Here is a 72089-nt window from a genome sequence, read left to right as displayed (position 1 = left end):
CACAATCATTTACATGCCATTTTTGCAGCTGTTTTCAGCTGATTGAAAACTTGCCTAAACAAGATACACTTTTGAAGAACATACATTTCTAGGAGTTTGTTTCTGTGCTTTGGATAGTATAAGGCACATATTTCTGGTTTGAGGAACATTTTCAAATCATGTGATTCGAGGACTTCAGAGACATGGCCGATTTGCCCATTTGAGACCCAAGCTAGGGCTAGGGTTAGCATTCCCACACTACCCCGACACTTTTCACTTTTTACTCCGCTGCTGGACTTTGGGGCCCATCTGAACTTCAAGGGAAGTGACAATTTGCCCCGTCTTCAACTTTTGTTTGGAGACTTTTTGCAGCTCATTTTATATAGTGCACCGTACATTGATGGTATTCCAAACCTGAGTCGATTCAAACGTTTCAAGAAAACCTATTCTGCTGATTCAGCGCTCTTTATTTTCTCATTTAAAATGCAATGGGAAGTAAAAGTGCATTCAAAATGTAATGGTTCTTGTATTTCTAACAAGACATAAATGGATATTGTAGAAAAAACAACTGTTTTGTTGTGATTATTTTTATATATATATATCTTTTAAAGACTACAAAATCAATAGGGAATTTACCAATATTCTTAGTGAGCATGGGTTCGTTGTTGGATGGGAAAGCATGATTCTGCATTCTCATGCTTCATTTACCTTCTATTTGACATGTGCATATTAATTTCTGCATGTTCTATCTGACTGGATTTATCTCAGTACTTGTCACAGTTACACACCAGCGCTCATAATCACTCCATCAAATTTACTTATGAAAGCTCAATAACAAAGCTAAGCAAATAAGATAATACCAGGAGTAACAACAAGAGTATACAATGCAAACACAGGCAATGACACATTTTAGAGCAGGATTGAACTGGCTGATTCATTTAGTCTATTTTAAATTCAGCCATACACTCTAATAGGGACTTTTTTTTCCAGATTTCTCCAGATACACTTAGCGATTACTTTTACTTCTTTTCACACAGAATTAACATTTAAATTTTAGAATAGTACCTGTTTGGCTCTTTTTCATCACCATTGACACAAACTGAGTAAAATATATCTTGTACTTTTGGATGTCGATAAGGAAAATAGGTACAGCAAATGTGAGATTAATTTAAAAAATACTTTATTATTGAATTATTACAACTGTAAAGAATATGGTTATTACTGAGTGACTTCATGTAATGAAAAACTAAACTTTTTCCCTCTGTTAATTCTTTTTATATTAACAAGCCAATCCTCCTCTATTATACAAAGTTCACCTTTTACTACAAGTGGTTCTTTTTTAAAGTACTAGCTTTTCTGAGATCTACAGTGCCTTGCGAAAGTATTCGGCCCCCTTGAACTTTTCAACCTTTTGCCACATTTCAGGCTTCAAACATAAAGATATAAATTTTTTATTTTATGTGAAGAATCACCAACAAGTGGGACACAATTGTGAAGTGGAACGAAATCTATTGGATTTTTGAAACTTTTTTAACTAATAAAAAAATGAAAAGTGGGGCGTGCAAAATTATTCGGCCCCTTTACTTTCAGTGCAGCAAACTCACTCCAGAAGTTCAGCGAGGATCTCTGAATGATCCAATGTTGTCCTAAATGACTGATGGTGATAAATAGAATCCACCTGTGTGTAATCAAGTCTCTGTATAAATGCACCTGCTCTGTGATAGTCTCAAGGTTCTGTTGAAAGCGCAGAGAGCATCATGAAGACCGAGGAACACACCAGGCAGGTCCGTAATACTGTTGTGGAGAAGTTTAAAGCCGGATTTGGATACAAAAAGATTTCCCAAGCTTCAAACATCCCAAGGAGCACTGTGCAAGCGATCATCTTGAAATGGAAGGAGTATCAGACCACTGCAAATCTTCCAAGACCTGGCCGTCCCTCTAAACTTTCAGCTCAGACAAGGAGAAGACTGATCAGAGATGCAGCCAAGAGGCCCATGATCACTCTGGATGAACTGCAGAGAACTACAGCTGAGGTGGGAGAGTCTGTCCATAGGACAACAATCAGTCTTACACTGCACAAATCTGGCCTTTATGGAAGAGTGGCAAGAAGAAAGCCATTTCTCAAAGATATCCATAAAAAGTCTCGTCTAAAGTTTGCCACAAGCCACCTGGGAGACACCCCAAACATGTGGAAGAAGGTGCTCTGGTCAGATGAAACCAAAATCGAACTTTTTGGCCACAATGCAAAACGATATGTTTGGCGTAAAAGCAACACAGCTCATCACCCTCAACACACCATCCCCACTGTCAAACATGGTGGTGGCAGCATCATGGTTTGGGCCTGCTTTTCTTCAGCAGGGACAGGGAAGATGGTTAAAATTGAGGGGAAGATGGATGCAGCCAAATACAGGACCATTCTGGATGAAAACCTGTTGGAGTCTGCAAAAGACCTGAAACTGGGACGGAGATTTATCTTCCAACAAGACAATGATCCCAAACATACAGCAAAATCTACAAAGGAATGGTTCACAAATAAACGTATCCAGGTGTTTGAATGGCCAAGTCAAAGTCCAGACCTGAATCCAATCGAGAATCTGTGGAAAGAGCTGAAAACTGCTGTTCACAAACGCTCTCCATCCAACCTCACTGAGCTCGAGCTGTTTTGCAAGGAAGAATGGGCAAGAATTTCAGTTTCTCGATGTGCAAAACTGATAGAGACATACCCCAAGCGACTTGCAGCTGTAATCGCAGCAAAAGGTGGCTCTACAAAGTATTAACGCAAGGGGGCCGAATAATTTTGCACGCCCCACTTTTCATTTTTTTATTAGTTAAAAAAGTTTCAAAAATCCAATAGATTTCGTTCCACTTCACAATTGTGTCCCACTTGTTGGTGATTCTTCACATAAAATAAAAAATTTATATCTTTATGTTTGAAGCCTGAAATGTGGCAAAAGGTTGAAAAGTTCAAGGGGGCCGAATACTTTCGCAAGGCACTGTACATACTTAAAATACTCTTTTAAATACTAAATCTATTAATTTGCAACATTAGGCTGGGTAAAAATGGTATTTAATAATATAAGGAAAGACAAATATAAGATCAATGCAGTGAGTAGTTTTCAGGATGATTTGATTTCTAATTGGAAACTATCCAATTATTGGTTTACTATCCAAGGGCCTCAGGCCCAACAAGGTGATCTCTGCTTCAGTCCTCATTTAATAAACTTGAGTGAACTAGTTAACATGCCCAATATGGAGACCTTGAAATAGACACAACCAGAGGGGATAATGGCGTGTTACTGGAGATGGAGCTGAGTAATAACTCCTCAGTAAAAGGAAAGTAGTGATAGTTGGAGATTCAGTTATTAAAGGTACAGAATGGTGCACAGGTCATAGGGAGTCTTGTATGGTGCATTTCTTGGTATGTTGTATAGTGTAATGCCTTGAGCAGTAATATGGGGTATTGGTTAGGGTTCTCAGTTCTAGATTGGAGAGACTCAAATTCAGGGTAGGATATTTCTGTAATGCAGAGGTTATGTTAAGTACAGGTTCCTATACTTCACACATATTGTAACAGCCAATGCCCTGGATTATTTAAAGAAACATTTGGATAAGGTCTGTAGATCAATTAGTTATACTTCCATACTAAAGGCTCAATACAAAATAGAACTCCTAAAACAATTAAGTCTAGGAAAATACTGCCTAAATGAAGTAATGGATAAATTAAGTAAAAAAACAAAAGACAAATAGCACCCACAGACAAATTGACAGAGCCTACATTCATACTGAAGTAAAACATATTGGAATCACCAAGCAAGTGACAAGAAAGAATATTGCCATGGAGGCAAAACATAATGCTATTTCTTACAGCATTACAATTTTAAAATAGCTATAAAGCAGAAGTAAATAGTTTACAAGATAAATAGGGATTCATTACAGATGATAAAGAAACAGTAAATGTGCTAAATGAATAATTCACACAAGTTTAAATATAACAGAAGACGTACATAACATGCCCCATTTTGAGAGGGAACTCCATCAGTATTGGGTAATTTTACAGTACTACAACTGACACTGATGTTTCACAGGGCCTAGTGCAGTTTAAAACTAATAAATTGTCAAGGCCTGAGTTTATTTCCCTAGTCACACTTAAGGAAATCAAGGATTTTATTTATAGAGTCTAAGCAAGGAACTCTTAATGTGCATGGGAGCTGTATCCATTGGATTATTGCAAATGCAATGCTTATTCATGAAAAGAGCACAAACCTAAACCAGGAAATTAAAAAGGAATGTTGACTAATCAATCTACTCTTTCTGGTTGTGTTATCAACACAAAAAAGAGTGTTAAACTTTCTCATTTGCTTTCAAAATCAAATATGAAGAGACGACCAACATGGAATTAAAAAGGAAAGTACTTTACTTGCTGTAATTTTTCAAGGAAGCAGCAAGAACACTGAAAACTATGAGATTATATAATGTCAAATCTGAAATACATTGGAATGCAAGGTAATATATGCACAACCGCTAAACCTGTGAGTCTCCTGCTTTATATCAATGATTTAATTTCTGATATTTTCAAAAAACTACTTAAATTCGAAGGTCATGCAAATAAAGTGACAAAAATTGAATAGAAAAGTCAAAATTAGGCATTCTCTTGGCAAATTAATTGTAACATTGGCAAGTGCAAATTAATCCACACAAAAACCTGCTACTGTACATATACTATGTCTTTGTTTGGGTGATTCTGATCTGCAGGAAATTCTGCATGAGAGGACCTGGGTGTTTATGTAGATTCTTCTATATTCTTATGAAGAGTGTGGGGAAACAATAAAAAAGTAAATGAAATGCTTGAATTTAAAGCAAATACTGGAATTTAAATCAAAACATAATATTGTGTTCAAGTTTTCCAATTCACTAGTAAGAACTCATTTAGAATATTTAGGTTGATTTTGGTCAACATGCAACAAAAATGATAATATATCCTTAGAAAGAGTTCAAAGAGCACAGAAAATTATTCTTGGTCTTGATTATCATATATATATATACAGAATAGAAAGGATAAAGGGTCTTCTTTCTAGAACAAAGGAGATTGAGAGGACACTTGATACAAGTACACTATGTGAAATTCTAACAGCACAGATAAGGACAGACCAGGGTATTTCACACTCAGTAGTAAAAGACAGAGGGTCACAACTAGATACAGCGCTAAAAGGAAATCCATTTAAGACAAAGAAGTGGAAGTTATGTTTTATACAAGGCGTTGTGAGAAACAGGAAATGGCTGTCCATCCAGGTAGGTGGACAAAAAGTTATATTCATGTCGAAATCAAATTCAATTACAATTACTGAGTAAGATGGACAGAACAGCCTTCTGTTTTTGAAATAAAATCTTATGTTCTTGACTTAGACCAAAGGCTACAAGTGAATATTAAGAAAGAGTGAATTTTAGATTGAGAACAGTGGTCTCTCTTCTTCTTACAAAGGTCAGTAGGTGTCTCAAAGTCCACTGAAACAGATTCCCTAAGAACTTTAAAAAAGATTCTCTTTGTTTCTTCTTTTCTTTCTATCAGTCCAAAGACTGTAATGAGGACTTTAACACTTAAAATGGAACAAAATGCAATACAGAAGATGCATTCACAGCTTCTCATTCCTCAGGGTTATATGAATTATTCCTCTTTGATGTTAGCATGAAAATAGTGAGTGGGAAGAGGTAAGAACAATATAAACAGATTTATCACCTTTCACTCTCAAATATATTTCTGATTCTTAATCGCTAACAAAATTTTATTTTTTTCCCCACTTTCTGCTCACTTTCCTAAAACAAATATAAGATTTTTAAACAATTATCTGCAGACAAAAGTAGTTAAAAACACATATTTACACCAAAATTCAATTTTGGATTAACAAAATTCCTCCTTATGCATTTATCAGAAATTAGCACACATGGCTCTCCATAGAGTCACTGAACCTTAAAATAGTTGTCAAGAAATTGGCAGGGAGATTCCTACTCAGAGCCATAGGAGATAAGTAAGTAAAATAGCAAGTCTGATCAAGACAGGCAAGTGACCTATTAGATGTCATCTAAACCATTTCAGAGCCCATCAGAGCTTTATAAATTATTCAAGAGTCTCATCAGCCAATGTGATTATTTATCATCCAAATATGAATAATAAATATTTAGTGCTGTTTAACTCAGGAATCTATTTATATTCGCTGTGTTATTTATTGTTGTTTAGGTAAGGCTGCAAGCTCCCCACCTTATTTTGCACAGGTTTAGACCTTTTTTCCTATTATTACTATTTGAAAGAACAGAAGAATCATTCCTCTTGAAATAATTGATTATTTGTCCAGTGGAGTGGGTGGTAAATAATGGATACACGCATTTAAAGCTCAATATTTTCTAAAGAAGAGTGAATGACTGCCACTTCTAATAAGCACCTCCTACCGTGTGAGGCTGGTCTCCTTTTCCTGACTCCAACACATGCAAGAGCTAACCAGGCAAACTGGACACATGAATATATGAAAGAGAATAGTCTTATCTTACTCTTACTATTTCTACAACAAGTAACTACCTGATATTTTATGTCAAACACAATAGCATTCTGTAATAATCAAAAGGATGAAGACTATAGGCAAGACAGACAGGTGACTTATTCATTTTGAACAAAACCATTTCAGAGCCTACAAGAGCTTTATAAATTATTCAAGGGTCCCATCATCCAGTGTGAATATTTATCACATAAACAAAGATCCTACAATACTTTAGCAGACTTAAAGAAATACATAGACTTGGCAATTATTGATTTATTTATGTAACCCATGAGTTCTAAATTACAACTTACAGAGGAAAGTTGTTTGCACAGGTAATAGTTGTGCACAGACTATAAAATCAAGACAATGTTACAAATGGAAAGAAAACTCTATCCTAATTAACACCAAATTATAAACAAAAAAGGCATAATGTTGTACTGAGATTTTGTATAGTATATTGTCAATTTGAATTAAACATGGATAAAATAATGAAGAGTTGAAGTGAACCACCTGAAGATGTTAACATTTTCCATTAACTAGTACGTTGGAAAGTTTATATAGAGGGAATTCAAGAAGCAATGTTAAATAATTTAAGCAAAATATTGTTATTGGTTTGATAACAAGGTCAACATCAAAGCAGTGGAAGAGAGCAGTTAAATACTGCTGTATGTATGTAATATGTTATGTATAGTGATGTATTAGTTATATACTAATTTCTAATTGAACAAATACAATATTAAAATGTATGAATAAAACAAAATGTTTAACTTTAAAATAAATCCTTCTATAATAACAAAGTAATGCTCACAGGTTTTATAGGGATTATCTGTTACACATTTTGAATAATGATCCTCCCATAGAGCTGAATCAGTTTCTGATTACTTTAGGACTCTACATTCAATTAACACAGTGCAAAATATCATGGTATTTTGTTTTAAATTAAGGGTTATGGTTGATCAATTTTGCAATCACATTTATCTATAAATTAACAGGCACAGTTTAATTTTGTTTACTTATATTCCAAATAAAATCACATTTGGACAAGAGAGATTGACCCAGAGGCATTCAAAAGAAATATGGCCTTCAGCAGAAACATTCCATGAGGCTTAATTTTTATTTCCTTAATCAAAAACAAATTTCTTCTTATCCACCATTCCCATAATTGCAAGGGAACGTGTCTCCCTGACCTAAACAGCTTGTTTATACCAAAAGTGCTTGGTATCAAATGTGACAATGTCACCATTAGGTCATCTAGAAGTCAATATGATTGCCACAGTCTGTCAAGTGATATTTAATAATGTGCTGTGAAGGCGCTTTTCCTAAGATCCTCCATTAGTTTTTTATTTAGCATTTGTTATGCAACTTATTGATGTTCTGTCCATGCTTTCATGAGGATGCAGAAAGGGAAGCAACAATTTCCCCTCAGGGTATGTGTCAGTTTGCTCTTCAGGGTGTTTAATGTGCCTTACTTACTCATTTAATTAAATAAACAAGATTCCTGTGTATTAAGGTCAGCAAATGAAAAGCAATGTAAATAACTACATGATCTACAGAGAAAAAGTATTAGTTTTGGTATGTTTGGACAAAATGTTTTAAATTTTTAATCTTAATAAATTTTCACTACAGTTTTAATTGTTTCTAAGTAGTGTATTTTACACTAGCATATGTGGTCTTATCCGATTGCTTCAGTATTCTTCAATGAATATTCTTTCCTATATAATTACACAGCAATTTTAATTGGCGTATAAGAAAAATCAAACATTCTACCACACTAATAGTGGAATAACCACTATTTTATTTTGTATGGATTCTGTAGGTAAGATATAATGTTTCTAATAATTTAAGCATTGTTGACAGAAAGTTGTGCTTTCTTTTTCATTTGTATATTATTGTTTATTGTGTTTCATCAGTTCAAGAATCAAAGCAACTGGTTATGTATTAAATAATTTAATAGATATTGTAGGCAGTTGTGGTTACTACACTTTCAAAGCATAAAACCTGAAGTGAATACACCACAAAAGGTTCTGCTTTTTTTTTCTTTACAGCAACATTTTAATATTTAACTACTTTTATAAATGTAAGGTTCATGATGAAACTATTATAAATGGTTTTAGTTTGGCTCAACTTAAAGGAATAGGGTAATCGTTTTGGATGTAAGACAGTCATTTATCTGTAGTTTAACATTCATATCCAACAGTTAGATAGATTTGTCAAAGCCTGCCCAAAGACAATTAAAATGGCTAGAGCATTAAGGTAATGCAAATTCATAACTGGCCTCCATTACTGTGCACCCAGACAAGCCATTAGACATGCAATGCAAATGTTGTCTGTTATGTTTATACTTCAGTGACATTGACTCGTGCTTTCAATTAACATAATAAATAGAGAAGGGAAGAAAGCAGTAATATATTCATTGATCAAAATTCATAGTTTCTTTCTGAAGATCCAGAGTATGCTGCACTATACTGCTGGCTGGCTGCAATTAGAATTTCAGTCCATTTTTTATTGGGAAGAAACTAATATCCATTTATTTTATGTCACTCTGACATCTGCAATATATATATATGACATACATACTTTTTTATGTCTGTCTTTTGATTGCTTGCTCATTTGAAGTGAAAGCCTTTCTGTTTCTGCTTGCCTAAAGAGATATGATTCCTGCTTCATCCTTCATGTAGGTTTCATACATGTAGGTACATGTGACTTAAGGTTCCTAATACAATCCTAAATCCTAGAATTACAAAATATCATGCCCCACATACTGTATATAGAGTACATATGGCAAACTGTACATACTTTATTAAGATCCTATTTAATACATTTTAATATGGTTTCCATTTCCAAGAGATGTATATATTATTTTAAGTTTACATTAAAAACATTTCAAGTTGTAACACTAATTGGGAGTGTGAAATATTGATTACTTTGATTTCTACTTACTTGGAAAGTTCCAGTTTCTTATTCTAATTAATCTGGATATTTTTATTTGCAGAACCTTCATGACATGCTTATAGTGTTGAACAAGCTAATTTTATAAGACCTTTCTTCCTGAGTAATAGTACTCTTTAAAGATAAGATATGTTAGAATAATTTTGTGTCTCATCTGAATGTGATGAAAGCATAATTATTTTTTTGTAATTAATGTTATAATACTAATATCCTGTGGTTATTGCAACCAAATCAAGTTGTATGTGCTTTGGATGTACAATTTCTGATTTTGATCACTCTCAATCAGAACATAACACATCTACAAATCTATGAATTTAAAAGTAAACACTGTTTCTAGGAACAAATGAAAATGTGCCCTTTACAACAAACATCCCACACATTACACTACATTTAAATTGTAAATATATTCTAAAATTTATATAACGGTGGTTTATCTTGAAGATATTTACTTTTACACAAGCAGTATTAAGTGCTATATGTCTGACTCCAATCTAGCCATCTCCACTGATTAAGAAATTTATTTCAACACCTATTTACTGTATATCATTAAATGATTTAAAAAGCAAATGTATATAGAAAAAAAAGGTCCAGTGGCCTTTCTTAATAATGCTTTTCATGACTCTCAGTTATAGACCCTCATTAATAAAGTAAGAAAGTATGGAGACAACAAGGGAAAGGATGTGGACTGAGGGCTAAATATAGGGACTCCTCAGACTCCCCCCCTTAATTAACAACCAGCTATGCACCAGTTTGGTCCAATTGGTGTCATCAGCTAGAGCACAAAAGATGTATGGTTTCTGTCATTGCTGCCTCTCATTGACTGAGGGTGATTTGTATTGTAAAAGCTGCTGCTGTGCTGGTGTCAGAATTGGACTGTGTTGATAGAGGATCTATCTGTTTCCACGATGCTTAATAATGATGCAGAGCTGTGCTTAGGGTTGTAAGATTCTGGAAATATTGTTACAGATAGGCTTTGTTGTAGGTGTGTCATTTTCCATTGTAGGAAATATGCTGTATGACTGGTGCTTTTTTCCTCAATTTTTTATCATTCAGGATCACAAAAAAAAACAATGTCCATAGATTTGTGATTGCAATCTCACTTATCTTTGAAGTGAGTATTGTAAGTCTGACACTGAGAAAGTGGACATTAACAGGTGTGTTATTTTGTGAAAACACTTGTTCTGACAGTATCAAAACTGCTATGATTTGTAAATACACCATTAAATTGACCACAATTTATTCTGTGTATGCTACACTACTGATGGGAAAACATCAATATTTCCAAGAAAGGAACAGAAGCTAATTTCACATCAATGCATTAGTGCCTCAACACAAATGAGCTGCCAACAGCAGGGAAATGAGTTTACTGTGATCTGAAATGGTTTTGTCATACACATTCAATTCTCTATTTTCCAAAGAAATCTTATGTTTTTCTTTCACATATGATGTTTAAGCACTCTATAGACACTTTTTAATGCATTAAATCAGAAATCTACTATAAAGGGCGATCACATGCAGTATATCATATGTATTCAACTTCATGAAAATCCTCAGGAGAAGATCATGTCATCATCTCTTTAGAGAAAATCCTTTCTAAGAGCAAGATTTGTACATTTCAGCAGTTACATTAAAAAAAGAATTAAGGCACTTACATTTGAGAACCTGTAGATACACAGTATCTAGAAATAGTACCTTGGAATGCTGCTTCCAGCATTTGGGAATGAATGTTGTTTAAAAAAAAGTGAATGAACAACATACATAAAAATTGTTTGGGTGCTCTTTATGTGGGACAAAGTACAGAAGGAAATAAGAGTTCTTCAATGACACAGTAAACTGCACATTCAGTCTTATGAGTTTTACCATGACAACAATAAAGCTATTTTAATTTGTACAGAGATAAGCAAGTAGTTTATTTTAGAGCAATTTTAAACAAGAGTCAAATGTCTTTTCAGTTATGGTGTCCTTTTTGAAATTTGAAGACAAATACCTACTGTAGGTGTACTATAGCCTATTGTTTAACAATGTAAAAACATAACATTGTGGTTGCATAGTTTGAAGACACTAGATTTTTAGCTTTGAAATTCAGTCGTATACCTCTGTCCTTCAATCAGTCTCTCTGACAGTATAATGTGGGAAGCATCAGCAACATGAGTGCACATCAGTATATGCACACAAACAAAAAAAAAATTAAAAAAAGAAAAAAAACTTTGATCTTTAAGTGCGGATGCACTGTGCATTGGAGCCAAGCCAAGGCAGAAGCATGGAGTGTAACAAATCCAGGATTATAGACCCCTTAGAGGCACAGTTGTTGGAGGCAGTGGGTTTGTCCTGACGTTTGATCAGCCAGCTTATTGATGCTCTCTGCTTTACTTCATCAAAGCTGGCCTGATTTCATGTTAGCTATGGCAAAGATTGGGTGAAACCTTTCCTAGGCAGAAGCATGCTGTGTTGGTAATACCCCCAAAATAACTTCTTTGCCCTAAAGGGCATTAACTCTTCTGTGTTAAATAATTTTACAAAAGTATATTTTGTATACATGAGCAAGATTAATTCAAATTTAATTTCTCATAACTGTTACATATCAGTTTATACTCTATATGTATGATGTTGCTAACGTTATGTATCAGTATCCTTATACAAAATGTGAATAATGCTTTAATATCTAAAATAGGAGAACAATCAGATCTATTTTCTGTTTATTTGCTTGTTAGAGTACTGTATATGTGGCAAATGTAACACATATTGACCTTACATTTTAGTTGTATGTTACTTTAATTCCAAGAACTATTGGGAAATTTGCCAAGGTAAATAACCAGATATCCGTTTCTAAACCTGGAAAAGTGTTATTGTTTTCCACATTTTAAATTAACTTAAAACATAAGTTAAATCAGATGGAACAATTACGATATTGAGAGTAGTTTCAAAATTTACCTCTGATTTTAAGATTTCTTCTATGAAAGACAAGCCTTCAATAAAATCATATAATATATTAAGATTTTACTAAGGGACATCTAATTAGAATTGTCTTTCACATTTTCTCTTTTTACTACCAGCAACAGTTCAATTTACTGAAGAACCTTAAAATATAACATTTTTTTTGGGGTGCAATTTATAAACTACCCAAAGCAGCATTTCTTCCTCTTCTTATCTTAGTTAGCATTGTTCTCTATGCTGATTCTGAGGTACTATTGTGTTAATGTATCATGTTCCAGTTAAGTTCTTAATCATGGGCAATTTATTTAAAATTTTCAAGGTTTGAAATTTTCATTCAGATCTTTTTAAAAAATGAAATTGGCATCAACACTTTTCTGACATATCATTGACATGTCATCAATCAGCTGTGTCTGCCAAAACATAGTCCAACTAGACTGGACAAAAGAAAATAAAACTATGCTTATGAGAGTGTTTGATACACTGTCATTTCCACCTCTGTTCATCATTAAAGGATGGTCTATTAAGAGTTTTTTAGTCCGTAAAAGGAAAGGAAGTTCTTAATTAGAGAGTAGAAAAGATTCTGCATAAAAATCTGATTGCCAATGCTGTTGGAAATATTCTTTAACTAGGGTAATTTGCAGTGTAGTGTGAGTATAGAAAAAAAAAGTCTGAGCAAGCAGAACATTTACATGCAAGAATTAGCACCAGTGATTAAGGTCCCAAAGGGAACCAGAAACAGCAGATACAAGGGTCCCTCAGGACCTGGGTTAAAAATCTCTGAAATAGACAACAGGTAGAGATATATATTCTGACTCATTGTCCCCATTAGAGTGTCCATGGACACACTAATCTTCTGTGTAGAAACAGTTTGGACTGAAAACTACAAGGCAAAAGGGAATTCATAATTCACTATTTGGCAAAATGTTGCATTAACAAATGTAATTCCCAGTATTTTATCCATATTAAAAACTGTACAGCACAGCTACCTTTAACTGTGGATAGATACAGTATATGCATATGTGTGATATAATAAGTAAAGACATAGACAAATAAATTAAATATGATCTTTAAAAATCATCATTGATCTATAAAATGGATTGTTTTTTATCCAGATATTATACATATAAAAGTGTTCTTGCTTTAAAAATAGTTTAACTTAATAACACTAAATATACCAAATATAATAGGGAAAGGTATCGGGGGGTCTTCATTACAATATTGAACCATGACGACTAATGTTAACGTTGCAGAAACAAGGTTAAGCTTGTAGAAACAAAAGGCACCAAAAGTCTGCCCCAAATCTACTATCTCTGAAATTTCAATATTATTATGAAGAATGGGTAAGAGATTGAGTAAAATGTTTTAATTTATGAAAAGTATTTGCAAGTGCGGATTCCAACTTTTTGTACGAGAGCAAATTCTGAGATACTATATGTAGCTCTTCTAAGATGATGAAGTTACTGTACACAGTTTTACAAGAATTGAGAGAAGGATGAATGATTATTTTCAAAGTAAACAAAAATGCAAAAATACATTGAAAATGAAAATGAGTTAAACAAATGTGATGTTTAAATTCATTGTTTGCTTTAATTAATCATCTTCCTTATGTATTATTTTTTTCAATTTGACTTATAGCCCATGCAGGCACACATTCTGTTTAATAATATTAAACAGCCAGTTCAGTGTTGTACCATAAGTGTTTATACATTATGATACATTTGTAATTGATAGAGTTTATGCTGTCTTGAATTAAGTGCATTGTTTGCATAAATAATTCATCCAATAAATTGGCAGATTACTTATGGATATAGAATATTACTGCCCTTTAGTGACCTATAATAGATCTTTTATTCTCTGTTGCACTGCAGTCTTTTCTTGCTGTTATTCAGATAAAGTCATAACTTAATACAGTATGTGCTAAAAACAGTAATTGGCCTCATAACAACTTACTGGCACATAGTATTGCTGGATATCTCAAAATTGTGAGAGCAGCTGATCATGTAAATAATCAGCCAAGAGGAATTTACTGTAGTATAACTAGAACCAAAATGTCATTTATTTTAGGATAATAGGCCATCCATTTTCCAGCCACTCTATTCATTTCTGGCTTGAGGGGAAGCCAGAGTCTATCCCAGCAAGCAATGGGTGCAAGGCATGATACACCCTAGACGGGACGCCAATCCATTGCAGGGCACATACAGACACAAACACACTCACACCAAAGGCCAGTTTTCCCAGAAGTCTTTGTACTGTGGGGGAGAAACCAGATCACCCAGAGGAAACCCATGCAAACACAGAGAGAACATACAAATGCCACCCCCAAAATCTAAAACTGACCCCATTTCCTTAATGCTGCAAGGCAGTGATGCTAACCACTGTCACCTTTAGGATCTATCAATTGGCTTCATTACTCTGCTCTCCTCCCCACTGATAGCTGATGTGTGGTGAGCGTTCTGGCGCACTATGGCTGCCGTCGCATCATCCAGGTGGATGCTGCACATTGGTGGTTGTGGAGGGGAGTCCCCATTACCTGTAAAGCGCTTTGAGTGGAGTGTCCAGAAAAGCGCTATATAAGTGTAAGCAATTATTATTATTATTATTATTATTATTATAACTAGCATTTTCTAGTGTACATTAACAAATACTGTATGAGGTGCTTATCTAGTATTATACAGTAGATAGTCTGCTCTTTAAAAGCTATTCTAACACTGCTTTATAGGAACTAAATGTCTAATGTTTTAAAAGAGATTCTAACCTTTCACTGATATATTGTATATTCTAAAAATCATTCAACACATTTTCTTACTGCAAATGCAGTACAGAAGACTAAAAGACCCTCTTTGGTCACTCTCTATAAGTGCTTTTGTCCTTTCCGTGAATGTTGGAAGCAACTGGTGTCAGAGAACAGCAGATGAACCTCGATGGACCCAGCTACACTACCTTCTCACTTGTCAATTTCCACCCTCATTAGTAGGCAGAGATGATGTTTTAGAGAAATGAATTTAAATGAGGTAAATCAACAGGCTAAATTCTCTTCCTGCAATCTCCATTTGAAATAAGGTTTACCAATCCAACCAACCCACTTAAATCCCTCAATATCAATATTCGCTTTTCAAATCTCACTAGTTTGTGATGAATAGTCAACCAATTAATAAACTTCACTATAAACCCTGTTGACAAAAGCAGTCATGCCTTTTTTTATTCAGTATGAAAAAACAAACTAAGGCAAAGGTGTGCAACATACATATTTTCTAATTTCTGTATGAATGGAATCACAAAATGTAATATAGAAATATTTATAAATAACAAAACAATTTTTTAATCTAAAAGTGTAGGAAAATGATGTATATTTCAGAAAATGCAGTTAATATTTTCTACTATAATCAGTAACAACGATCACCTATCACTGAATTCAGTATTGCATCACCTGTAGAGATGTAAAAGTAAGTATATAATTATATCCAAAGTAGCCAATTTATTAGCAATGATGCATCTTAGCATAATGTTTTTTAGTTAAATGATCTTGTTGTTGTTTTATATATTGTACTGCATATAATCTTGGAATAATCATGATAAATTGTTCATACTGTAACAAAAGTATTATACTCATTATAAATGACAAATACTATAGTTTTGGTACTTGTGATACTTCAGTGCTTACTGGGAAAAGGAAAATGTAAAGATCAGGTCAAGTGTACCTTACTGGTAAAATTACATTTGGAAAGCTGGAAAGGCCCTGTACTCATAAAGTTTATTCTCCGGAGCAATAAAAACAAATTGAACAGAAAGAAAATAAACTCATCTTAAAATAATGAAGTTGTTTTAACCTTTGTTGGGCAAAACACTGAACTAAAGAATCGAGGGACGTTTAATAAAATATGTATTTTTGTAAGGCATCATGATAGGTGTAAAGACAACAAAAGTAGGAGTTGCTCTTGTTAAAATTATATCAAAAAAGGAAATACTTGTACTGCTATTTTTCAATTATAGCTTTAATTTGTATATTAGCAATGGATTAGAGCAAGAACATTCAACAGAAGCTAATTGCTAGGCAAATATAAAAAAAATCAATGTCTGTAACAGTATATTGAACAACAAAAAATATCAATGTAATCCTTTTCATACTACATACTGTATGTGCCTAAAATGTATGGTGTTATGAAAGCCACTTTCTTTTTTATTTCTCAAAAAACCCCAATTATATGACAACTCACATTTATGTGTTAACTTAATACTTTCTAATAAAATGTAAAATTACTAATCACAGAAAAGTGATTATATAAAAAGGACAAGTTATGCATTTGTGTAAACAGAATGTTATTCTATCATTTGCACTTTACAATAAAACTGTCAACTCATTAGAGTACTCCTGGGATTTCAGCTAGTGCTGTTAGATGCCTGAGCTCATCACTGTTGTGTCCCTGTGCTCTCTTCTAAGACATTTAAATTGTAAGGCCATGCTGTATTTTTCTATGAAGTGCATTTAAGTCATTAGTAAATCTAAATATTTCTTTCTTTCTCCCCCTAAGTTCTAAGATCTGAGCTCAGTTGTCTCTCTCACTCCTGTAAAATATCCTAGAGAGGAAATTGAAATACTCAGAACATTGTTCACAAAAGCACTCTACAGTACGTGTCCTTGAGAGTATCCTATTTGTTGTAGGTATGAGTTCACTGAATAAGTGCTTGTACAGTGTTAGAGCCTATTTCTCTGTGTATTGTTTTTAGAAAATAGCTGTGACTCCTAAACACCTTTCTCAAGGGACAACTTTCTTATAGTCGAGTGGGTCATTCATTCTTTTGATGTATATTTCCCAAAGTAAAGGAAAGGGTTAACTGTACTGTGAGGAGAAGCATGCCTTGGATGTGAGAGGAGAGGAGAAAGGGATGTATGGTTTTCAATGTTTAACACTCTCATTCTCAAGAGTAATGACATCCTTTATAATTCAAGGGCTAATTGTGTAGCCTCAATGAAGTGCTCTGCATTTGCTAGATGTAGCCTTTGATTAAGCACTGCAATCTCTGTTTAAAAATCAATAACAAAATGAGCAACAAGAAACAAACACTTCTTTAACATAATAAGGATCGGAAACTCCTGTGTAATGCAAACACAAAATTACAAATTGTTACATGGGCCCATTTGATATTTTAATTCTCGCTTGCAGTTTGTTTTTACAATTTTGGGGATAGATGGCCTTGAATTCTTCTTCTTTTTTTTACATTTAGCTCTTTCTGATCTGTTACAATGTTGTTGACTATTATTTAATGGTGCCTCTGGTTAACAGCATCCGATGTTTGTTCTTCAATTGTTTGTCTGTAGGGCAATGCGTGTTGAATCTCATTCTCCCTTATGCTGCTACAGTACATCTACCATAGGAAATGTTCCTTTGATGGATGTCAGCTCCAATTTGAGCTGAAGAACTGACAACCATGACGTTTATTCTACATTACATGTAATGCATTGACAGAACCAAAAATTAAAAGGACAACAATATTGAATTTTTAGAATAACATATTTTTAACTTTAGGCTTAAACACCAAGCTTAATAGAGCTTATTTTAAGCTTTAATAGACCACTGGATGGGTATACAGTATATTGTATAACAATTCAGGTCATTCCAGCCATTTCCTAAATCACTCTATCCAGCGCAGGGTCACAGTGAGTACCAGAGCCCAACCCAGCAAGCAACAGGCACAAGGAAAGATACACCCTGGGCAGGATACCCATTTTTGGCAGACAATGTCATGTCATTTGCAAAACCAGCTTTATACCATAGAGTGTTGAGGGAAGCCAGTGCCTACCCAGCAAGCAACGAGCGGAAGGCAGGGTACACCATGGATGGGGTGCCAGTCCATCGCAGGACAGACAATGTAAATCAGCTAATGGAAATCATGGTAAGTTATGGCAGTTATCAAAACTGGATGTTTTGATAGGTATACAAAAGGGTGTAAATAAATGTTTTGTTTCCATTAGTGAATCTTTAAAATGGAGAAGTGCTTATGAAAGCCTGATTAATACCTTCTGTTGGTACATGGTTTTAATATTGGCTTTTACAAAACTCTTAAAGTAGGTCACTTATATAGATTAAAGGAACCAAATGTTTTTCACAGGAAAAGGGGTCCTTTCACAAAGTGATTATTATAAATTTCCAGTCTGATGTCTTCCCCCACACAGAAGAGGATGTTTGACTGCATCCTCATGAAGAGCTTAACAGCTTTTGATAAGTTACAAACATTGCATCAGTAGTGTGCCTGTCAGCTATAATTTTCATGGTTGCTAGTCCATTGGGAGTTAGGTGGAGAGGCTCTATTTTCCCCCCTCCCCACCACAGCCACCACACTTCTCCCGTAACTAAAACTGTCCTGTCATCTTCTAAGGCTGGTCCCTCTGAGGCAGACAAGCACAGATGGGGACTGTCACAGCTGTCACCTAATCATAGCTCCCACAATGCACCTGTGGCACAAGGAACATGTGTGCTCAGTCACAGTGGCGAAGCCATCACAGCTAATTATCTTTGGGAACGGATCTTTTTTGAGGAAGGGGACATTTTATTTGACAAGGTGGTAGTGGGGTGGGGATCAGAATAGCCTGGTTATCATTATTCAAATGAACATTTCCTTCTGACAGTTATTACACTAAAGGCTAAAGAGCTTCCTCCTAAATCATCCTTCGAGCACTTTATTTAAATGCCAGTGGAAAACGAACAGCACTGCTAAGTTGTTAGCCTTGCTTAAGCTTCAGTTTGGAAATCTTTTTGATCTGAGAGTAAAAAGAAATGAGATGCTGCTCATATTCCTCTTACTGGTGAGGAGAAGTGCATCCTATTGAGACACTGCAAATACTGAACATTGCAAACCACTTATCATTTTAAATCTCCCAAAGATGTTTAAAAAATCCATGCCTTACTTTCCTGTTTTAGCTGTAGAGAATTATTTATGTTACTGACTCAAATGTTGGAGTGGAAAGCTGCAAAGCAATACACAGAGATTAAATCCACACTGAAAAGTAAAAAAAAAAAACAAAAAAAAAAAACATTTTGCCCATAAAGCCTTCAGGTTTGCCTTCACATACTGTATTATCATATGTCCATGACTTAAAACAGAACTAAAACTGTAACAAACGTGAAACCACTGTTATTTTAATATCTCAGGAGATTATTATTCTACATCGTTTGTATTGCTGTGTGATGTGAAACCTACCAATAAAATAAAAACATCTAAACCGACATAATTGATGGCCTTGCATATTACAATGTGTAGAGATACAGGATCTTTTTCAGAATAGCAATCTGAATGAATTAAAATAAAATACAAGGATGATAAATATTTATGTCATGAAAGAGGCTATAGCTAAAGCAGTGGATTACAGACCAACAGTATCAACAATATTATCAAGGAACAGACTGAAAAATTGAAGTTCTGATTTGAGAGAAAAATAAAGTATGTACTTTTTTTCTTGACTTTATGCTTCATGCTACAATTACATTATATTTTTAAACGGTCAGTTGTTTCGGCATTAGTTTTAAATATGGTTTGAACCATTGGTAAATGTGTCAAAAAATAGATCAACCTGTTCTAATCTATGTACTTTAACTGCTACATAATATATTGCATATTTTATTAATATTATAAAAAGCTTTCTATACTTAAACTCTACATAATTTTAATAATTCTATATTATTTCATTCTCTTTTGTGGAACAATGTTAATAGACCCAGAAGGTTGCTGAATCCAGCTAGAAAGCAGCAGTAGTAGGTTTGAGGCACTGTGAGACTTCATAATTGTATCGCATTCCTGGCAACGTTAGGAGTGATTTTAGGAGGTAAGAGTATTGGCACAAAATTGTTTCTGTAATAATATTTCCATAGTACATAGACAAAATGGTACACTGCACAGTAACATTGTGTGCTCTATTTACAGTGTTTTTTGCATAACACTCTGTGACAAATGGCTTGATGGTATTTTGAAAGCCCAATTAGATTAAAATAAAATCAGGTTCCTGACTTAAAGGCTCAGAAATAGCAGCAATTAAACTGTAATTAATTGTAACACTGAGGTAAATGGGGAACACCAAGATTTACCTATATAACATTCTGTGCTTTCTTTGAAAGTTGGCTGTAGCATGCTCTGCTTACAGTTCATTGTGCCAGACCTCTTTCTGACATGGCATCTTTGATATTGTTGATTTAAACTGTTTCCGTTTTTGAACTATGATACAATCACAGAGTAAATGAACTGCTTGGTTCCTTTTTTCTTTTTGCTTGTTTGTACTTTTCAGGATGACAAAGTATATTTTTATTATTCCACTATGACACATTTGTTTTTCTATGCAGCTGGGTGGTACTTTTTTAAAATAGACATAACTGGTGAGTGAATGTTAGAAAATAAAAAAAAAAAACATCTATATTACTATCAAGAAGGAAACAAGAATCAACACTAATTGGTTATCTAATACCCATATTAGAGCAATATCATAATGGAAAAAACAGGTATAAAATCTAAATAATTATTTTCTTAGTTACAAGCTGTATTTAACTCTAGGATGACGTCCATGGTAGCATGGACAGCCTGTAAAGATGTGAAGGGGCGTAAAGGCAGAAGCTTTACAAATAAGTAGAAAAGGAAGCACCACGAGAGAGTAAAGAATGACTGAGGGCATACAGTACTAGGTCTCAGACCTCTATCGTCATGAAAGAGACTCAGCACTGATGCCGTCTCAAAGCTAATGAGCAACCTCTGGATATAAGTGACACTGTACTCTTAAAGGAATTGACCTGAATATCAGATTCACTGAAGTACATCAGACCCCAGGTAGGCTTTGATTGTCAATCTATGAAGAAATGGCTAATTTAAGTAGGTGGTGCATCTCTCTAAATAGACAAAGTGACTTTGTACTGCCATGACAACTGATGCTAGCCACCGTTGTCATAATGCCCAGGTGAGCCATTATTCAGAGCTTTTTCTACAAGGTGCTTTTGGTGCATGAGAAAATGCTGAAGTGCATAACTCTAAATTTTATGTTATTGATCATGGAAGGTTGTGTGTGCGTAGACAATGCAGCAAAAGAATAATGTCACTCATCAGATTAAATATGCTCATTTGAGAAACTGGATTGCCAACATAGTAACCAACAACACAGATGATTCAATAACCCAGATGCCTGCTTTTATACCCAGGAATAGTGTTATATGTATGGACTAGACTGAAATACTGAAGTATTTCACATATCCAGAGCATTGAGTTGTTACTGTATTCTCATATGTAATACGTTTTATACTTTTTTTATTTTAACTTGTCCTCATACTCCATATTTTTCATAAACTCTACAAATAGAAAAACAATTGAATGAGACTGCAAATTCTAATGCTAGCCTTAAAGATTTTCAGCATTATAATATTTTAATATAACAAAATATATTTGTTATATAACTGGTACTTCCCAAAAGTACCAGTTACGTTGCATTATGTTTAAATTACAGAAAGGGTAAAGAAGTGATAGATAACATTTAAAAATGTGATTATCATTTAGAATAACAGCCAATACTGTTGAGTCCATATACTGATAAATATATTAGATACTTACAATGTGATCTGAATTTCACTCACATGAAAACCTACTTAATTACTTATGCCAATGTACAGTATGCTACACAGGAAAATCAAACCAGGTAAGTAACTTCAACAATAACTTCAACAAATATAAGGGGGTAACAAAAATGGAAAACCTGTCACCTCCACCAGCAACTGTAGTCTATCCCATAAACAACCTCTCGCTAAACAGACGACAGCTATGGGTAATTCCAGCAAGCACCAGCGCACTGATCAATTATCCAATCACGACACCACACTAATAACCACACCCTCCACTTCCCAGGATATTTAAACCCTCATTACCCTCATGTCTGTGTTCGGTATTAGCCTCTACCCTTGGAGCTCCTACCTCACTGTTTTCTATTGAGATATTCTCTTTCCGATTGATACTATGGTCTTGGATATTCTACCTTCATCCCTCAACTCTGAATTCAGCTCAGCGGCTTGGATATTTAGCCTTTGATCCCCTCTGAAATAAACTCTGTTCTTCGATATTCTACCTTCGTCCCTCGACTCCAACTTCAGCCCAGTAATTTGGAAAAGTAGCCATCGATCTTCTCTCCCTTTCACCCTCTCCTGAAACTCTCAGAACAACGCATAGGGTCCTTCCTCTACCTCGTGGACACACCATTCGTTACAAAACCAAGAGATCAGGATAATCAATAATTAAAATAAATAATTTTAACTACCAAATTTTAAAAGATGCCAAGGGTATAGTTAGAGGCACCTTGGTACTTTGTTCTCTAGCACAACTATGGTAAAATACTAAATGAGAGGCAAGCTAGGGTTGACAAATGTTTATTAATTATATAATTAATGCAAAACACAACATAAAACATACACAAACATATAAACATATAAAACATTCACAAACAAGGCATTTCAGAGAACTACGTCCTGCCCAACAAGAAAAACCCACACTGCTAACCCAGTACTCAAAAAAATATAATGCCTGAACAGGCCCACATGAGAGGCCAGCCTGGCCCACATGAGCCAACCTGTGTCCTAAAGAAAAAGGAATATGAATCTCTTCCTATAAACATGGATTCCCCAAAGTGCATGGGACCCTATCTCCCTTTTCAAGAAATGCATCACTAACCTGGAGAGAACATCTTTAGCCTGGGAGCTCCTTACAAAGGAAATCAGAGTTTCCTAAAATAACAGACAGCAAACTCTCTTCAGGGATTAATCAGTGGAAATGGTAGCTAAATATAAGTATTTGGGGACTGTTGTGGACTGCAAGTTAAATTGTGAAAATGTTGATTGTATTTTCAAAAAAGGGCAACACTGTTTTGTTTTCAAAGAAGCTTAAACATTTAAGGTTGTTAATTCTTCATTGATCATGTTTTATCAGTCTTTTATTCAATCTGCTTTAACTTTTACCATGGTTATACCCTGACAGAAAGTCATTGATGCTGATCTTTCAAGCCTGTCCCATGTCTATCAGTTATAATTTTTGCATAAAGCATATTTCATTCTAGATGACCCTTCACAACCTTTGTTCAATTAATTCCAATTACTCCCCTCAGAACGCAGATACAGATTTCCCAATTTTAAAACAAATAGGTTTAAGTTCTCATTGATTCCTGTGGTTATAATTTTGCACAACAAATGATTCCTTTGTGCAAGTCTATGTGTATTGTTTGTGGGTTTTATTATATAGTCTGCTGCTGAGAAACAGATTGCCCTTTGGGGATAATAAAGACTCTCTCTTAAACAAGGTTCAAATGATTAACTGTAATCTAGTCTGTAAGGTGGATTCAAACAAATGTTTTTTGCCTGGCGAAAGGTTCTCCACATCTTTATTTTCTCTGTCTCTTTCCTCCTCCTTCTGTTCTCTTTTTGTGTGTACCTTGCTTTCTCTGCTCTTCTGCCTACCTGTCTTTTTATCTTATGTTTCTAGAATGTTGATTACTCTTAGAGTGATTTCCCATAAGATTCCCATTGATCTTTGCCTCTCAGACCCCCTAAAGCTCAGTAACCACCTTGTCTTCTGTCCTGTGTTCAGTTCTAGATCCGAGAGTTGCAAGTATTGACACTTCAATAGCCACTTCAATACTGTAACAATACAGAAATGTAGCTCTCAAAGCATACATTCCTGTAGTAAATAATAAAGGCATTTTCAAATTACAGTAGTTGTAAGTAATTAATGACAAGTAAAATGATGACAATTACTAAATATACAATTTCTTCGACTAAACCTATGTAAGTAACACGTTTGGACTACTTTAACACAATGCGTAATTAAGTAAACTAGGGTTTGTTTTATTTTAAGCAGTTGGACAGTTGGACAAATATTTGGCTTTCATGTTATTAAGTAACATTGAGAAAAATATTTGCTGTTTCAAGTTAATCAATCTGTATGTAAAGTCAATAGCTTACAAAATGTAGGTCAAGAATGAGTGTCAACAAGACTTTCTTTGCATAGAGTTGTGTTATTACATTTTCACAGTATGTATTGAATTTTAATGAAAATTATTTTATCCCTTCATATCTTTTGTCATGAAACTTGTTTAAATACTTAAATTCAAACAGATCCTCTGATCTATTGAAAAGCATACTGCTATTGATTTGCAATTGCACTGTTCACAGTAATGCCAAATAAAAAGCTACGTGGAACAAGCAAAATTCTAGGCACATTTAAGTAAAACTTAAGGTCATATTTATTTACTAAACAGTAATCCTGTAATGTGTTTTGTACATGGCAAGCACATTTAATGCAAGTTGAGACAAATTCAATATGTCATAACAGTAGAATAACTAGACTAACATAAGGGACATTGCTTGCACAGTGATTACCACATGGTTCCATGCTTTAGTCATTTACACATAATGAGCAATGTGCTTCAATGCATGCAAATGACATCTATAAAATATCTCATGAGATGTATATCAAACACTGTTCACAATAGGGCGCTAACTTCACCACTTATCTCACAGAATGGGAAGATCAAGGAAGAACTCAATCCAGTGTATATAAATCAATTGCAGTGTGTTGGTATTGTCACATTTGTATATAAAAAGTAAATTTTGTATATAAAACAAACTGACTTGTAGTCATTGGATTAAAGAGGTGGTTAAAAGTATTCATAAAAACAAGTAATGACAATCTGTGTTCAAATGTTTAAATCCATGCCAATTTCATCAAGGTGATTTAGATATACTGTACATGAACACTCATTCTACTGTGCAATAGGGGTTGAATCATAGTAATATAGAATTTATACAGTATTCTATACATAGCATTATATACTACATAATTAGCACATATATATATATATGTCTTATTAGGAAATATAATGAAATCACTATTCAGTTTCACAAGAATGGGCGACTGGTGAACAGTGAACTGCTAGATAAATATAGTGTATGTACCTTGGTTTGCATCAAGTGCTTTGAATTCTGACTGTTAATGTACTCTGTTTTGGTGGTGATGGACCTTCACACCACAATCATCAGTCCACAAGCACAATACAAATATAATACTCTACACATCTATAATTAGGGTGTGTTTACAAAAATGAAATCTACATTACAAAGAGCATGTTTCCAAGATAATAGCTACTCTATATGATGGTTTCTGTTTTATACTAGTTATTTTTCATAACCTTTGGTGCTTTCATAGATTATGTACAGTTGATAAGAGCAGTTAATTGGTAAACTTTTTTTGGTTATTTCCTATTCTTAATTTTAACTTATGACCACTTGTACTTTGTTTTTAGTTTTGCATTTATCTGAAGTCATTCAGTAATGCTGAAAAAGCATGTTACATGTTTACAGTATTTATAATACTATCTGTCGCTGGAAGCTGGTATAGTGAGCACACTGCACCATGTTTCTCTCAGTTACATGAAAGTTATTTTCAGAGACCTTTTGGAACATTGTTGTCTATAAACCCAAACCTGTCGTCTGTGCATAGAGTATGTGATATATGTTCGATTTGCTACACATTAATGATAAAAGTCATTTGGTTAGTACAGTCAGTACAGGAAAACAATTATATCATCACTGTAGCTTACCTGATGATAATAATGGCAATATACTGTACATTATCATATTTTAGCCAATAAGACACAGATGTCTAAAATCACTGTCTAATAAAGTGTAAACTATGTACTGTTCATATCAATATAATTGTAATGGATTAAGCAATGTATATATTTAATCTTATGAACCATTTCATCTTATCTTATTTTCCTTAAATGAACCTTGCATATGCATGTAAATTGCCTGCAAATACCTGGAATCAGGTGGAAAGTATGATATCATTACTGTGTGCATAGAGACAAAGAAATATGTGCTTAAATTATAGCAATTATAGCAATTATAGCAATGACAAACTGACATTGGCCATTTTTATCATTGTTAATAACAGAAGAAAAAAATGTGTTTAAAAATAAAAGTCAATTTACCACTGCGGGTGCTAATCCTATAAAGACAGAGCAAAATCCCCATCTCTATTCAGGGTTCAGTTATTATGTTCTTTAATGTTCTCCTAAAGTAAAGGTCATAATTGAGTTTTTTTACTTAAACTTTTTTAAGGGCAAAAGTCCTGTTTACTGTAACCTCCAATTGTAGATTTTCTCCAAAACCATAGTGGTATAGTTGCTATTTTCTATTTTTATTTTAGAAAAAAAACTATTTTGAACTTAAAATATTTTTGTCATTTAAAAACTAGGAAAATAGAGTAGATGCTCATAGTTTGAACATTATTTGGTTCTTTCATTTTTCCTTTGTTTGACCCTGAGAAAAATATTGCATTCAAGCACATTTTCAACTGCTTTCTTCTGGTTCTTTATTATTTCTGGTCCCTTGAGCAGATACTTCATTCTATACTTTTTTCTTTGTCTTACATGTCCTGGTTTCTTTTTCTTTATTTTTTTTCTTCTTCAGTATATCTTTAAGGCACCATCCATGCCATTCATGACCTGTTATCTAATGGATTGTAACAGTTGCTGACTATTCAGCTAACTGCACATCTCTCACCATTAAAGCTCAAATTGCTAAACAGCTGAGGAAAAAATAAATGAGACATTTATTTTGAACTTCCAAGCAGCAAATAAAGCAATGATGTCTCCAAGTCAAATAACAAATAGCATATTCCGAAGTATACAGTTGTGTGTGCTGTTATGAGCTGTGTAGATTGACTTTAATCCATTGTGGGCATGGAGATCATTCTATAGCCTTGGAGCAATAGAACAGATAGCGCATACTCCCAAGGTTTAGAGTCCAAAGAGTGCAAATGATGTGTAGGTGTAAAGACAGTTTTTCCCTGCTGTAGTTAGAAGCCATATAACTGAAGTCCTTAAAGGTCAGAATTAGCATTTTTGTTTTCATTCTGAAAAGCGAGGTCAGTGAGAGTCGGTGCAAAAGGTAGAACAGGAGAGACATGCTCATTTATTTTAATTTATATTATGACCCAAACAGATACCTTCTGGACATATTGCAACTGAAACAATCAGCTGCTTATGCTGGAACTAAGCAGTGAATCTATGAGATGTAAACTGAACCTCCTTGGTGGGTGAGAGCAAGATAAGACAGGGAAACTGCAGAGAGGAAAGCTAAGTTGTACTGCACATAGACAGGCAACAGCAGCCACAAGGGTGAGCATGACAGGACCCCTCTCTTAAGTGTCAAACTCTGGGCGATGAGCGACACTTTTGCACTTTAAGCTCGGGAGGAGGACATCCAAAAGGGGGGGCATGGAGATCACAAGAGCAGTTCATAAGAGGAGCAGGAGATCCGACTAGATGGGAATCCCAGGCCCAATGAGAGTGAGAGGTAGATGAGACAGAGAAACTGCAGTCAACATTCACACAGGAAATATGAGCAGTGAGTGCACAGACAGAAACAACACAGCCCAGAGCCGAGGTCAGGAGAAAAGCTGAATTTGTAACAGTAGACAGAACAAAGCCCAAGGAAGAATCCAAGAGTTGTGGTAAAGGTGAAACAAGAGTCATATTAGGGAAGTATGGTAGCAAAGCACAAGGAAATTCCTCAGATCCTGTGCGCAAGAGATATGGATGCCTCTCAATTCAGCTAATAATCTTTCAATAAGGCAATCAATCAAGCTCTCAGTCAGCTCAGTAGGCTCACTATTTAAGACTGCTTTCTCTGTTGATCAGTGCTCCAACATTGAGCTACGAAAGCAACTTACCTGCTTTCTCTACCCAATACCTAGAAGCCTGCTTCTTCTCTTATCTAAGAACACTAAATCAGTGGACTCTTGCCTTCATCCCACTAAGTAACTAACACCAGTCTCATAAAGACTAACTCCACTGATTGCTTTCTTTATTTTTCTCTAGGTAGATTAGCTGTCTTTTTCAGAGGCACTTCTGTTCTAGCCTTTTCAGCTACTCTCCCTTCACTACACACAGCCACTCTCTCTCTGAGTTACTCTGGAAAAACCTGAAGAGGCTCCAGGTCCTGCATTTGGGTGTCAGCTAGTCATGCACTACTGCTCTGTTTAACCATGACAGAATAACAGTGGACAGAAAAAAGTTTACAAATGAGAGGAGGCCATTCAGTCCATCTATTTTTGGTAATTAGAAGCTAATTGATTCAAGGATCTTATCCATGTGTCTCTTGAAAGATGTAAAGGTTTCGACTTCACCTAACTGGCTGGCTGGTTGTTCTATACTACCACAGCCCTAAGGGTGATGGAATGCTTCCTGATCTATTTTAAATGCCCAGGCTGGGACACACAACCTGTTGTTAAATCAAATTAAATCTAACTTCATTTTCTCCAAGCAACAACCTAAATCCACTCTGGTTTCAAATTTTCCTATTGATAATTTTCTTTACCTTTTTGTTTTTTTTCTTTTTAAGTAAATTGTATGGTGCCGGTTCACCAGCTTCACCCCACTTTCTGTTTCTGCTGGGACCATTGCTTTTCTTTATCTAAGACAGCTCTTTGCAGACTGTCTCCCTTCCCCCTGCCGGCATCATATCTCTCTATCTTATTTCACTGATCTGTCCATTCATCACATCTATAGAAAGATCTTAAGCAGTTCATTGAGAACTGCGCTTGGGCTTTGACCAATCATTATGCTGCAGCTCAGCTTAATAGCAGCTGCAGCATAACAAAGTGTAGGTAGTTTCCACATGTGTCCTCTGGTTCTTGTTTCAGTTCATTCTGAAGAAATCTGCAGGGTTGACTTTGTCAATGCCATGAATGCAATGATTTTGAATACTTGTAAAATGCACCTTATGAAATGCCCGGTGTATATCCATTACTGTTATGCAAACAAGCATCCATTTTTTAACTGCTTTATCCAATACAGGGTCACAGAGAAGTTGAAGCCTATCCTGGTATGCAACAAGCACAATTTAAAAGGTGATGCATTGTGGAAAAATGGTTCTCAGATTACTTTTAACTTCTCTTATTAGCTTCTTGTAAAGGCTGGCATTTCAGTAGGTAGTGCATTTCTATACAATTCTGGGTGTTGCTTTAAGGCAAATAAATCAGCACATACTGTAGGGCGCTATCCTTCCATTTCTGATCATGAGGTAGTTCTGCCAAGCAGAATCTGGAGCTAAATAATCCAAAATGCCATCAAGGGTGGAATTGTTAACCATGGAGTCCTTAATAAATCTGAGTTACTGGAGCTGATGTTGCGAAACTTAATAGCTTACTTACCAACATAAGTTGATACTGGAACCTCCAGATGAAAACAAATAGCTAAATGAGAGAAAATGCTCAGCATGAGGCAGGTCTGAGGATGTGCAGTTTACTAACAAGCTGACCTGTTATCAACATTGTTATCATAGGTGACAACAAGGTCACGTACAGTAAGTGACTTTTGTTGTGTGGACATATTCACACTCTAACTGAAATCCAAACAACCTAGAAAAGCACAGAATTTTGTTAAAATAGACTACCAATGGGAGTCAAATTAAATATGAGAATCTCCTAAAATTGAGATCTTTGTAAAATTATACACGGGGGATAACAAAAAGGCAGTAATTCTTAAGAAACAAACATTATATTCAGTACTTGTACCATTCCTAAAGGCATATTAGAAGACAGAAATACTTTTCCTGCCATGCTTTCAAATTAATCACTTAAAGTTGCTACAGGCAAATGTTCTTAAGGCCATGCTAAGTCAATGTACAACTATCTGCCCACCCTGTTGGCTAAATCTATAGAATTTTCCTAAACAAAGGTACCCAGTTTTAGAAACCTGATTTGCCAAGAAGCCTTCATTCTGTTGAAGTTTTAGTCAAATACAAAAAGTGTAGACTTTTATCAGTAATAAGTGCATTTAGTGTCAAGGCCAGAATGGTCAAAGATAGAGTATTACAGTAAGTAATGCTACAGTACTTTAACAATATTTCCTTATTTTAGGAACACTGCTGAAATATCTTACATTAATATCGGGATGTCTGTGTAAACTAGCATTCACTGTGTTTAAAAAGTAACGGATGTAACGGATTTAACTGCATATTCGACCAGAGCCCCTGTACAGATACCTTAGCCTGAATAGTAGTCTAACTGAATGTATGAAAAACATTAAGTTCAGAAGAAAAATTATACTTTTACCAATTATAATGTTAATATCACAGACATCACAGTTTGAAATGGAAGCAGGTAACAATTCAACGAACTAGGGCTAAGTTGCTCTGATACAGAAGTTTGTAGCAGGCAGTAGTAGGAATAGGAGCAGATTATGGCATTCTCAGTCAACCACAGGCTTACCACAAGCACATATGACACAGATGCTGAAGTGAAATGTAATCTGAGCCAGCAGACTGCAACGGTAGCAGGATTAAAAAATGGCGGTCCGTTAAATAGCCAATTAGGACTAACCTAACCATGCAATACACCTGTGGGTAGACAGGCAATGATCTGAGCCATGAAAAGGGATATTCATTCTGGGGTTGAACCTTGTAGCAGAATGTGAAAAAATAATAGATTGTCCATGTAAAACATAATGAATTTACATCCTTACTTATGAAACTCCAGGTTGGTGTGATCACTTGAAAGTTGAAAGTGAATGCTGGGATAGGTGGTGGAAGGTATAGGTTGTTAGTAAATCCTTAGAATTTTGCACACGTTTGTATTTAACCTTTCAGTCAGGGTTTCACACAGACAGAAAGGAAAGTTAAATTAGGCATATTTATTGTGTCAGGAAATCCAAATCCTTTTCTCAAAGGGACTTTGATCTGGTTCAAAAGCCATAATCTAACAAGAACTGTTGGTTGTAGCGAATCTCTGATTCCTTCTCTGCAAGAATGTGAAAGAACATCAAGACTGATCAAAAACCTCAGCTATGTAAGAGAATTCCAGCACCATGGATAGCATCCCTGTTCAGTACAGCTAAGGATTAGTATGGTAGTTGTAAATTGAACATGACAATCGCAGCTGAAGTTCTAAGCAGTTAATGTAGCCTTGAAAAGAAAGAGGGTTCAAAAATGCATGTTCACAGGTTGAGTTTAAAACCAGTTATTAATGTTTAAAATGTAACTGAAGCTAAAGCTTCCATCCTTGTGCGAAATTCTTTTTTTTTTAAGTAAACAGTTAGGAAAATGCTGATTCTGTTTTGATACCCACCATTAGTCTGTATTTGATAATTATATTTCTGTAATGATTCAATACCCTGTGATTTTAATTAAACCTAACCTGTATGAAATAATTTAGGCTTGAGAACAAATGTGATGTGTCCTATATTCCATGTTATTTGCTTCAAAAATGCTGTTTCTTAATGTAATCTCTTTCATATTGTTATTTTAAAGAAAACAAATAGAGAATATATTTTAAAGAACCCAGTTGCACAGTCAACTTATTTATTTATGTTTTTATTTATTAATTCTGTGTCTGTTGTTTCACTGGTATCAAAGCTATCCTGCTTCAAAGTCAGGATACTGCACAACAAAAAGGTGTATTGTAGGATCAGAAAGCATTTGTAACATTTGCCTTCACCATATATGGTTCCCTTCAAATGTTGTGGAACAGTGAAGTCTAAATTGGGATATTATCTCATGAGAAAAAATGACTGATAATTACAATTCTTAAGCAGTATTTTTGGGACAATTAAACAAATAGGGAGAATCAATGAACTCTCTTCTGCTCTATAGGGAAAAAAAACCCTCCTTTAGACAATCAGAAGCTTAATGTTATTATTTTAACATTTTTTGTGTAGTATTCATTTTCAATAGTCTGTAGTTAATGAAAAATATTTTTTTATTCTGGCATGGGTCTCTGTCCCGTACTTATAATTAGCATTAATATCATGATTCAAAATCAAGAAAAGCAATAGTAACAGTTTAAACTTTGCTGTCCAAATGCTTTTGGAGGACAATATGTACTTTTCCTAGAACAGTGAACATGTTCATCAAACCATATCTTAAAAGAAACAGGCATTGAAAGTGTACAGTAATAATAGAAATGAAATATGTATGATACCAAGTTAATTGATATAGTAACTGTGTGATTTATTTAGAAAATAAAGCTCAATTTGTCATGTTCCATAACAGAAAGTGTCATCTGTGGGCTATAGGTGTGTTGAAATTCTATGAATTAGTTATATTCTGTTGCTTTGCTCATGGGGTAGCCCAAACTGCAATTTCCAATTTCTTCTTTGTACTTTTCTAGGAGCATGCCAGAGTGACAGATGGCTCGGTGTTTGCATTGCACTTGCTGTATATGTACTGTACGGCCACTGAATAGGATGAAAAGTCCATTTCAAAAATGTGATTTTAATGGAATACTTCAAAGCTGAAAAAAGTAAACAAACCTTGGGTCACAGATGAATTAAGTCTCTGTATCACTCTAAGCTCATATAAGAATAATAAAAAAAGAAGATTTCTTTAACTGGTACATCTGTGAATAGTCAACATTTATTATAAGTTTAAATGCATTATTTTACCTTTTTCTTCATATAAATTAGGTGTGTACTGAATAAAACAAAAGCAACACACTATACAGATTCTGTATTGTTTATTATTTGTTTGGTATTTACTACTAGAATAATTCTGATTATTCCCTAGGTAACATCAGATAGCATCATTATGACTTGGAGAATCAAAAAGAGGGCTAGACTATGTCCAGAAGTGTTTAACTTTATAGAAACATATGCGTTTTTAATTTTTTTTAAACTTGATACTATTAAACCCAGATGCTAGACAGTAACACAGATTATAACAATATTGAACATATAGCAATTGAAGTGTATATTAATCTATTTGATTACTGCAGCGTGTGTCTTCCAGCTGAAAAGTAGACACATGCTGCAGAATATCAGCCCTCTTTTTTATTTTAAAATAATTAAACTAACACTTGGCATTTCTACACTACCAGCCCCCAATCTTAAAATAAACATGGAATAATTATCCTCTTGGTACTTTCCTGTTTATGGCACTTTGTTAACTAAAAGCCATCTTCAAGAGGACATTTTACAGTTGGCATTTTAGTGATCACTTAAAATATCAGTGCCCATTAATGGATGCCTACATGATTTTTTTGACATTTTAAATTGGAATTAAGTGGGAGGAAAAATGAACGCATGACAGTACTCTCATCAGTTTACAGAATTAACCCTTCATCATAAATGTACAGTATAATTCTAAAAGATTAACATGAAACATTTATTTTCCAGCAACAAGAAAATACCATTCATGCATAATGTTACCTGACATTTTGTAATGAAAAAAATGACTCATTTTACAATCATCTGTAAAAGACAAAGATGAATCTTATAGCTTTTCATGGACTTTAACTTTGGTTAAAGCCAGCAAAATTCGACACATGAGGACAGGTACAGACTAATCTTTCAAGACAAAATGAAATGATCATTATCAAGAGGGACACTGTTCTGAATACGAAACTTTTTTTCATTGCTTAATAAGGAGGTCAGTACTAATTGGCCTTAGTTTAATTCAACAAGATTTCCCAAAGGCACCTATTAAAATGTACACAAAAGGTACAGTAGGTAACTCAAAGTAAAATGGTGCACTACTACTTCAGCACTATAGAGACCCAGTATGTAAGACAACGTTACTTCTATATTCCTAGTTCACCAACACGTTAAGCTCACATCGTAAATACTGCATGAGAACCTTAAGTAACATTTGTTGTTCTTTTCATATTAACATTTAATTGACTTTAAAGGCTTGTGAAAGGTGCAGCAAGGAGTACTCTTGAGATTTCATTCTGTCCATGGTACAACGATTAAACATGTATTCAGTTCCAGAAAGCACACCATGTCTCTGCTATTTGCTTATTTCTTTCTCTAACTCTTATGCACTATATCCACATCAGTCTTTGTTAATGGAAAAAAATATATATAACTCATAATCATTATTTTCCTACAGGCATGAATGCTGTCTCAACAAAATCCCTCATTTCATCTTTCGTAGTAGGTTTTTGTAGTAATAGTAGTACCACCGTCTGTAGTACCAGAAGTAGCAGATTAAGCAGTTGTAGCCATAATACAAAATAGGAAATCAAACTTTAATTAAATTACAATTATTAAATATAATAAGATTTTTTTTTATCAACAAACACTATTGTTTGAGTTAACCACTCTCTAAAACTTGTTGAAGTAAAAAGAAATAAAGTAGAAATAGAAGCTACATATGGGAATTGATTGAATTGGTTTTGTTTAGAAACAATGATAAATATAAGCAATACATTATTAAAATGTTTTGTAAAAAGTAAACAAACAGCCCAAACAATTAATCATCAATCATAGTTCCTCGCATAGTACAGCTGTCATAATACAGTGTAATGTAGTGACACCTTTGCCAGGCATAATTTAAAAGTCTACATTTTGACCACTCAAAACATATTGGCTGAAATGCTACATACCTTCTGTTTGAAATCAACACATCATTACTGATTACCAATTGATTACTGGACTGAGTTTTCATTCTCTTATATAAAAAATCTTGCATTTTATACACTGTGATTAAAAAATCTAGTTAAAATTTATTCCTCACCTCTTATAAAGGCTACTGAGTACCCACTTGAGGTGTTTTAGCCTCTGCGTTGTATGTATCCACACCATAAGGAATGTTGTCAACATCATGTATTGTCCTTATGGTATGGCATATACAGAATAAACAGGAAATTAAAGCAAATGCCCACATACGGCACATTTTAATGACCAATATTAATACATACCACAATGAAATATTATGGAGTTGTAAAACTTACTGTTCCTTCCTAGGGGAGGCAATGTTGATGTGCTATCTGAAAACAAAGAAGCCTTTTGGATTTATATCCTTCATACTTTGGTGCCCAAGGGTTTGAAGGAGGAATTAGATTTCCAGTATAAATTTGTGATAGCTTATGTGTGTCTGTTATATTACGTAATACTGCATATTGTATAGCAATAGACTATTTTTCTTAATATATTCAGGTATTTTCCATACTATTGTACTGTATACAAGTGTTGAGGATTATATGTAAGGAATGTTCCTCTTTATTCTGTATACTTTTTAGCTATTAGAGAATAAGTGCTATAATTCTCAGTTATAGACATATTTGAAATTATCAGCTGTTTTTACAAGTATATAATGTTTCATTGTGTGTTATATGTTTATATGTGTTGGTTGGTTGTCTGAGATCTGAATAATGTTTTTATAGCTTGTTGATTAAACTAAAAGTACTGTTGCTAATTTACACGTTGAAAATATCAATTGACAGGCAATTAGTAACATTAACATTAGTAACTAATAATCCATTTCTTAACAGGTATTAGTAACTGAATTGTGGATTTGAAGTTCTGATGAAGTTCTTTGTCTGAAACGTTTTTTATTCTTTCTATAATAAATTGTGAGTTTTTATTTCAGTGTGCCAAAGTTTCTCTTTTTCATGTTTTGATCAATTCTTATGTGCACCCATAGAGAAATACAAAAGTCAAAGTGTGTGTACTGTATGTCTGAAGAGACATTACAGCAGGAATCAAGACCCTATGTCCATGGAAACAATAAAACCAACCTATACAATTAAATGAGCAAATGGTGTGAGAGGAAGCTTAAGTGTATTCAAAAAGCAAAAATAAATTCTGCTAGAATTCTCACTTCTCTTCCAGCCTTATGCTCTAAGTTGAAAACATTTTGCTCACTGCTCTCAATCAGCAGCTTTTTTTGGTTAATGTTGGTAATGTTGTTTTCCCTGAAGACCATCGTTACTGGAGCACAGTGTATTGGCAAAGAAGATGGAAATGATTTATCTTTAGGGCGAATCATTGTTCACATGCTCCCAACATTACACATTTATTGATTGGCACTCGACCACAACCTTCTGGAGTCTACTGGATTAAACAGATTTCTGGCTTGCTGCCTCTCACACTCACACATTTAAATCTATGCTATTTTTTATTTTTAGATTGTTTTTCTGTTTGGAAGATTGTCCTTTTCATGCACGCCAGCTAAAAAACCTCCGACACATTAACTTGCTGAGAGATAATTACTAGCTGAGGTTCTGAAACACTTGATACTGCATAAGCAATATAATGTGACTGAAGTTTGAAGTAGGTCCAAAATGCTACAGTACAGAAACATTTTAATTTTTAAGAGGTTAACTAATGTAAACGACTATTTAATTATTTAATTCATAACACTACCATGTTTCTTTAAATATAATGTTCTCTTTTTCACCATGTTGGGGTACATAAAATGAAACGTGCAGTTTCTTGCCATATTGTAATTATAAAATAACAGCTAAAATGAATTAATGCAATCAAAGATAGTAGATCAAATGTCAAAAAATGATTGAATGTCAAAAAATGGTTGAATTAACACAATTGAAGCCTATAAACTGCTAAATCACGATAAACTCTATATACTAAAACAGTGGTTATATATTATAATGCTGACATTATTATCTTTCTACAATAGACCTAAAATAAATAACATTTTTAGATATAGCTAATTTTCCTTAAAATAAAATACAGCAGTCGAGATGATTTGGCAAGAATTAATTTAATTCACTTACAAATTGCTCCAAGTTTTTTTTCCTAAGAAAATTAGTCTTTTGTACCATTTCCCATACATTCATTATAGTCCACAGAGCTAGAAAAGAACATTGCATCCCACAGTAGCAGCAGTGTTTTCTTTGTAAGGTACAATTACACTCAATTTATTTCACTGGGAAGGTAATCAAAAGAATTAAACATTTCATTTTGAAATAATGTTAATAATAAGGGTAATTGAAGATTGTCATTTCAATACTTTAACTGATTTGTTAATTATGCTTCCAGTCACTGTTACCTTAAGTTGTTGCTTTATCATTTATATTTTAATAAGAATTCTTACCTATAGATTCAGAATATTCCTTAAGGAGGCTTATATTAAATTAATGACCAGAATGACAGATATGTCTCATGTACCAGTGCCCATTTATGGCATATAATGCATACAGACCAAGTAAAAGTGGTATCACTTCACTTCATTTTTCAAAGACTTTAGTTCTATTGGGGCAGTATCAAGTACAGTGGGGGTAAAACAATCAACAAATAAGCCCATATGTGCTTTGGAAGGTGAAATTGTTCATACCATGTGACATGCAGGACAATCAAAGTTAGAGGCAGGTGCAGTAAATAAGATGTACAAATAAAACAATGGGAGCTAATGTAGACAATGCACTGTTTTTGTTTCTACATACAGTATATGCCATAGTGTATAAAGTTCAGTCACTACAATGAGTATGATGTGTCAGTGTACAGTAAGTATACAGGAAGTAGCAGAAGATGTTTTGTGGATCAGGAGGCTACAGTGAGATTACTCATGATGACATAAACTGCGAGGCATGCAGTAGATTGGGGGAATATAATTATTATACAATAAAATAGTGTTCTAAACTGTAGTTCGGTAAAGTTTGTTTAATTTTTCCTTTCCTAAAAAAAGCAACCTTAAACCTTTGCAGTTGTTACTCCCAGTAAGCCTTATTAAAAGTGCAGGGGTTAAAACTGACTGTCTTTGGAGAAGCTGTATTCAGAGGAAATGATTAGATTAACACAATCATGGTGTCTCTTTTCCATTTTACATAAAACTGTCCATGAGTTCCTAATATTTTCACAGTATATAGTGCTAATTGCTTCATTTCATCGATGTCTGTGCTGTTTGAATGTGTATATGTTGTTTGTAATTGGCAGGAATAGGCATACATGAGCCAGTAAATAATTGAAGGGGAAAAATAAAAAGTCATGGTACACTAGGGTCTACTTTGTGAAATCATGCATGCTGATGTGTGCATTTATTACTTCTGCAAATCTTGAAATGTGTACAATACATGCTCTCAGTAAATTATTTAATAAAGAAAACAACCACACAAATGCAGAAAGACTATGTAAATCAAAATGACGAAATAATTGTATTTTAAACATTTTCTATGATTACATTTTCATTTTTTAACTGTTTAACTTTACAAACTGTTGTAGGAGCTAGTCAAATAGTTAGTTTGGTATTTTTTAAATTCGAGTGGAAAGAGAGAAGAGACTGAGAAGAAAAGACTGCACCTGAAGTATCTGCTCATCTACTCTTAAACTTCAAGAAGTCATCCCACAGAGCACTGGAATGATATACTCCATGCTGAGTTTTAACATAAGCTCAGCTCTATTTGGAGGTTTGATTCGGGGATAAAAGTTATTGCTGGTTGTCTTGAGACTACTAAAATTTAATGGACGTCTAAATGCCATCCAATATATTCTGCCTGGATGCATTTTTATAAGAATCCATTCACTTAAAAGGGGAAACAAGCATTATAAGCTTCACATGAAAGAAGTAAGTGTATTTTGTTCGTTTTAGAATTTAATATATTTTCATTATCTTGAACGGACATACAATGGAAGTCATCCTGTTTTATTTACATGCAATTGCAAGTGACATACAAAAAGGATACCAGGCAAGCATTTATCGGGTATCAGGAAGAACAGCTTTTTCATTACATTCTTAAACTCTATTTATGATCAGAGTTACAAAGATGCCCACCAGCAAAATATTTTTCTTTTTTGGTGGTGCAGGTTAATATTGAATATCACTTAAAAGGGGACTCAACATACATGTCTTGCTCACAGTCATTTGGATTACTTGCTATCTTTGAGGTGCACTGTGTTAATAGGCTACCTTGGGTCCCTATTCTTGGTGGAAAAAAAAAAATCTATTTCAGATAAGAAAAATATGAAAAAACAAACAATGCCACATTAATATATTCATGTATCTGCAATAGCAATGTCTTCAAGATGTACAACACACAAATAATAAACCTAATACTTAAGGAGCTTTGTCTGAACATTGAATTATTTTTGTCGTTAATTTAAAGCATGTAAAGCAGTCTTCTCTTCAATGGTTTTATAATTGAATTATCTTCCCACTCCCCATATAACACTACATTAATTATTGTGCTTCAAATACAGTAAGTAATAGTAATTGAAATTGCACAAAGCATGGCAGTCAGTATACTCATGCCCGTAACCCTCTATCAAGTATAGATTGTTGTCCTTGTTAAAGAACTCTTGATATGAAGAAAGACTGGTAAATGTATAAATATCCTGTAAGAATTCCCCAAAGACTTGGATTGAAAGGATCCCAGTGGTCCTCCCCTTCTGTTTTTAAACACGTAGGTGATCTAGGTCTATGTTTTGATTACCAGCTATAATTATGCATAATTTTTAATTGCCCTATTTTTAATGTTGTGACAGATGCTATCATTCCTAATTACGTACAATACCTGACAGCAATGATATGTGCTTTTTTGCTTACTTTTACTAAACACTGAATTACAAATGGTGTGAACTCTACAGAATTCTATTAAAATCCTCCTTTAGCTTTAACTTAAACTCCCTTGAGCTTCCATTAGAAGTATGTGCTTTACTTTTTTAAAAAAGGTAAGCCCCTGTGTGTTCTAAATATTCTGTATATAACCATCAGCTTTATTCTTTATTTATGTAGACCAAGAAAATAAAGCTATTTCTTTAAAACATCACCCAAACATGACTTACCAATGCTTTTACTTGACACAACTGTTTCTAAATGGTACTATACCTGAACATGAAAGCCACTGTATTTTGTACCAGAAGGTGTGTTGTAATAGAGTAAAAATGGATAATGATCTTCAGTAACATTGTGTACCATTTTGTCGGAATATTGATGAAACACAAATATTGACCACGCCTGATGCTACCACTAGCAATAACAGTTGAAATAAGATACTGTAAAGTGATATCATAATGTGTGTGAATTGCAAAAAAAATCTAAGGCTTTTGTTTGTGAAGAAAAAAAAATGAAAACAGATTTTTTAAAGCTTTATGAAAAATGAATCAACATATTTTATGTAACAATTAGATTGAGCAGAAGAAAAAGGATTTACAATCCCCCATTCCATTAGCATGGATAATATATCCATTTACAGTAGATGAGAGATGCAAGTACAGAGTTCAATTCAGAAAAAGTAGCAGACAATGAATGACATTACAATTTCAAACTCAAATAGCGTTTTTTGTTAATTCAAGATGGGTTCTGGTGCTGTCATTACCTCTTTGCTGGGTTATATGCAGAGAAAAGTACGCATTCACTCAAATCTGTGTAGAAATATAAAATAACATAAGACATGAACTTATTGTATATTGTATATTGTGTTTTTCTAACCAGCTTATCTGTGTATGTTGTGTAAAAATAACATGGTAGTGAAAGCTGCATTTTACAGTATATTGCAGTTAGCAAAAAATGTGCACGTTTCCCATTCAACATGCATAGAGATTTTATGTTTTTTTCTTTAGATTTTTAAAATATTTTCTTTTTTTCATATCTGTCTTATGCTAAAGGGGATAAAATATACTATTTAGCATTGTATGGACATTTTGTCTATGGATCCTAATCCTCTTTCTCCATTGTAGGCTTTATTTGCACATCCTGTCTAAATGGGCAACCAAGATGAACAGCTTGTTAATAAAAGTCAGTATTAGGTTGGAGGAAAAATATTACAGTAAACTACTTTATTTTGTATGAGTAGCTTCAAGTGAACAAACACTTGTTTTTCAACAAGTGCATATAATGCAAGCAGCCATGTCACCCTGTAACTCACATCTGGCGACCTACTGAAGCTAAGCAAATTTTACACTAGTATAATCCATTACATCCCATATTTACAAAAATTCCCTTACATACATTGTTTTACTATTATTCACAACTTTCTGGTCCCTGAAACTGACATACTGTATATCAAGAATGTTTCCTCTGGTGCTTATTTCAATGTGAACTAGAATCTGACTTCAGCCACCAACAACACTTCACTCTTAAATAGGAAAAAACACTCCAAAAAGCATGAGAACACCATCAGTTAAAGTAGTAGAACATCACTCAATTTATCTTGCACAGACATTATACAAAGTGAGTTACATTTGTACTTACTGTACATATTGCTAGGAATTTTACTGAAGCAACATCAGCAACATACCTTACCTCAGTAGTAATTGAATTGGAGGCTCAATGGCCACTACTGACCACTTCTTCACACCCTCCCTGCCCATTAACATTGTACATTATGTTTTTCTAATTATCTCTTTCTAAATTTTTTGTTTAGAGAATTTAGCGGTATAATTGATTAAGTTTGAATAGATTTCCTGTTTGAGGTGGGCTTTTAAGCAACATTCTCAAAGGACCTATTTCCACTAGACACTGTGTTTACCTCTTTACTAAGACAAATACTAGGATCTTTTCTGCATATATTCCTTTAGAAAAATATGTCAGACACATACAGTAATTGTTTTTTCTACTCATTCTAGAACACTTCATAAGAAAATTAACACTATTAGTTGCACATAACACCCTACCTCTGTTTTCAATCCTTAGAAGCTGAAGTGAACTATCTTTGAAGTAATGTCTTTCTTTTTCTTAAATGTCAGATCAATTTACTTCCCACTAGTATATCTCTTTTGTCCATGAGCCACTGTGTATGATGGTACCCAAAGGGGTTTCCCTATTCAGACTCTAATTAAACCCCATGCTTGCAAATTATTGTCACTACTAATTGAAATTTGCTACTATTACTCACTCAAATTGAAATTGATCAGTATTGTTGGCTTTTGTGTTTTTATCCCAAGAACATTACTTAAATATGCATATTGAAGGTGGCCTCAAGATTCTGATTTCATATAAGCGTTTGTGACTCAAGGAATATAACAATTAAAAAATATATATAAGGACCCCAAAGCAAATTACATTCTTTCCTAAGACACAACAAATTATTCGTAATTCATTACTTCACCACTTTTGTTGTTCTTGTCTATAGATTTTCTGTTTTCAGATTCTGATTTGTGAGATTTTAATGCCGAGTTATTTATTTGTAAATTAATCTTTAATTAGTTCAATTTTCAAAATTAACAAGCAAACAGTGGGTAAAACACTAAAGTAAAACAAAAGAGAACATGACTTTCATAGAAGTGTGGATTCACATTTAACAGCCTTGTGCAGACTTTGACAACAACTTTGGCCCTGATATGATGTATATTATATAAGTAACTGTATTACTTGGAATGTTGTTAAAAAGTTAAATATTACATTGAAGAAAATTTGTAAAAAGCACATAGTATTACAGGATCTGCCATTTGATACTGTTGACTGAAATATCTGAACTATCATCCAATAGGATTACCCCACCAAACTACTGTTTCCCTAGGAAAAGAGCAGATGTTTGCATTAGTTAAAAAACTTGGTGTGTTAAGATATGTACAGATCAGCAGGTATAGTACCCCCTTATCACAGTCCCTCAAAACAGTTTTGAGGCTGGCCATGAAACTGGCCAGAACAGTGATAGGCTTTAAAGCTGATTTCCTGATTGTCATTGTCATAAACTCATATAAAGACAGTGGTAAATTCCACCTAACCCCTACTTTCTTTGCAGCTCACATGTTGACACAGAATCCTGCTGAAATGTTTCATATTAGTCACATTTGACCAATGTATTCTTCTGTCTTCACAGGTTGACACCAAGATTTACAACCAACTTGTACCCATCACTGATAATGCCCTTCCATGTAATGTGCATGAACGTCTTTCAACAAATTGGAATTAAAAAGCAAATAACACTTCTAAAACCTTGTATTTTAAGAAAGGGTTTATCTGCTTTTTGTTATCTTTGACCGTTTAAAAATCATGAAATTCCTGATAGTTTTGGTGTACATCTGATTGTCACAAAATCTGCTGCAGTTAAATAAGAAAAAAAGCAATTACACAGAAGCTGTGCCATTGAAAAGCAATATAAATGTTTACTCTATTTATGCATGTCTTTACACAGCAATGTGTTCCAGAGGAACAAGGATCAAATTAAAAAGTACTTACATGGACTCCTGTGGGTTAAATAGGTTTAAGAACGCATCCTTCAAGACTGCTTCTTAAACATTTAGAACTCACATATAACATTTTTGTTTTGTTTGCTGAAAGCAATTACACTGGAACCTCTTCCAATTAACTCTCCTTTAGTATTAAATCCTCATATTATAAGATAAGATAAGATAAGATCACTTTATTGGGCATATACCATTTCTTGTATTAGGAATTTGTCTTTTCACATACGCCAACTTGCCATGAGACACACAGAGAGGGAAAAAAAGCTTGGGGTCAGAGCACAGGGTCAGCCATTTATACAGTGCCCCTGGAGCAGTTGGGGATAACGGCCTTGCTCAGGGGCCCCACAGAATAGGATTCCTCTGCTGGCTGAGGGATATGAACTGGCAACCTTCCGCCACAGGCGCACATCTTTAGCCACAGAGCCACCGCACCGCCCCATTGTAACATTAGAGGAAGTTAAGATTTGACTGCATAGTATGATGTAAATGAAGTACAGCATTGTTTCTTCTTACACATATTGTTATCAATCTCTAATGTTATTTACAATCAAGTACCTTCAAATATCTTTCCAATTATAATTACTCATTTAGTCATTATAACTGTCTCTAAGATTTTTAGTGGATACAACTGTTTGATCAGGCTTCAGACTCATAATCTTGTTTATGGTGTCTATACTGTGGATACAGTTTTACTAAGAATGGTATCATTATCAAATCAAATATTCAAATGTATTTAAAATTTCCACCTTTAATACTGTATCTAATCCACTGCCAGACAATGCATTTAAGTCTCCCCTGTCACTTTGCCAGCTATGTTATTTGGCTTTCATATAAAGAATGTATTCTGCTTTTGAAACACTATAAGAGAAGCTCTTCTGGAAACACACTCATACAGAATTTGAACCCTTTGGCCCAGATGGTACTGATTTGAACCTGGCACCAACAGCACTGCCACAGAGTTTGGTGGATTTTACTCAGCAATGGCCCTGAAACCTTGCAGTAACATATTTGAGAGATGTGCCACTTGTCCAGTCAGTGCGAATTCTCCTGTGGTAAAGGCTAAGGCTGGCAGTTTGTAAAAAGTCGAATTACTCCCTTCTTTTTTGTCTTTAATGCATGAGCTCCTTTTCCTTTCATGTGTTCCTTTTGGTATTTCATGTTTTATTTTCTTGATTTGTTTTGAAAAATTAAAACAAAAATGTTCAAAAACAGATGATCGGCAATGTTCTCTGACAGGAGAACATGTTGAATGTCTCCTTGTCTTCATTGTGTCTGTGTAACACACTAGGGCTGCAGCTGCATTGAAGCTGTCTCAAACAAATGGTGATTCCAAAATGGTTGGGTAAAAGATAATTGCAGTTTCCAAATTAAAACAATGAATAATAAGACCACTAAACAGATGGGAAAGAGAAACTCAAGAATAACTATCTACACAGCTACCTTCCATTAGCATGGCTACTTACCACGGGCTGCATTTATTTAATTAAGCAAAGCAAACCACAAAATATACTCTGCACTCCATTATTCCCAAAGGGATGCTTGGCAGTGTGCCCTGAGATGAGCAAGTCATTCAAATCAACTTTCTATTTCCCCTGGTCACAATCACATCCAATCACAAAAGAGGACTTAATGACAGGGAAAATTTGTGAAAATATTATCATTACAGTTCCATAGAAGTAGACTCAGACTCAAAACATTCAAAAACATAGGTTATAGTTTTAATCATCATTATTACCAGCAGCAATAGCCCTTTTTAGTCCACTGCTGAAGGAAGACTTCCCCACTGTCCCTCCACAAACAGCTGTAGTTTAATTGAACTAGAATAGTAAAATTAGACAAAGAGCCTGACTATGATCATGGTAAACATGTTTGCACTTTAAAGAAGCATTTTAATTTGCTTCCCTCGACATCTAACGTCTTCAGCATATTTTCACCGAAAAACCTATAAAAAAATGTTTTTATTGCTTTGCTAAAATGTATCGATTGTAACAGCCTTTACAATTTAGCTTGCAGAAAATATCCAGAATACTGCAGAGAAAAATGTATTATTTACCTTTATCAACAAAAAGTCATCATGTAAAGCACATCTTCTGGAAATCAGTTCTCTTTCCAGTCACACTTCTGATTATTTTATCCCTTTACTTTACACATTAATATTTTATGTATTTAGCATATTGTCTTTTCCATTTTTCTGCTTGCAGTAACAGGTAAGTCTCTTCTAGATGCTCATAGATGCCCAGCAAGGCACAGGGGTTGTTTTATACCCTTGATGACTTGTGCCCATCCAACACCAGAAGCACTTGTCTGAAATGAACCAGACATGAAATAATAAAGACTGCAGGGCTCCACTGGCTTTAATAAGAAGCTTTGTATGCAAGAATTTAAACTGCAGTTAATTAAAATGAAATAGTTTTGTTGGGTAGTCATGCATTATACTGCTGAATCAATGTCAGGTTTCTGTTGATTGATCATATACCATAAATGTATTTCAAAATATGAAAATTGAATATATTCAAAAAGAGTTCTGCAATGTAAAATCATTCTTCATATTTAAAATGTATAATACACAGTATAATTACTAAAATGTTGTAAGGACTATTCCTATTTACACCACTAATAGAAACAGAATTATGAAGCAATAAAATGCAAAATTCTGTAGAGGCAAGGCCTATTATTACATTTAGAAATAAGTGTTATTAAAGGTTTCTAATAAGCTTTGTGTTACCTTGACCATGCAGCTTGGTGTCTCTCTGTTCAAGTAAAGAGAAAAGTTTAAGTAAAGAGAAATAAGGGGCGCCTCTGAGACATCGTAAAGCTGTATCCAGTTCTGAACCACCTAATGATATAGAACATAGATGGGCTTCAGCAAGTCTGTAGTCTGTTTCTTCCCAAGACCCCCAAGACCATGGGTCCAAGGTCACTCTTCATCTTCCAAAAGAAGATCCATCAATGGGGGACTACAACTGATAGCATTTTAACCACTCGCCAGCTATGATGCTGTACCTTAAAACCCAGAACTCACGGGCTCTTCATCTCTAACTAAATTGGAAATTTGATTGTCCCAACCACATGACCACAAGCAGTCTGGGTCAGGACTTAAGCTCTTCTCCAAGATGCCAGGCCAAGAAATACAGAATTCTGCTCAAGATTTTTGTTTTCTGCAAAATAAGAAATCTTGTAACAGTGTAACCCACTTATTTTTTTATCGCTGTTATGTATTATGTACCTTTTGGCTGGACCCAAAAAGTGTGCACAGACAGTTTTTCAAGACTGAAGTTCAGCAATGTTAACTTTTGTTAGAGCTGCTAAACCTCAATACAAGGCAAAGCTCTGTCTCTTCTCTGCCTGGGAACCTCCCTGCACACAGCTATGTTGGACAATGGACCAATACAGCCAAGCTCAGTCTTCTCAGCTGGAAGTTTAAACTCATCAAGAAGGTTTGCCATTCGATCTTTGAGTATAAAACTTCTTTATTCATATTATAATTCTCAAGAGTTGAACCATTGTTCCAAATACGTTTGCTGTTTAGTTCACTGTAGTAGATGCATATTTACTTCTATCTGTGGACATGAATATCACGTAATTATATGAGATATATGATATTATATGAGATATAAACTATAAGATAGGCTATAACATGTTAAAGTCAATGTATTTTCACTCTGCAGATATGAACTCTTCTTGGACAATCAGCTTTCATATTACAGCAGATTTGTTCACATATACAGTACACTATATCACCAATATCACCCTGCAACTCACAAGTGGCATGTTGTGAGCCTGGTGAGTACCTGTATAGGAGACCTTTTGGTAAAAATTAAGGTTGTTGCTGGAACAAGTTTTAATGGGGCCAGCAGGGGGCACTCACCCTGCAGTCTGTGTGGGTCCTAATGCCCTATTATAATGATGGGGACACCGTACTGTAAAAAGGCGCCATCCTTCAGAAGAGATGTCAAACCAAGGTCCTGACTCTCTTTGTTAATTAAAACTCCCAGGGTGTTTCTTGAAAGAGTAGGGATGTAATCCCAGTGTCCTGGCTATATTTACCATTGGCCTTTACCAATCATGGCCTTCTAATAATCCCCATCTATGAATTGGCTTCATCACTATGTTCTCTACCCCACTAATAGCTGATGTGTGGTGAGCAATCTGGCGCACTATGGCTGCTGTTGCATTATCCAGGTGGACACTGCACATCGGTGGTGATGGTGGGGAGTCCCCATTACCTGTAAAGTGCTCAGAGTGGAGTGTCCAGAAAAGTGAAAAATAAGTGTAAGGAATTATTATTTTCCAATACTCTCGCAATTTACCATTGCAATTTCTGATTGCTGCATTATATTAAATTTATATTAAATGAATATCAATGAATGGGTACATAGACATCCCACAAACAAATTGTTGTTAAATATAGCAAAGATAAACAATACAATCACTCCAATCTATTGTGTACAACTTGAACAGGATACTCTTCAACTTGTTATATACTGTACAGTACATTTTTGTTAACCTTTATTTTTTTCAGGATACTGGTAAAATGACACTTCTTTAAATGAGGTGGCAGTATCTAACCAAGTTGCTGCTCAGTATCCAGCTTTGACTATAAAATATTAAACCAATTTTTCTAAAAGATTGATACAAAGAAAAATATAACAGTAAACCACTATCACTTCTAGAATGATTTAATATTTTGTGCTGACTGATTTCTTGTTTTAAAATAAACTTAGATTAATCTAGTTTTTAAAGGAAAATGAAGAGACTGTGAAGGTAAGAGCTAAACCTATGTAATAACTGTGAATCACATTTCAAGAAAAGAAAGTACCTAGGGAAAGCAAAAGGTAATCCATTTTGTAGAAAAGGACTGAGTTCAGATCTGGTAAGTAAAATAATCTGACAAGTCTAAATCACTCTTTGCCCTGATGTAATGTACTTTCCTATCAAATGGTTAGTTCCTATTATAAATGTCAAAATTATTCAAGTCTTCACTTCCATTATTATGATTCAGAAGGATTTAATGCAAGTGCAGCTCACCTTTGTAGACAGGATGAAAAATGAAATGTGTTAAATTACCTTCCTTAACTATTAGCATCTTTATAATTTCTTGAGGTATATGATTTTTCAAAGCCTACAAATACAGTATGCAAAAAATGTCTGTGCCTGTACAAATCACTCATTAGTCCTAGAGAAAACAACATCAGCATTTTTTCAGTCTTCAATATTCCAAGAACTATGCTAACCAGTATTCACTGGATTTTAATGTTAAGGGTATTATACAGTATGTGAAACATGTTTTATGATGTTAGTCATCCATCATTAAAGGCCAATATGTCAGTCAAAGAATTAACACATGACTTTCTGGTTATTGGTAAAATAATACAGGCAAATATATTCCAGGATTCTTCTTTTTTTGCTTTGGCATTACTGTTTAATCTCCTTTTTATCTATATCAAAAGTAATTGTGTATGTTTGCATGGTTTATCGATTTTGATGTAAACATACCAATATGATATACCAATATCATACTGTACATGATGTTATATTTTAATTGTTACAAAGTAGTCTCTCAGAGTTGAACTTTAGAAAATGTATAGAAAGTTAAATTTCTCATGCATTTTGCATTGTATGTAACACGATATATGTACAGTAAAGGGCAGAGCCATTGCGTATAACAGTGAGAAACTTGCCTTGCTTTCTTTATCATGTACAGTGCACTTACATGCCTTTGCATTATACTGGAGCTATACCCCAGGTGTTTATTTAATCAGTGTTGTGCAGGGTTAACATTATTAAAATCCAGTTATCTCTAATGAAAGAAAGATCTTAAGTCAAATCGCAGTATGCAATTAAAAACCACTCTCTCACATCATGACAATTTGATGAGGAAGAAAATAGCCAGATGGCATGTGGAGAGAATTACCAGATTAAATTGCTTTTGCTTTCAGTCCTCACCTGCAATCTCAAACATGCACTTCTATTTAGTTGATCCATATGCATTTATCAATTCCCCACTTTAGCAACAGAATTACTGTATTACTGTGTATATGTTCAGTGATCTCAAATATGTTTAATATTGGTGTACTGTATACAGTTTGCTGTTACTTGTCATCGTTTGTCCTTTTACTTGAAAAAAACATGCAAACTTACATTAAAGAACAGAAATGCTTCACATATGTGATTATTGCATTTTCAGATACTGATTAAAAACAGATCAAAATACAGTATTTCAATGACTTGACATGTTCAGAGACTGATTTGGTATAAAACACTCCAGAAGATACAGGTGTACCCTAGTAATGCAAATACTGAAAAAGAGCATTTAATCATATGGCTTTAATTAACTTCAAGAGAGTGCCAATGGCATGGCCAAATGGATTAATAAAGGGGTATCCCTACTATAAACCACAATATTGTTAAAATGGTGCTGAAGCTGGGAATGGAGTGATGAATTCTGGAAAATCATTGTTTGGTTGTCCCATGGTCTATATTTATACCTTAGAATGCTGGTCTTTGACAAGGATTGAGGATTGTCTATCTCCTGAACTTTCTTTATAAACTCTAATTAAAAAAATGTTAAGAAGGGCTGACAGGGATAATTTATGTTTTTTTTTTGCTATGCACAGTTTATCATGTTATTTACAGAACAAATGTTTTTTGGCACGCCTACACTAAGGTTGGGTGTGCACTCTCACTTTTAATTATGTCAGAATAAGCATATGGTAATCAGATTAACTCAATTTTGACAATTGCGTAACAAACTAAGTACAGATTTATTTATTGCTTCTGTTTTTAAATGTGTCATTTATATTACTAAAAAAAACGAGAAAAGCACATTATAAAGATAAATATTTAAAATGACTGTCCTCAGAGATATGGAATTTTGATGTGCATAGAGGGAATGCAAGTGATAATGTCAGATAGTTAAAAGGTAATTAAAACAAAAATATATATGACTGAACATATTTCACGTTTTGTGGCACTTGCCTGTCTGTGGTTAAATTACAGCTCAATGATTAGTCCTGGTGTCCCTTTCTGTCCTAGAGACCCACCTAACAGATGGTATTGGATATCCCAAGGGCAGGACTTTGATCGGATCCCAACTAAGCCAGCAGGGAGACTCAGTGATAGTTTACAAAACATAAAATGATCACAAAATCTTCACAAAAGCCTTAAATAGACAGCTTTTTATTTTATTTCTCATGAAATGAGGAGGAGAGTTAAAGACTGCTTTGATATCCCCTAAATCAGTTTGAATCCATATGAAGGGAGAAAACAAACAAACACAAATCAAAACTTTATGAAATTACTGTACAAAATATCATCTTTCACATTTAAAAGAGCGTCCTATTCCCAGGGTTCAAAAGAGAACCACTGTACAGTACTGTATACAGTAGACATAGTATATTTGAATGTAAATGTATTATGTTGTTATACGTAAAAACAATGCTCCCAATATACAGCAATTGCAATTTTTTTATATTAATTAACAAAACTGTTAATTAACATTTACCACACAACAGGGATTTTTAGAAGACACAAGCAAAACAGGCACAAATGTAGAAAATTAGAAAGTAGATCCCTTAAAAAATTTAAACTTAACTAACCTGTGCCACCCTTATGAGAATTTGCTGTCTAAGAAAGAGATAATTTGATGTGTATGCAATAACACTATCTGCCTACCACGATATTTGTTGTTTTTATTATCTTCTGATTATTTTTTGCTATGGGATATTTCAGGGTCTTGAATTGTTCTCCTGCTTCTCCAATTAAGGAGAAATGGAAGAGTTTTGACTCCCCTGAGATGGCAGTGCTATACTCACAGATCAGCAGCTGGTTTCAGGTGAACAAAGGCGAACGGTAAAAGATACTTAATAGTCTTGCAGTGCAAGTGGAAGACTTGGAATGCAAGACTGCCAAGGTGGAGGACTAGTCTCTTTGCACCAACAGCCGTACAACAACTTTCCACTGGGAATTGAACAGGACAGATCTGTGGAATTCTTCGTTTTCTATGAACTAGGTTTTATTTTCAAAGTCATGACAAAAAGAAACAAAATAAAATCTCACTCCCTGTGCACCACCAATGGTGATAGCTCCTCTCAGTTTCCACTCACAGGACCAATAATCAAAATTAGACAGTAAGGAATATCTTCTTTTATAGTAGAGGACCAATCAGAAAAATAAAACTGATTCCAAAGCCTAAGCACCTTTGGTAAATATGCCAAACCCCAGCACAAAAATACCCATGGCACTAGGAACTAATTTAATCTGATAGCATCTACAAGGAGTTAGGTAAACCCAATAAAGAAACTTCAAGTAAAAAAAAAATAATGATTTATGCAAGCTGCGTTTACTGTATATTTTAAAATTTTCTTCCAGGATTTTTTTTTACCTGTAAACATTCAAGTTCATCTTCCTCACAGTAAGAACTGTGAAGAGGTTGTAAGACAAATCTAACAGAAGATCATACATGGAGGAAATCATTCATTTTGTTTTGATCCTGATGTCCAGTTGATTTTGCTAAATATGCAAGACTAGTACGGTATACACCGTACCCGGTAGCTCATAATTATTTTGCATTTTAATGATAAAAAAATATTTTAAAAACATCTGTGAATCCTTACGTCACTATAAAAGTAAAGTAGAACAGGATAATCACCACTACGAAGTTTATGACTGGAAAACAAGAGATTTGAAATGACATGGTTTCTGGGACTTTAGGGTCTTTCCAGCAAATACCAATTTGTATTAAATGTGTAATCATGTAGTCAAAATCCCACCTACAGTGTTTAAGGTGAAGTGTTTAAAACTAGACTAAAATAGTTAAACTGATATGGAGAGACCAAATGATTTTCAAGGTGTTGCAGTTACAGGACTGTCAGGATTGAACAGTGTTCACAAAACAAAGGAGTAAAAATAACATTTCAAGTCTAGCAGATCTAGGCCCCCCACAGATCTTTCCATGCTGTAAAGTGGACAATTTAATACACAGTTGCTTCCCTTTCCATATGAAATTGGAAATTCGAGTATGCAATCTATCTCAATACCCTAAAGGAGGAAAAAAAAGAATCACAGAACTGAATAAATTCAAGTGAGGAAGCACATTCATTTTCACTATGGAGACTTAAAGAGAGTCAGTATCTGTTTCGAAATGTTATTAAAATTACTTACTGTGATAACATGTAAAGAATATTGAGGTATCTGAAGTCTTTAACCACCAGCACAATGGAAGGTAAGTATTTTTCATTGCTATATGGAGACATAAGTTATGATTTATGTCCATTAGAAACTGAAAAGTGAATTTATTTGACTGTAGGGTGAATTATATGCAATACATCTACCATATTATCAGATACATGATATACTACACCATTCACCTGCATCCAGAAAAAAAGCATAAGACTCTTCAAATGCTGTATAGGAATATATTGAAACAAAAGCATTTTTTTAATCTGAAATACACATTTTCAAACATGCCAGTATCCCTAATGCATTATCCATCTACCCCAATATAGAAGTTTAAAAATTCATTAGAATACAATTAATGGCACACTTTGTTTTGTCCTCTGCAGAAAAGGAAACTAACGCATAGTAAAGCGTATTAGCAAGTATAAAAGTATATTGCTATTTCAAATGAGACTCATATATCATGGCAACATCTATTTTTTTTTCTTCCTAACAAATCCAAAGAGCTAGCACCATTTTAGCACATTTGGTAAGAGAATTTACAATGCGTATGCTTCAGTACAAAACAGAGACATTAGTCAAGGAAATCAGAGACCAAACACAATGTCAAAGAGGAATGAATAATGACCTGAATGAAGTATACACAGCAACTGCTGTGAAAAAGAGGGAGGGAATGACGGTAACAGAAATGATATCTGCATTCACACACCTACCTCCCGCTACTATCACCAAACCAAAACCTTCCTCTAGTGGAATACATGACACTGAGTCAATACACCAATGTTTCCCCCTACATGTATAATCAGAAACATTCAAATAAAAGATAGAGTAAAATAGAAAACTAGTTAATAATACTTCTAATAAGAAATATTACAAAGGAGAAAACTAGCCTACTTTTGATTGATTTGCTGGTCAAAAAACATCACATTCAGTATGTTGGTATTGACATATATTCCTCTTTACATTCTATAAAAGTAAACACTGTTTTAATGCAATTGTTTGACAGCTAGACATGGGTTCACACAGATCTTGAAGCTTGTGTTAAATAAATGTGCTACTTTTAATTTTTTAACTCAATGATTCTTCTCTTTTTCATTTTAGGATACTGGGATAGACTGCATATTCCATAAAAATTGAAGAATTAACATTAAAATGGTGTGACAGATCAGAATAAGGGTTATTTATGTCAAATTAAAAAAATACTTGGATTGCTTTGATATGTATCATTGACTGGTCGGACACTTCTGTATCTCGGCTTCCCATTGAGGAATGTCTGGTCTCTCCATACAGAATTCATTTGAGTGTTTCCCTTAGGCACTGTAGATTGCATTTTGGTCAAATCATTACATATTTAATTTCAATTTGGGATATACTGTTGTAGAAACATTCACAAAATCCCAGATTATGTGGAATTCCCACTCTCCTATTCTCCAGAATAATAAACTTGCACTCTTCTACATTTGAGGAATAAAACTACAGTATATGCATTATATCACATATTTTTATGAGATTGGTGTTTGTTTCGAACTTGCAATGAACTACTACTGTAACTACCAAATGGGCTACAGGGGCTGAATGGCCTCCTCTCATTTGTAACCTTTCTTATGCATTTACTGTATATTCCTGGATTTTTTTTTCTTTTATGTTTCTATTCTGCAATGCATGCTTATTGAATCCCTTTGAGTGCAAGGTCCATGCATTCAATGTACTGTGTACTCTGTAGATTTTAAATGAAAAAAATAAAATGATTGTTTTCTTCTATATATGTTTTTTTCTTCGAAAAGCTTTATATATCATACTGTACCTTAAGCAACTGCTAATAGTTGAAATGTGGATTTGAATATCATAAATTAATTTCCTTTTCACTCATTTTATTCATGGAGTATATATGAGCTCTTGAAGATGTTATCATATAAAACTTATGATTTCACTGTTCTGAAAGTTCTACCATTGGGCACTGTAGAAATCTTTTCACACATGTTTTTGGATGTGGCTATGTTTTGGGGATAAGTTTCTTCTTCTTGGTGTACTATGGTTAAAATAGTTCTGTCGTCAGTAGTCTGTCGTCAAGAGAATGGGGAACGTGTGATCCTAGCTGCAGGATAATTTTGGTTTCTGTAGTCTTTCTGATGTATGAGTTCGGAAAACCGTCTTTGAGAACACAGATGGAAAGATTAGAGTGGTCATGGCCGTCAGAGGTAAAATGAGAGACAATGGGCTTGGAGAGATCTTTAATCTTCACAGCCCTAACATGTTCTCTGAAGCGATCAACGAGTCTCCTTCCTGTTTTTCCAATGTAGATGGCTGGGCATTTACTGCAAGAGATATAGTAAATAAGGTTGCTGGAGGTACAAGATGCCATCTGGGTGATCCGGAATTCTCCTGAGGGGCCTTGAATGAGTGTGATGTTAACTGTGTACTTGCAGGTGATACAGCGATCTCTGTTGCAAGGGAAAGTGCCTGGTGTGGATGGACCTTTGGATCACTCAATGAATATTTTCTGACATCTTGGATAGCTTTACAGTCCCTCCATTATACAGTATAGTTGACAAACAATGTGAACTATGCGAATTCCACTTAATAAAATACTAAACATAAAATACATCCCTGCTTACAACTCATAATCGTTCATCTCCATGACAGTGCTACTTTATCTCATATGGAAAATCAAATTTGGAGGACTAAGAAAATCTTTTAATTTGCTTATTTTTTATTTTACATTGATAGTATTGTAAACTTTTGTTTTGTCACTATACCCTGCTAAACGTTAACATAGTATTATACTTGAATTCTATAAATGGACTTCATAGGATAAAGGTCTCAGATAATCACCATGAAACTAAAATTTGTTTTGAAGTTTTATTTCTGTTTAAAAGTTACTGAAAAAATCATTTTTTTATATGGCAAGCAGAGGTTAATGCACAATACTCTACATACAGTATATTATTTTTCATATTGTTCACATTATGCGTGACATGGCAAAATGTGGATGTTGCAGAAATGTTTCTGTATCATCATGTTATTTTGGATGCCAGCTTGATGGAGAATATTAGTGTATGGACTCATAATGTGAAAGGTTGGGGGCTTTGTGTAGTGTACATCACTGAAATTACTTTAAAAATAACCAGTAGGATAAACGGGTACAAAACAAAAGTCAATTTGGACTGTCAGACAAAATACTGTCAATGTAATGTCAAAGTGTACCCCTGATATATGCTGAGATTCTTTGGGGAGAATAAATTGGTCTCATCATTTTATCATTTGCTTAACTACCACAGGCAAAAGCAAACCACATCAGAGTAAGCATCATGTCATAAAATGACTTATTATCAATACCTACATGAAGAATCTATCCCCCTTGCTTTTCAAAGAGATGCAAGCCATTAGCTCTCAGTAAATGAGGGACTATCTCTAACAGTGACTGGGGTGGGGGAGGTGTGAGGTCTTTTTAGAACTTTTCAGTTTATATGCACCAGACAGAAAAAAATATTAATTGCATTTAAAGTTCACCAATTTATGTAATTAAGAAAAATTGAAATAGTTGTTAAAATTCATTCTTACAGTATGATCATACCCTGATTTGAGCTCACTCTGTTTCTTCTTGCTACTGTACCTTAAAACCCAAAATACAGGGCCATTTTGGGCCATGGTGTTGCACCACTGTGTGCTGTTCTTATATAAGACTCATTCATCACTATCTTCTTTTCATCCCCACAGACTGAAATAATATTAAATATAATAACTAGCAATAAATAGAATAACCTTTACAATGCCCAGAGCAGAGTGTATTTATTTCCAGGTAGACTGCACTGGTGGAACAAAAAAAATATTTTTGTTATATAGAAATTTTAATTCTGAATCTCAGCTAAGCCAATACTCTATGTTGAACCTGAATTCTTTTTCAGGAGCTTTATACATTTGGAAATATATTAGAAAAAACATAAGCAACTATTTTATGTTTTTAAAACATTTTTCATAGTCTAATGTAACAATCTACAGTTGATCATAGATCACATATGGTCCTATGGGGTACCAACTACTTTACAGGCAAACATCCATTTAATATAGTGCACAGACATTCCCAATTTTGTTTAATTTACTTAAAGTAAAATTTAAATCTCTTTTGTGGTCACTCTGTAGAACTAGTCAAAAACTGTGGGTGGAATAATATTTCCAAGGTTTCTTGATGCATATCAGCAAATTATTTGACAGAATTCCTCTTAAGTTCTGTTTATCTTTCTGAGGAACACTACAGTATATGCCTCTGCATTCATATGCTTTGGGAATTCCTAGGTATTTAAATCTTTTGAGATCAAGCAACCTCACAACTCACATGGGACCACAATACAGAAATTCCTTTCGAGCCATCATTCTTTTTCCTTTCCACTGACTTTAGCTTGACACCCTTAATATCAGGAGAAGTTGTTGGTTAGTCTGCCTTCCAGGAGTAAACAAATGGCAGTCTGATGTTAGATTCTTTTGTAGTCTTTCTACAATGATTAAAGCTTGTATAGATTTTGGCTTGCTTTATTAAGGAGACATCTTGTCTTATTCATGCTACTGTATATGAGATGTGTAGTGCTGTCTTAATACCACATGTTCCTCTTCTTAGTTTATGATGTAGAATGCTCTCTTTTAAAAATGTATGTCTTCTTCAACTCACTTTAGCTTACATTAACAATGCAACGGCTCTGTCCCAAGGGCATTTAACAGGCTGTTATGGAAGTCTCCAGTTTGCTATGCTCAACATCCCAGAACTTGCATTAGAATGCTACTTAACCCTTGAATCCTATGAAGTGTGTTGATGAGTGGACAACATTGAAAATTAAAAGAGTTTCCCAATGGTAGAGCATATTTATTATATTAAAATAATCTATTTATTTTATTAATTATATTTATATACTATGTGTGTAAACACAAAAATCTAAAATAAGTATAAAGAGCCCTGCAATTTTGGCAAGATTACAGTCTATCTCAGAGCAATGGAAAAAAGATCCACGTGTGTAATTGCCTGAAGGAAAGAGTATGTTCATTTATCTGCTTGCTGATTTTAGAAGAAAAAATGAGAATGAAAATCCTTGCATCTGGAATTAGGATATCTCAGGGGCCACATTTCACTAGGCCAGTGACAGCTCAGAAAGCGTAACATGATAAAGTGGAGGTTAGTTTCAATTGATGAACAAATACTCCCTCGCAGGATACACAATCGATGGAATTCCTCTGAGCAACATGTCAATGAAACCTGCTGGGAGCGATCAGTCTTTCTATCGCTTTCTTCAGCATAATGTGTTTGACATAGAGGGATCTTGTAGGCCTTTGCCAGTGAATTGGTCAGTACATCAACTTGAGCACCTAGATAATCATGAGCACAAGAACATTCCATCTGAACGCTGAGATAACTGGATTATTTCAAATGCCAAAGTCCATGAATTTGTTGCGCATAATGTTGTGTAGAACACGGATGTGGAAAAGGTTAGTAGATTAATAAATATTAATATAACTGGAATTGGAAAGGGGATGATGAGTCCTGAAACTGAGGAAGTTTTTTTTAACTTTCTTTGACCTGTGTGCAATGGTTATTTGTATTGTTTCACTTCTTTTCAGGCATAATAATTATTTTAAATATGCAAAAGATGAGCTGTAGTTGCATTCACCAATGCAACTATGTTTTCATCCCTTTGTTGTACACCTCTGCAAAATCTAAAATAATGTTCTGTACCTTTCTGAGTGGTAATTTATTAAGAAATTTTATTGCTTAATTTCTTAGTTCATCAGACAATTTAAGCAAAAAGTAACATTTTTTGTATGGTATTTATGAAAATAAAATTAAAGACTATCCATAGTATCTTAAGTTTACCATTAAGATACTGTACTGTCCAGTATAAACTGTACTGAAAGTACATTTTCCAAAGCCTTGGCACCATCACAGTAAAAGGTGTAAAAACAGCATTATTTCCACCAAACTGATTTTCAATGAGATAAGATACTCCCATACTCCAAAGGTTAAATCTGTTTTCAAGTAAAAGCCACTGCAAAGTAAAATGTTTTTTTTCTCTCTGATCTAACAAACTTCGTTGAACACATGCATTTTCCCTTGCCCTGTTTGTTTAACTATTTTTATAGTGGGCACATCTTCAGTCAAAAATAAAAATATTATTGATTGTTGTGTGCTGAGGAGCATACGGTTTCTAATAAGGTGGATTACAACATAGCCATATGTACCATATAGTCAACATAGGTCAGTAACTGGGTTGAACACAGATTGCACTTCTACAGAGAGCTACTGTATGTAGGCTGGGGAGTCCCAGATCAGCTTGGAGGTTTGTTTAATGTGATCTCTGTACCTATTGTACCTAGTAATCAGATGTCTGGCACTAAGACAGACCTAGAGCATAATGTAAAAGGCTAGAAGCAGAAAAGTGGTACTCACAATCCAAACAAGGTAACAAAATACCAAGCTAAGAGGTGAGTAGTTTGTTCGAGAAGAGCAGCTTAATATATTAAAGCAGGGCCAGCCTAAACTCTCATCTCCATATCCAGAGGATGAGAAATGCTCTGTGAGTGAGTTTCACCTTCCTGCTGACTAAAGCACCAACAATTTGAGCCGACTCTTTGAGTACTAAAAACACAAAGGTATTTCTGATCAATGAAGAGACCAGAAATGAGTTTAGGGATAAAGAGCTGTGTTTTTTATATCTGAGGTATGATTTACTCCCTTTTAGTACGCACCATGCAGTGCTTGTGTCGCTTGGATTTGGCTTAAAGAAACAGTTCTCACAATTCATGACCCATTATAGAGAGCAGGCTATCTTGCAGAGTGTGTGTGTTGTACACAAGCCATTCCCTAACCCTTTAACATTTGCAGTAAGGTTAGCTTCTCTCTGAAGCACTTTAGACTGCAGAAAGTGTGAATTCAGGTACACACAGTGATAGTTCATAATATATAAATTGCAGTTTATGTATTACTTTGTAATTAAGTGTTTTATATATATATATTTGTCTTTTAAGTTTGTACCTCCTCATTGTCCTAACTGTGCCATGGAAACAAAGAAGTCATATGATAAAATTGGTAAACTTTCATTACAAACTACAGGGGCATCTTATTTTGTATTAAATCTGTTTTTTGGTTTTGCCTTTAAGCCTTAACATTCACACAACACCCCACTTTTTAATTACACTGATAATATTAACGTGCATATTTCTTCTCTGGTATGTATATTACTGACTCTAAAGAAATACCGCTGAAGGCTATGTCAGTCTCACAGGGTCTTGAATTGCTCATTTGCCTTAAGGAAAAAAGATATAAAGAAAGGTAAAGCTCCATTATGAAAATAGCAATACTTTTTTGTCTTGTATGTACAGTAACTGTCTACATTATTATCATTATCATTTTTCTATTAATATAGTCAGGTCAGTTGAGGCAATAATCTAATTTACAATTATCACTGATAAAGAGGAGACAAAAGAGTAAAAAAAAATCATCAATAAAAGTAAATAACTTTACATATGGTATACAGGTTTGTAAATAATTCTAAAATCATTTGAGAGAGTTCTTATGAAGAACAATAGTATACCATTTGTTCAGAAGGACTGGATTGATCCACAGCATCCACACCTTAAGATGTGCAGTACCAATAAAGATAGTTACATAAGAGTGACTTTTAAACAAGTAGCATTACAAATTGCACTTTTGTAATGCACAATTCTGTAATGCACTTCTGTAATTGCAAAATGTGCCATTGACATATATTTACTTATTATAAGTGCCATTATAATATCACTGAGAACTTTTAGGGCTGCAGTAACAATTCCATGCCCAGAAATATAAACTAGACTCTGTATCAGATAAAATATAATTGCTATCTAAAAAAACTTAACTGCTTGTTAACATGATTTTAGAAAGGCAAGGGGAAATGAGAATGGGACTATAACACTTTAGGTCTGGCTTATTCCCTTTGAAAAGAGGTAGAACAAGGATGGACTTAAAGTCTGCTGAGATTTCAGCTGTTTTAAAAGAGAAATTGAATAAGTGGGTCAGCAGAGCGGATATTAGGTGAGCAGCAAATTTTATTAAAAATGATTCAATATTATCATGACCAGCGGACTTATTACTGTCAGTTTTACAAAGCTCGGCTAGTACATCCGATTCAATAATGGGCAGTGTTGTTAAACTGAGGGCACTCTGGAATTTGACTACATCAAGATCAATTGAAAAATTATTATTGTTAAATATTATTCTATGCAACAGACAACTGATATCAAGAAAATGTTCATTGAATACAGCAGAGCATTTGCTGCAGCGATTTGAGAGACATTTGTTGCTCAAGGGTACAACTGCAGCTCCCCAGGTTCGATGTGAAACCAAAACCCTCTATTGTGTGTAGCGGTGAGGCTTATTAATAAGGCAGAATTAAGTGTTTCTGAGCTTTCCCAAATTAGGCCTAATTTCTCTGTTCATCTCTGTGGTGCAGCCACAGAGAAAGAATTCATGCAAGCTGATTTAAGATATTTTCTTGTGATAAGAAACCAGCTCCCAAAGGGGGATGCACTTAGCTAAGCCTGGCTATCATGATCAATGGTCATCCATTGGCGCCTATCTGTCTAGGGAGTGCGAGTTGGACATCTGGATTGCATTCCTAAGTGTCAGGAGTAAGTGACTCATATCTCACCTTGATCAACCAATCAGGGACTGGTAGGGCCGAGTAACCGACGTGGGACTCTGATGCCCATGGAACTTTCAGCCAATCAATGAGCTGAAGTTCCTCCAGGTAAAAACAGGCAACACAGAGATTCAGAAAACAAGATTCAGAAGGGATTCTGGAGAGGATTCTGTGGACTGTTCTAAAGGGAATTCAAAGGAGAATTCCAGGGCAGGACGGCCCAGGAGCAGAAGGCTCCCAAGGGCAGGACATCCTCGCAGCGCGCCTCCTGACCATCCTGAGACTCAGCCCGGACAACCACAGAACGGCCAGTGTGTCCGAGTGCCAGAACTTTCCTTTGTTCTAAGAGTCTAGAGTGGAGGTTGCCAGAGAGTAACCAGCAGCAGGCCTCGTGAACAGGTCGGAACTGTGGACAGCTGAATCACTATTCAGAACTAGCTCTTCATTAGGAACGAACCGGTCCTCTTCCTGACTTGCTGGGACCCACAGTCATCTTTTCTCCTGTGCACAAACTTTGCTAGTTAAAGCCAACACTAACTAGCCGGTCAGTGAGCATCAGCAACGCACCGTCGCGAGCCGCACAGCACAGCCTGGCACCGAGCCAGAGAGCGCGGATTGGACAGCAACAGCCTGCAACTGTTTCTTTGTGCCCGCAGGAGATCTGAATCCCCAAAGATTGGATGAGTATTCAACTTCAATGCATTACAGCTCGAGAATTCAATTGTTATCCCAACCAGTTGATATCAATTTAATTCCTAAGAGTTATGTACTTGTTTGAGTATCTAATGTAGAAGTTATAACTAAGTCTTAATGAAACGGTCTTAATGAATGATATACTGAACGTATATCCTCTTGATATATGTAACACTTCGTAACTGATTGAATATATATCTTTTGTATTCTGATAACCCTCTCGATAAGATCTGTTAGTTTAAGGCATATTCTATGTATTAATAAATGTATCCTCGTGTATTAGTACCTGTGTGAGTGCGTTGTTTGAGTTATGTCGCATGGTTGGACTCTAAAGCCATCAAAAGAATCAACTTTGTGATTTACTGCTACAATTAATAATTGTCTCAGTAAATGCCCAAACCCTACAGAACTGGTGCCTTCAGAGAGCCACTAACATTACATATTTGGCGTCCCTGAACGGCTATGAATCACTACATGTGGAATCCAAACACTAACCACTTCTCTATGCTAATGATGCCACTTAAATAACTTAAATAATGGTTAAGTTAAAAATGCCAGTTTAAATCTTCTCACAGTACAAACTGAGAACTCAAAGGTGCATAAAGTTCACTAAATAAAGTTAGGGTGGCTGCAGAAGCAGAGGGTCCTCCACAACATCCTGCATCTGTCAGATGTTTTTGGAAGCTGAATTGTCATTATGAGTACATCAAGCTAGGTAAAACAACAGAGCACTGTAAATGATTTGCAATGTAAATGACAATCCTATCTCCCTTAAAAGATTAGCTATAAAAATATCTGTATTTTAAAAACATTTTAAAATCAAGTTTCTAAAATAACTAGTAAATCTGGATAAGAGCTGGATAATTCCCTGAAGGAATGGGTAAAGGTTTATTCCACGCTGAAAAGAAAAGAGACAACTTTTCGACTGTGGATTGGATTGTGGATCAAGTGTCCATTCCTTGAGTTCCTTAAGATCACATGTAGGAAACAGGCATCATATGTACTGTAGTATGTATAAATGTATACTTTTCTGATTAGCAATGTGCCAGCTGTAACACTGCTTCTGAAAGGGCAATGAATGTTATCAGTGAATTATAAGAGAAACAGATAATCAAGCATCATGAGAGGATTACACTTAAAGAGTAAGTGTGTCTTCTAGCATTACTTATTTACCATCTGAAAGCAATTTAATACTGACTTGGAAATATTATACAAAGAAAACCAAAAACAAAGACAAAGCTCATTCCTTCTAAACAGCAGATTATTTAAGTGCCTAAAAATAAAGTAAGAGGAAGCACAGCATGAAATGTGAGATGACTCACCGGTAACTCTAGAAGAAATGATAGAGCACAATGCCAAGAGATGCACGCCCCTCATTGGAGACAGATCAGAATATTGTAACTAAGTTAATCTCAGAAAGGGAAAAAATAGAAAAATTAGAAAGCAAGGTCCTAAAAACCGCAGAAGAGTAACTGCAATGCAGCTTTCAGGAACTCATTGAAGGTCAAAGAACCATAAGTTATTGTAGGGAATAGCATACATTTGGGCTCAACAGAAAGAGCAAAAACAAGCCATGCTGTACAAAAACAAGTTTGGGAAAAAAAATCCAGACAATCACCCAGACAGCAATGAAAAGGAAGGCAGAAGAAAGTCATTGGGATGTGTACATTACCATGAATTTAGTAACCAGGCAAAATTCATATTTTCTTCTTTCAGATTATGCTTGGTCACAGACTAGATATGATGGTACAGTACAAAACATTTCACTTGACTCTTAACCAACAACAACAAACAGAATTCCACCGAGGAAAACAATTCAGGATCACAGGGGATGAGTAAGGATTGAAGATTCTCAGGGCTAGGCAGTCCTATCTTCAGACTGACGACTTGGCATATTGGTACGATGAACCAGGCAAAAAAATCAGTGAAAGATTGTCTTTGGAAAATAATTTAGAGGCAAAACAAAACTAGGAGCTCAGAGTGTTCTTTTCCCACTTACCTTATGTGGTAAAAATACCTACAGTAATTATTGTAATCAGTACTAAGGCACTATGTAAAAGAGTATAAGCTATTTGTTTTGAAAGAAAAAAAAGCCAAACTACTGTATATTCATTACATCTTAAAGCATATACAGTACCATATCTGCTATAATTCACAGTAGGTTTGTTAAGAATGGAAAGATGTTCAATATCTTTATGTTTATGTGATAATACACAAATACACAAAAAGGATGTTGGCAATATCACATTGATGGAAAGCAGAGACAGCCTGAGAATATCTGCCTTTTTTTACAATACATTTTAATTAAAAATGCATTCCATACTGGAAAAACTAAACAGATTACAAGACTTAACAATGAACTATATTACTGATATATTTCACTTTGTGGTTTATCATTAAGTCTAAAACTATATATTTTTCCTAATGAGATGTATTGTTTCTTATTAATTAATTTGTTTCCTTAATCATATACAGAAGAGTATTCATGCCTTTGGTTTAAAAGCAATTAGTGATGTTTACTAGGTATATTTCCTTTCATATTTTACAATTTGAGAAGACTGTTTACCTTCTAATTCTAATAATATCTGAACATGGCATGTATTTTTGTCAGGACAATGTGACCGTTTTCAATGCATAAACACAGCTGTTTAAAAAAATATACAATACTTTATAGAACTAAACTATGTCTATTTTATATGGGAAAGTCATGCTTAGGTGTTCACAGTAATGTACCATTTTAATAACACTATATATGCATATACTGTACTGTACTACAGAGAGCTGTCCATTATTATTTTTCACTCTGGATTCCATTACTCATTGCCCATTTTAGTAATGCAGTATATCATGAAAGACAATTTGAATTAGTAAGATTATATGTTCCCTGGGGAAAACTATATGCTTATGAGTGAAATAAACACTTCAGAGTAAAATTCACAAAATACCTAATGGATCACATAGGGGGTGAAACATTAATTCCACCAAGCCTTCGATGTTTATTATTACTATTTTAATAGACCTTCCTTTTGTCTGCTATTCACAAATTGTGCTGGAACATTACATTAGGACAATTAAGCCTTATCCATTCATGTATGATCTGGAGCTGCTGCATCCGATGGAGTTTATAGTTACCTAGAGCCTATCCTGTCCGATATTTGGTCCAGGGCAGGACTAGTCCATGGATGGGATGCCAAAAACTATATAGAGACCTATTAACCAAGCTAACATGTTTTGCATAAAGAGGATGAAACCTGTTTCTTACGTGAATGAAATGTACAGTGCAAATGATTCTGGGTAATGTAAACTAAGTTACTGACTGTGCAAAGGAGGGAAAAAATATACTGAGATTATAAGGAAAAAAGGTCTTCTCTCTCTCATCTTGCATATATCCAAGTAGGACAGATCTCTCAAAATAAAGACTGAGACACACAAACCTTTTTTGAATGGGTTATGCTATATAAATAAGCACCTGTATATTAATCATTTGTTGAGCCACATTTGTATTATGAATGATTGCTACATTTATGAACACATACAGAATACCAAGAAATTGGCCATTCTGCAATTCTGATGAGTGAAGGGTTACAGGTTAAATCATGTCTGTAAGTTCATGGTAGCTTTGATGTCAGGGAAAGACAGATGGCAGCATTGAAGCTGGAAAGACTGAAATGGCTCAATGGAGCTGAAGATTAGATGTGCCAAGAAGTCATTAGTAGAGACCTACAGTAAGTCTTCCAGCTTTGCATGGATTGGGTATACCTCACAAAATATAATAATCTCTCTGGGGTTTTTGATTTCATGAAGTCCCCATGTGCTTAATTGTGTGTCATATCTACATTATGAAAATCAATCCATAAACAGTTTCTGATATAGTATGAAAACTAAAATGTCTCAATATGTGTATGGTTCTTTGCTCTCAAATCCAGTTCATGCACTCTTGTTAAATCATACAAACTTTATATATGACATTGGAAAAATCAGATTTAATGCTATATCACATACATTACTAAAAGTCAGCAAACAAAAATTACTTCGCCAACTTTATAAATAGAAGCTGTGCAAATTATTTTGAAATAAGACATTTTCTGACAAACTGACTGCAGTCATGGACTATAAAACTCATTGGAAGCTTCTTAATCATTGTGGCACACTATTTCATTTTCATAATCTTGAGTAAGAATAGTATGACAGGTAGGCCTTTGCTGTTGGGCTAAATCTGTAATATTTTGGCATAAACTTGAATTAATATTGCAATGAATATGGAATATCCAAGTAATTACCTATTCTTATATTCTCCCACACAACATTTGCATAAATGTGTCAGGGATTTTAAGATTTTGTGCTTATGGCTTTGAGGATTTTGTACAGTATTTATGTATAGTTTACAGCACATCATATTTTTAATCTCTCATAGCTATTGTAAATTGGCTGAAAACCCTGATTAATGTACAGCATTCCTTGATGAAACAATTATCTACAGAAGGCATGTAATTACTTTGTCATGGTGAATAAACACAGAATTGCCAACCTTTATGTCTTTCTCATGGGGTTAATCATTTTTCACCATTTACATCTTTTTTCATTTTCTTTACAAAAATCCAGAACTACCTTGAAGTTTTAAAAATTACTTCTGGAACAGGAAGAGGAGTCTGTCTGTAACAATGCCATGTTAGCAGGATTAATGTCCTTAATGTAACTGCAAAGAATGAAATCAGCTCTTTTAAAGTTAGCTCTTCAATATTAAGACAATTTAGACTATATGCCCTTTCTCCATTTTGAAGAACTCAAGAGACATGACTTCAACTGCAGAGGTAGAAGCTTTGAGGCACCAAAATCTGCCTAAATTGACAAAGTTGAAACCAGCCCTCCATAGTTTAGAGTGTGGCTATACACAAAGAAATACAAATGACATACTTAAGTACACATTTTAAAAGAGAACTCTTCTGAGACAATCCAAGGGGAAAATAAAATGTCACATGACCAGTTAATTAAATGTATATGCCTGAAATGTTAGGAGGTTTATGAAAAAATTGCGAGAAATGCAAGCTATTGCATTAGTAAATGTTTATGTTGTCATTGAAGCATACCGAACAGACAGTGATCATGAAGAATACAACATTAGTGGATGTAGAGTGCTAGCAGAATGGAGGTAGATGAAAGAGATAGATGTGTAGCACTACACATCAAATAGAGCTTTCAGGCACAATAAGGAAACCTTGGTAAATGAAGGGTATCAGAATATATATGGGTCAGACTTATAACAATCATTTAAGGGCTATATTACAGAACTACATTCCTTCTCAAGAATAAGCACAAAAAAGAGAAATCAGATACATTCTTGGCTAAAATTGTATGCCCTACCTTCAAAGAACTGAATTATTTTCCTAGGCTAAATAAAACTGGATTTATTTAGCCTTGAACAAACCTTAAAAACAAAAGGGAGACCTGATGCAAGTATCTGAATTCATCAATGGCATTGACAAAATCTATCTAATGAACGTCTTCAGAATCCAGAGACAGAGACATGACAGAGCAGAGAAATGGAATCAAAGGTGAGATGCATTAAAACAAAGAAAAGAGGCATTTATTTTACAAAAATGGTTGTGGGAATCTGTAACAAACTACTCAGCTTTGTTGAAGCTGATACCTTGGCTTCTTTCAAGAAGTAGATGGAAAAGATGCTCAGATTAATTAGCTTATAGCAAACAAATAAAGCAAAAGTACCTGAGCAGTTATACATCATTACTTGCAGACCTCTCGTTAGTTTGTTTTATGCATTCGCCACTCTTTGACCAATATGAAATCCTTTGCTGGCTGAACCAAATGTAGACAACTTTGCATTATTACATGCTGCACAAGCTTACTAGAAGTACAGTACTTAAAGAAAACTTTTTACAAAACTTCATCAAGATATTTTTATCCTCCCAGAAAGGTTTCACAAGCACTTACAGACACAATCACAAGAGTTTACCACAAAACACAATAAAAGGCTGAACTTTCACTAAATCACTAAAAACGTCTTTCTAGCAATTTAGTTTCCAAAAGCAGTTTTCTGCATTGGTTGCTAGCTTCACATTATAAATACAAATATTATCTGCTAAAATAAAAAATTAAAACATTGCTTTTAATATGAAAATGACATTCCGTATCACAATTTAGTGTATTAAATGTACCCCGCTGTTGTTTTGGCATTTGATCACTCACATTTGAATGATGCATGTATTATACTATATTATATATTGAAGAAACTAACTGAAAACTTATGAGGTTTGGAAATGTCTTGGTGACTGTGAATTGGAACTAAAACTGTGAAAGTACTGTGCAAGCTCTTCGGTAATGCTAAAATGCAATATTTCTATACTGTTGATGACACTTGTCACCCCTTTATGCCTGTTATTGTCCTCATAATTCAAGTCAAACATTAACTGAAAAATGTTTTATAATGAACAGAAATCACCTCATAAGATAAAATATCAAATATCATCATAAGATATATCACACTTCCTTGGGCCTAATGGCCTTTGCCTGTTTTTAAGTAGTAGTTGCTATGTTAATTAAGGGCGACACACAGCAGTTGAAGTACACAGTCTCTCTTTTATATTCCTCCAGCTCCATGTCACCCCAGCAGACGGTGGCAATAGGGAAGGGGACTGGGCACCATGTTCTCCGTCAGTTTCCATTATTAACTTATTTCATCATCCTTTGAAGATCAATGGGCACAACAATGGAACTGAACCATTTCACAATGATACTGAAAAGAAATCACACTGTGTTGGCTCTCAGCCAGGTACAGTATGTGAAATATTTATACTGAGCATCAAAAGAAACGTATCACTCTGTTTATGTATGTATGTTTCTGGAAAAAAAAGTGTACATATTTTGGATAATGGTTAAATATTTTGGTGTTATTTTAATTAATTGATCATTCATAATTGACCCGATACACTCGAGTGACTTTGACTGTTGCATAAATACTAAATCAGCTCATTAGTAAGAGAGTTAATTGGGCATGGCAGATGAGCAGGTTTAACCCTTCGTATGTCAAGCCTGGTAAACAGACAAAGTAGGGTATACTGGTTCAGAATAATGCCCTAATTATTAGTACAACAGACGAATGAATGGGAGAAGTCCAAGTATGATAGTCTGGCCAAGAATGTCTGATTGCTACAGATCTTCACTTGTAATGACTGCTGGCCACCTGACTTCAAAATTGTATACAGTACTGATCAAGTCTGGGGAACTCACTTTCTTCAGGCTTAACCTGACATGACAACTGCAGGACAACACAACTTTCTTACTTTCCAGACTTGATCCCTATTCAATACTGTTTTCATGAGGGATGAGAGATGTCAATGGACTAGGACCAGTAAACAGTACATGCTTATCTAGGCTCTTAGAAAGTTAGAATTCCTCAAGACAGCAATTTAATCTTCATGGAAAATATTCATTGGAAGCATTTAATACTTGCAAAAGAGGCCATACACACTACTTGCTTGTGAGTTTTTCATTATGTATCTCCAGTTTGTTAATGGTAAATGTTAATTGGCATACTGGTACAGTGTTTCATGTTTGTCTAGTAAACACTACAAAAATAAGTGATACATTTCTTTTGATATCAGTATATACAAAAACATCACCTCATTAATTTGTTGTGCCTTTAGACAGATAGATGATGAATTAAAAAAACTTAATGTAAAATCATACCTCTGCAAAATGACTCTTATCACCATTTGGAAAGTCATTGCTTCTTCAATGATATAATACATTTTCAGAAGTATTATAATGACATACTATACATGTGAGCACATATATGTATTCCGTCCTCCACCAGAATGTATTTTATGATGGAATGCATCAGCATTGAGATTACTCTGAAAGGTATGTATTTTTCTCCTCAATTTCCTAATGTCACAGTGGATATTCTGATATAGTGCTTTTTGAATTTGTTAACATCAATTTTGTCCTGTGCATGAGGAACCCTGCAAATTATTGACTCATTGCTGGATATAGGCCAACGCTAAGAGCAAAATTCTACATTCTCAAAAGCATAGACTGGGAAAATAATTTATAAAATTTACATTGACCTGCCACGCTAGCACATTCCTTGAATAATACAATTTTCTCTTGCTTATGATCAGAGTCAGATTGGTAGCTCTGTCAGAAAGGATCTTTATTTACATTTCACCTGTTAAAAAGGTAAGATTACTTACAGACACCATACTGTTTTATCTCAAAACAACAGTGCAGCAGTTTTTGATATTCTTCAGAAACTTTGCAACGTTTGCTTTTTTATGATCACGCCAGTATGAAGCTCTAAATCACCTACAACCTTTTCTGCATACATCAGTCTTTTACAGAGCGAGCCTGTGATTGTGAAAGACAGGTAGAGATACATAAAATGTCAATACACTTTTCTCCAGTGTGGCCATATGTTCCAGTAATAGAATAGACAATTTGTAATTTAATTTCTTTTCAAATGCCAGGCGGGCTATCATTTATTTTGAACAAACATACAGACTGTTAATGACTTCCACTAGCTCGTTATTGTCAACCTTACTGTAGAAGTGGACAGTTATTGTTTTCCTTTCATTTATGCATTTTCTCTTAGAATTCAAATGTTAATATATATCATTGAAAAGAGATGTTCTATTATTATTAAATCATTACAGCTAAATGCCTGTATTACCTAAAATAAGTAACAATTCATATTCAATTATTTGATTTTCAGTACCTAGAAAGCAAATGATCTAAGGATTTTCAGACTGTATTTGTGGAGTTGCTATAATCAAGGTTTTTTTATGGGAAAAGCATTATGAGTGTTAACTTGTTGATTCTGTCAAATACATGCACTTTGCACCAGATGAAAACTTATTATGGATATGAACAGTTAAAACTAATTTCCAACTTATTGTACCTAAAACAAATATTTTAATCATTGTCCCAAAATGTCTTGTTGTACATGTTACATAAAGTATATAACATATGTTCATCTTATTATTGCACATTCTTATTTCAGCTTTGAGTTGTTCACATACTGTATATTTACGTTCCGGCCGTGGAGCCTTCTTCGTGTGGGACCCACACCCAAAGAAGGCTCCACAGCGGAAATGCTGTGTCTCTTTTCACATGGAATTCTTTTCTTTTCAGCATGGAATAAATCTTTACTTGTTCCTTTGCAGTCTACGCACGCTGACACAGATACCTACTTGAACTACAGTATATTTATGTTCCTCATTCTACAATCAATAGCACTATGGGCAATCCATCCATACTACAAGGAAGACCAAGGAAAACCAAACCTTTTTCAGGTGTAAGCACATCGGGTATTTAAAGAACAGTTCTGTGGGTTTCTATTGTAACAATCTGAACAGAAACCAGTGCTACAATATTTCTATTTCAATAGTAAAGTGCTCAGGGCCAAGAAGCTAAAAAGAAAGGTAGATAGCAGAAAATCACTATGGATCATATATCCCATTCACAAATACTTGTAATATCCAGAAAATGCAACTTGTCAATAGCTTTCATTAGCTAAAACAAAATAATCAGCAGTATCAGATGCACTCTGTAGAAATCTAAGTCCATGTGTGCAGCTACTTAAACAAAATGGAATACCTGAAAACAGGGAATGAAACACTTCAATAAAAACTTTAATAACCACAACAAGGATATTGGAGATTGAATAGAACTGGAATAGCAGACAGAGGAAGAGGTAGAGGAAATTATTCCATTGCTGTAAACATCCCTAGATAATTCGGAACTGGACAAGAAAGAAGAGCAAATAACATTCCACAGGAAATAAAGGTACTTTATTTTGACAAATATTTCATTAGCCTGAATGCGGACTGGATTTAAATCTCTTCTAGGACAGCAAATAAAATGATCAAGGTGGGACTCCATACAGATTTTTGATGTCTAAAAATGTATCAACTAATCATTCATGATTGACTGTGATACACTTAAGTAGCACAAGCATTAAATTACCACATAGCAAGAATGTCAATTAGTGTGGCCCATTCTGATGTGACAGTATTCCAGGATAACACATGTCCACATGCTATTTCTGTACAATGACTGTTTTACAAGATAAGAAAGTCTGGCAGCTCAGGTCTGCACCTGGGAGCTCTTTAGAGCTGCCAGCACTGGTGGTCCACCATTTCCTGGACTCCAGCCCCATGTCCCACCAATCCTGCACTCCAGTCGTGTCTCCAGCCCTTTGCACTCTGCTTCGAACTGCCAGCCTTCCTGCCAGACTCTGTCCTGTTCACCTCCTGGGACATTGCAGCTGGCTCAGAC

The sequence above is a fragment of the Lepisosteus platostomus genome, chromosome 13, assembly GCF_059453375.1.
Source record: "Lepisosteus platostomus isolate fLepPlt1 chromosome 13, fLepPlt1.hap1, whole genome shotgun sequence".
Classification (NCBI taxonomy): Eukaryota; Metazoa; Chordata; class Actinopteri; order Semionotiformes; family Lepisosteidae; genus Lepisosteus; species Lepisosteus platostomus.
The sequence above is the reverse complement of the archived record's forward strand: the minus strand, read 5'-3'. Positions refer to the sequence as shown.